This window comes from Scleropages formosus, chromosome 19, assembly GCF_900964775.1.
Source record: "Scleropages formosus chromosome 19, fSclFor1.1, whole genome shotgun sequence".
Lineage (NCBI taxonomy): Eukaryota > Metazoa > Chordata > Actinopteri > Osteoglossiformes > Osteoglossidae > Scleropages > Scleropages formosus.
This window is the reverse complement of record NC_041824.1, coordinates 17,675,036-17,745,947: the sequence shown is the minus strand read 5'-3', so window position 1 is coordinate 17,745,947 and position 70,912 is coordinate 17,675,036. Positions and strand designations below refer to the sequence as shown.

The 70,912-nt window shown below is 41.5% G+C and overlaps 5 protein-coding genes across 10 annotated transcripts; 3 read left to right on the top strand and 2 right to left on the bottom strand.

Annotated features, from left to right (window-relative positions):
- The first annotated feature begins 9,438 nt into the window (after positions 1-9,438).
- nr4a1 (nuclear receptor subfamily 4, group A, member 1) lies at positions 9,439-18,436 on the top strand. 2 transcript variants are annotated; one of them, XM_018760686.2, is made up of 8 exons: positions 9,439-9,564; positions 12,404-12,553; positions 12,631-13,436; positions 13,974-14,103; positions 14,364-14,527; positions 14,697-14,899; positions 15,300-15,478; positions 16,710-18,436. In XM_018760686.2, exons 2-8 carry the CDS (start codon positions 12,544-12,546, stop codon positions 16,964-16,966), a joined length of 1,749 nt encoding a protein of 582 aa, XP_018616202.1. In that variant the 5' UTR covers positions 9,439-9,564; positions 12,404-12,543; the 3' UTR covers positions 16,967-18,436. The 2 variants fall into 2 exon arrangements, with proteins under 2 accessions (XP_018616202.1, XP_018616203.1); XM_018760687.2 differs by lacking the exon at positions 12,404-12,553.
- A 17,559-nt stretch (positions 18,437-35,995) lies between these two features.
- Positions 35,996-36,605, top strand: rprm3 (reprimo, TP53 dependent G2 arrest mediator homolog 3). The gene has a single exon (XM_018760415.2). The coding sequence runs from the start codon at positions 36,296-36,298 to the stop codon at positions 36,581-36,583; it is 288 nt and encodes a 95-aa protein (XP_018615931.1). The 5' UTR covers positions 35,996-36,295; the 3' UTR covers positions 36,584-36,605.
- Positions 36,606-41,514: 4,909 nt separating this feature from the next.
- gtsf1 (gametocyte specific factor 1) lies at positions 41,515-47,624 on the bottom strand. Of its 5 annotated transcripts, none has more exons than XM_018760181.2 (8): positions 47,592-47,624; positions 44,973-45,086; positions 44,178-44,290; positions 43,900-44,026; positions 43,723-43,803; positions 43,216-43,276; positions 42,721-42,787; positions 41,515-42,581 (listed from the first exon to the last, which is right to left on the bottom strand). In XM_018760181.2, exons 2-8 carry the CDS (start codon positions 45,052-45,054, stop codon positions 42,573-42,575), a joined length of 540 nt encoding a protein of 179 aa, XP_018615697.1. In that variant the 5' UTR covers positions 45,055-45,086; positions 47,592-47,624; the 3' UTR covers positions 41,515-42,572. The 5 variants fall into 5 exon arrangements, with proteins under 5 accessions (XP_018615697.1, XP_018615698.1, XP_018615693.1 ...); XM_018760182.2 differs by lacking the exon at positions 47,592-47,624 and adding an exon at positions 45,427-45,446; XM_018760177.2 differs by lacking the exon at positions 47,592-47,624 and adding an exon at positions 45,364-45,433.
- Positions 47,625-47,665: 41 nt separating this feature from the next.
- letmd1 (LETM1 domain containing 1) lies at positions 47,666-57,396 on the top strand. The gene is made up of 9 exons (XM_018760176.2): positions 47,666-47,832; positions 48,556-48,710; positions 49,170-49,285; positions 49,902-49,984; positions 50,489-50,675; positions 51,119-51,220; positions 52,342-52,494; positions 54,431-54,527; positions 54,785-57,396. The coding sequence occupies exons 1-9, from the start codon at positions 47,714-47,716 to the stop codon at positions 54,856-54,858; spliced, it is 1,086 nt and encodes a 361-aa protein (XP_018615692.2). The 5' UTR covers positions 47,666-47,713; the 3' UTR covers positions 54,859-57,396.
- A 906-nt stretch (positions 57,397-58,302) lies between these two features.
- On the bottom strand, positions 58,303-67,073 carry cd63 (CD63 molecule). Its single transcript, XM_018760700.2, has 8 exons — positions 66,976-67,073; positions 65,417-65,525; positions 59,854-60,042; positions 59,602-59,676; positions 59,373-59,468; positions 59,031-59,174; positions 58,866-58,949; positions 58,303-58,771 (listed from the first exon to the last, which is right to left on the bottom strand). The coding sequence occupies exons 2-8, from the start codon at positions 65,480-65,482 to the stop codon at positions 58,706-58,708; spliced, it is 720 nt and encodes a 239-aa protein (XP_018616216.1). The 5' UTR covers positions 65,483-65,525; positions 66,976-67,073; the 3' UTR covers positions 58,303-58,705.
- Positions 67,074-70,912: the final 3,839 nt, after the last annotated feature.

Here is a 70,912-nt window from a genome sequence, read left to right as displayed (position 1 = left end):
TGTGTGTGTGTGTGTGTGTGTGTGTGTGTGTGTGTGTGTGTGTGTGTGTGTGTGTGTGTGTGTGTGTATACACTCCAACTTTTTTGGATTGTGTGCAAGAGGAGCCGGGTCTGAGTAGGACCTGGAGATTTTGACATTTGTAGTAATTAGTGAATTATAAAAATATTAGAATAGTGTCAAATAGTATTAGAATACAATAGTATAAAAATAAAATCTCAAATATAAATTCATTTATATGCTAATGAAATGTAAACTCCACAGTGCTCCCCTATACATTATAACATATAAAATACAAAACACAAATGCATCCTACTCATGCAAAAAATATATCATAGAATTCTTTGTACTCTTCAGAATGATGATTAATTGATTAACAAACCAACAAATAAACAGTAGAATACTGTTCTCTTTCAGTGTTTATTAAAAATCTCATTACTGTATTATGCATATGAAACAAAATAAGTAGGTTTTTGTACCTGATGAGAAATATTTCTCATACAATAATCATACTGAAATTGATATCTGGCCCATGTATTTAATGGATGTGTGGTGGCATTTAATAAAATACAAGTTTGGTTTTTTGCGTCTTAAAGACCAATATTTGTCTTCAGCTAGACTGTTGTATCCCAATAATTTTCATTCACATAAATACATACTGGCAAGCAAAGACATAAACAGTTACCTGAAGTTAAAATTTTGCCTTTACCTGTCATAGCATTTTTAGACACTAGAAAATGAGTAAACGAAACACTGCACGTCCACAATTGCATTATACACAGGCAGTTCTCCATGTCATCGCCAGGGGGCGACAAAGTAAAACTTAAGGTCCACATACGGTGAGAAGTTAAGGAAATTTCAACGGCATTTCAGGCTGCTCTCAAAATGAAAAGCTAAAAGTGAAAAATACATAAAGCAAAAATGTAATTCAGAAACGTTGAATCATTTTGTATAGATCATAAAATCAGAACAGCAGCAAACACATATCTAAATATTTATGGTTTGTGTAAGCTTCACTTAGTGAGTGCCGCAATGCAAGCCAATGAATTTCAGTAAGGGAATATAATATTATATTATATTATATTATATGCAGACTTCAGAAGCAAACTGAAGTTGCTCATCTGTTTAAGGATCAATGTTTTGTATTTGTCTGATTGGACAGTTGATGAAAGTATGCAACACATGGCACTTAAAGCTCTTAAAACTGAGATGCAAAAACTGATCCTAGGTTTTTTAAAATTATTCTGGTCCCACAACACAGGTTATAAGAGTTCAAAGACTTGACTTTGCCACCATTACAAAGTTATTATGATTAAAGTCTTCTAAAATTAAATATGCTACCTATTTGCTTTTAATTTTTTTCAATCTGAGCCCCAAAAGTGAAATCAGATAAGGACACAGGCATAACTGAAGCTTCCATGAGGCGTGCCAAGGCTGTAATAAGGCCAGCAACAACAGCTCGAGTGTCCCTCTGAGCCTACTGGCCGATCGGCATTCTCATTTGCCAAGAGCTCTAGGTGGCCACGTGAGTGACAGTCTGTGAGAACATCCAGGATTCCTGCAGATAGAACTGCTTATAAGGCCCTAATCTCCTGCCATGCCACATGAGTGTCTTAGCAGCATGCAAAGCGAATGAATTCGGAATGTAGAATGGCAAACAGTACAGGTTTCTCTTAAGTGAAGATGTAGTGGTACAGCCGAAAAACAGCAAGTCTGTATACTGCAAGGGGAAAAGAAACACCATTCAGTCTCCAGATATTTATGACAGCAACCCAGAAGCACCTTTCTCAAGGGTAAAACAGAAGTTTCCTTGCTGAAATTCAATTCCACTTTCTAACCGCCACACAGCCCAGGCCAAGAAGAGGAAAACGAGCGCCGCTCAATTCAGAAACAGTCCCTCTCGCTCTCTCCTGACCAAGAGGAGCGCTCCACCTGTTGTTCGGTGTAACCGGAGCCTTGCGCAGGTTGCAGACAATCCAGGCTTGTCCATCAATGATCGCGGCATTTCGGAGCACCATCTCTGTGGCCTGTAAAGCTGCGGCAAAGAGGAAATAGCTGACGCTGCGGTGGAACACCGTGATCAACAGCTGTGCCACACCAGTAAATCAACCGGAGTGGTCAACAGGTGCTGGAATTTTGGACCTGTGCAGAAGGCAGCACAGGCTATGTGTGTCTATCCATTTGTGTGTATAAAGAATTCAAGTAAATTCCTTACCTCATATGTTCAGCAAAACAGTATCACGTATGTTTCAAAAATACTTTTCTTTAGTTTCACGTGTAAAGAAAAGTTAAGTAGCATAATCTCTGAATCATGCCTTCATGGGTAGAAGTGCTGTCCTGTGAAGAAATTCATATCTAGCTGTTTGCATGAGACTGTGAACAAATGCTAGGTCTATCTGCATTGGACAGTTGCTTTTTGCAGCAACTTGTGTGATGTAAATGTTTATGTTTAATAATTCTGCGTTTACAGCAGATTTGGCCGGGGCCTCCTATCTGGTGGGTCTGGGGTTCGAGTCCTGTTTGGGGTGCCTTCTCATGGACTGGCATCCCATCCTGGGTGTGTCCCCTCCCCCTCCAGCCTTGCGCCCTGTGTTGCTGGGTTAGGCTCTGGTTTGCCGTGACCCCTCTTAAGACAGGTAGCTTCAGACTGTGTGTGTGCGTGTGTGGATAAACCTTTATGCAGCTACTCATGTGACGTATACTGGTTCACATGGTGGAATGTGACAAATCAACTGTGCTTTAGAATCATCCAAGTCTCTCCTTCTGTCGATGTAATGCACTCATTGTATTTTTCTCTGGGATGTGCGTCGCTTTGGAGAAAAGTGTCTGCAAAATGAATAAATGTAAATGTCAGCATAAATGAGAGACTGCTGCCACGTTTTCTATTCAGGAGCTCATATGTGTCCGTGAGTCTGTATTGGCCTGTTGTGCGTTAATCAGTGAATATGAAACTGTATGGGCACGCTGTGCAAGAGGAACTCTGACTGTCTGCGTGACACTGTGTGGGCATGGTGTGTGTGAGGAAGCTTGTCTCACTTGTCAATCTGTTTTCCCCACACTAGCATCGAAACATGAGACAGCTAGTCACCCATGATTCCACCCCGCCCTTGTGCTCTATATTCTCCATCAGGCACGAGGATGATCTTACAAGGCGGGGGGCAGCAAGGTTACAACCAGGCTGCTAAATGACCCTGAAAGGTTGTTTCTGAAAGGTGAGATCTTGACCTCAAATAATTTGACATTTAACTCAACCTGCTTGGGGGTCAAAGAAGTCAAGTTAAAGGAGACTTAGCGCAGGGCCCTGTTCCTGAGGGTATCATAGAGGCAATTGATTCTATGATTTATCTGAAGGAGTTTCCAATAAAGGGGGGCGCAGTGGGTTGGACCGGGTCCTACTCTCCAGTGGGTCTGGGGTTCGAGTCCCGCTTGGGGTGCCTTGCGACGGACTGGCGTCCCGTCCTGGGTGTGTCCCCTCCCCCTCCAGCCTTACGCCCTGTGTTGCCGGGTAGGCTCCGGTTCCCCGTGACCCCGTATGGGACAAGCAGTTCTGAAAATGTGGGTGTGTGTGTGTGTGTGTGTGTGTGTGTGTGTGTGTGTGTGTGTGTGTGTGTGTGTGTGAGTTTCAGATAATGTAAACACTTCTTATGATGTGGAAATCAGGGGAAACTGAAAGGAAAGGAATGTAAAATTACAAGAAGAATATACACCACCTCTGAAAAATTAAAAGTGTCTTTGCTAAATCTACTGTAGGGACATAATACTGTATTCAAACTGTAACAAGAATGTAGGCCTACTGGCTACCAACTGTGCTCTTAACAGCAGTCACTCAGTAGTAGACAGATGTCAGCTGAATTTTATCAAGCTTTTTCACTTTTAGCTATTCATTTTGATGTACACACACACATTTTCAGAACCGCTTGTCCCTTACGGGGTCGCGGGGAACCGGAGCCTACCCGGCAACACAGGGCGTAAGGCCGGAGGGGGAAGGGGACACACCCAGGACGGGACGGCAGTCCGCCGCAAGGCACCCCAAGCGGGACTTGAACCCCAGACCCACCGGAGAGCAGGACTGCGGTCCAACCCACTGCGCCACCGCACCCCCTCCCCATTTTGATGTATGTTTAAATTTTTCTAAAGCAGTTTAATTCAATCAGCCCTGCCAGTTCTCCAGGTGCTACATTTTGGGGGGTGGTCAGCAGTGTAGTGTTTAGGGCCGTTGCCTTGCAAACTTGCGATTGTTGGTTTAGATTTCTTTTTGGCTCAAGTAGGCTGGATCAAGAAACTTACCCTAAATTCATGCAGGGTATTCATGCATCCTTATTATATAAATGGGTAAATCGTTGTGAGACGCTTGTGTTTCAAATGTGTAACAATCTGCTACCTTTGAAAAAGATGTATGCTAAGTAATATTTAGTTAAATAATAATTAATAATAATAATGTAACGATACGTGTTACCGAGAGTTCGGGCGGGAAACAGGTCTATTGTAAATAGTTGGATTCTGGGTAAATTGTAAAAGTGTTCAACCACTGGGGGGAATTCAGGGGAAAATAAAGGGGTGACTGTGATTGCTAGTGTGAAAGAAGATTTGGGGATGTTAAGCAAACTGGGAAGGCTACCTGGAGGTGCAGATCCTTAAGGAACTGAGGTTCTTAGTCCAAGAGCATTATTTTTCAGTGTGTTGGTGTTCTAATAAAACATTCATTATGAACACTGCCTGTGTGTCCTTCTTTGCCCCAACCCAGAAAACCACATGTTGGAGTATAATAAAAAATTCTTCCATAACAAAACATTCAGCAACTAAAAAAACCACACAGACTCTTTACCACCATCTCATCCCTACTGTGTTCCCTGCTGTCCCCTCCTTCTTCTCTCACTGCTGATGATGGCTTTGCTTTGTGTGATGAACACTGGTGTATATGCCATGGTGGAAAGAAACAAACTAATTGTACTTAAGAATCACACATGTGCATCTAAGTCTCTTTTTGACAAACGGATCCGTCAACTCCATTCCTCCACAATATGATAGTTTTACAGCACATCGACACATTACTGCTTTATTCAATTACTTGAATAGTAACTAGGAATCACGTATTATAAAGCCTCGAGTATCGCCCTAGGCTGCAGACAAGTTAAAAAATCACGTGTTTCTCACCACGCCCTAAAGACAGGGAGGAAAAGTCAGATACGCGCGGTGTCAGTGCGCCTGCCCGCGGGTCCGCCTCATCTAGCGCCGTTTTCAGGAACTCGCCTTTTTTTGCGCTCAAGCCCGCCTCGTTGGCACGCGCACACCGGGATTCCAACCACGTCACTGAGGCCCCACGTGTACGTAATCGGAGAGACGCCCCGCCCCCGCCCACCTGGTTCCGCGCGAGACAAGCATCGGAGCGCTGTCTCGCGGAGGAAAGGGAAAAACGGCGGGCTTTTGGTGGAAATACGACCGCGCTGCGGGATTGCAGTTCAGGTGTCGCGCGGAGGGGAAAACCTTCTTTGTCTCGATTTGTTCCCCTCGATCCGTATCAGCTGTGGCTTCGAGCTTATTCGGAAAGGCAAGAGAGAGAAGTGTGTGTGAGAAACTGAAGTGGATCATGAAATAACGAGAAATAAAAGCGCGCTACAGGTGGAAGACAGACTGAGACTCACTGTGACTGTTACGGCTATGAAGTACGTCGGAATGTCCGTTCACGATACATACTACATGTTGAAGACTGCGCGTCGCTTGCGAGTTATTCTTCGCACAGAACTTACTTCTGTATTATAGACTCATACAAATTTATATATATACCGTTTTATATATATAAATTTGTAGGTATTTTGCAAATATTTGAAAAATGTACACTGCTGACTGGTAATTAGTTCTCTGAGCTGAGCTGGGCTTCCACTGAAGGATGTGGCGAAACACACACACACACACACAGTCTCACAAAGAAACATCCTGCCTAGTGGAAACACAGAAAACGAGCTTTGGTGAGGGCAGCATCCGTGTTACTGTGAAATGTGTTGCACCAGGCTGAAGCTGTACAAAGAAAAACTCACTTATATCCATAACATGCAAGACCCCTGCAGCTTGACCCACAGGGTTAGAAGACACTGAACTCAGAGGTTAGTCTTATACCAAGTATGGCAGATTAGCCCCTGTGTATATTAATGTGCTTGAGATTAAAGTCACTGTAAAGGGTGGGGGTGTAACTATACCTACCACTGGTATGGGACAGGTACCTTAGAGTCAGAGGTGTCCTTGTGGGATCCCCAGTCTATGTGGGTGCCACTCCTATCATCTGTGACCACTCAGGAGGGCCTTCAAGTTCTCTTAGGTGGCAGATAAAGTGGAGCACTGAAATATCGTTCCCGTTTATGGAGAAGGGGGATTACTATTGCTGGTATTATTTATAAATTCTGAAAATAAAGGAGCTCTGAAATCCACCTGATGCATCCTTTCGAAACAAAGAATTGCCTCGACATGGCAATCAGTAAACAAGTTTTGTACTACATGCAACCAAGCTGTGTTTGAATCTTCTAGTGTATTGCATGAACGGTATGAGACGTTCTACATTGTGTTGGTAATGACAGACAAGGGGAGCACTAGATGGTCAGAGACTTGATTCTGATACGGGTGGTCTGAACCTGTCCAGTACAGCAGCTGAGTAGGAGCATGGTGCAGGAGTCCTCTGTTTTAATGATCTCTGGGTATTTATTAAGTTTAGTGCACAAACCAGTAAATATATTAAACACCAGAGACCTGCATGGGCAGAACTACAAGTTATAAGTGCGCTCTTGAATAGGCTCTACAACAGAGACCGTGGTTTTGGTTCTTGTCCCAGTATAGTCTCATAAAAATCGCTGAAAACTTCACAAAGAAAATTCTGATATTTTTTTCACTGGCTGTAAGTTATAAAAATAAAAGCAATTCCTTGGCAGCTATGTAAGTAGATAACAATATGCCGACACCGAGAAGTGTGTGAAAATTAGCTAGGTACGTAAATATATATTACTATTTTGCCACCAAATGTAAATGAAGGTGACAGGATTTACGTCCTTGTTTTCTTAGCTTTATTTTCTGACAATATGTGACTTCTCAGTTCTGTAGGCCAAAAGTTGCCTGCAATGTTTATTTTTCTAAGTTACACTTCACACAATATCATGTTCTTATTTCATGTTACTTTATACTTACCGTTAAAGCCAAAACATAAAGAGTTATGTACTGCAAACTACATTAGTGTGCATAATATTGTGTCACATACGCCCGATATCCGGACAAAATAAGTATGCTACCAATCAGTGCTCCTTCGAAAAGACAGGTGGTTACCATATGCACAGTCAGTGAGTTGTACTCTCCATTTTCCGCTTTCTGCTAACCACCATCTCCACCACCACACGTGCAAATATTTACCCAATAATACATCTTTTTAAATGTTGGCATAGCGAGTGAGTCAGAAAGTCAAATAAGACAATCTGGATTTTATTAGCAGCTTTTGCTGAAGTGACCTGCTGTCAGAACATCTACAAGTGTGCATCATGTACGAGCAATTACAGAGTAGCATAAATGCTGGCATATTCATTTTGTTATATGTCGTACTTTTATCTCACATACATTTATCATTCAAGTCAAGCTTGAAAAAGTAGTGAGGCGCTCTTAGTTATTGGAAGGCCTTTGCAAGGTGGATTTCAGCTTTCTTTCAACCAGCAATCAGGGTACCGAGGGTCGCCTCAACATTAGTTTATTTAGGAAACTAATTAGTTCAAAGAAATTTTGAAATACTTGATTTCACTGAAAACCTGCTCATAACCTGGTAAAATAATTGGTAGTGTCAGTGATTCATCACCCCTAGGAAGGCAATAGACACTGTGCCTTGTATAGCACACTTAAGAGTATTAGGCCCTCCATATGTATATTTCTGATTATTTAGGTTGTTCATTTATTTTCATTAAGCATTTTACTGTCTCGGTTAGTAGTATTATATATCCTTGCCCAATATTGTTGATGCCTGTGAAAACCACGACAGGGTTCCTTGTAAATTTAAGTACTGCTTTACAATAATACATTTGTTGGAGTTTAAGTTGATTTGTAATTTAATAATGCATGAAGTTCCAACCATAATTTCAAAATGCATTTTCAAGTCAGTGTGGGTAGCCTGTTGCATTTCCTCCATAAGTACTGCAATACATTTAACCTTTCCAATTACGGCACTTTTACTATTGCTATGTTATTTGATTAACGGGCAGTACGGTGGCACAGCCAGTATTGCTGCTGTCTCACAGTGCCTGGCTGGTGTGAGAGGATGTGGGTTTGACCCCCACTCAGTATGTGTGGAGTTTCTCCTGTGTCTGTGTGTGTTTCCTCCAGGTACTCAGGTTTCTTCCCACAGTCCAAAGACATGCTGTTCAGGTTCACCCATAGTGTGTGAGTGACAGAGACAGTGTGTTCCACTGGTGTATGGATGAGGGACCCATAAGTAGTGTATCTAGCAGTGTAAGTCACCTTGGTGAATATGGTGTGTGGGCTCATAACATTACATAGAGTTCATTGGAAGTTGCTTTGGAGAAAAGTGTCTGCTAAATAAATGTAATTTTTTAAAAAATGTAAATGCAGATACTCGTGTAATGTACGCTGGTTTATATGGTGGTGTGTCACAAATGGACAACTCAAGAGTGTTGGTACAACACAGTGCACTTTTGTATTGTTTTCTGAGATGTACGTGGCTTTGCAGAAAAGAAAAGCGTCTGCTAGAGGGGGGTGCGGTGGCGCAGTGGGTTGGACCGGGTCCTGCTCTCTGGTGGGTCTGGGGTTCGAATCCCCCTTGGGGTGCCTTGCGACGGACTGGCGTCCCGTCCTGGGTGTGTCCCCTCCCCCTCCAGCCTTGCGCCCTGAGTTGCCGGGTTAGGCTCCGGTTTCCTGCGACCCCATATGGGACAAGCGGTTCAGAAAAGCGTCTGCTAAGTGAATAAATGGAAACACTTTATTTATTTAAGTATCCATTCTTAACTAAACATAAATTAGTCATGTTCTTTATTTCGTGAATCATGTCTACCTTCTAAAAAATTAACCATCGAAATGTACGAATAATGTCGCTGTATTACTTCCTGAAGAAAGCGAAATCTTACAAACATCTTCTCTGAGAGTCATGTACGAAAGTGTTTGCATATTTACTTATGTACAGCTATTCTTGTCAATGCTCATCTATTTTTAGTGGATGCATCTGTAGACTGTCTGTAGTAGCCTAATACTAGTACTTTATATGCTAATTTTAGAAGCCAGTCTACCGACGGAGCGCTTGCGTCAATGGAATCCCACGTTTGCGTCAAGCGCAAGAACGTTGGACCTGAGAGCGACGCCATTGGCTACCGGGTGGAAAGTTCTCCGCCCCGGTACTTCCTTATATGGCGGGTGGAACACCTGACGTAACGGCACAATAAAACGGACTATAAATTGTCATGAAGCGTTTGCCTGAAGTACTGCTGAACGAGCCTCTGTACGGGAGAAGTTGAGTTGAGGACCGTGTGTGTAGTCGCTGGTGTGTTTTTGGAAGTACAGGCATATGGCTTAAAATCCTTATAGAGGATAAAGCAGGTAGGTACAAACGGTTTCTTTGTCATATAGATAATCTTTTTTCCGTGCGGATAATTCGTAGTATGGTAGAGCGCACTGCAGTCAGTCAGTTGAGTCAAGGGAGTGTGTAAATTGAATTAGATGTGACTGTCTGTGTCCTTAGAGTTTAAAGTGAAGTATTTACATTTTGACTTGTGAATAGAAAACATGCTTTCATTTAAAACGTGTGCTTTCGTGCATAATAATAATACACTTGATAGTGTACTGATAACTGACACAGATCTGATGCAGTTATATCTATTGGAGGGTGTCACATTAGTGTTTAGTCACGTTGACTCGCTGCAGCCTTCGTGTTGCAGGTTCGAGCTGCTCTCTCGGCCACTGCTGTCACTCTTCTAGTACTGTACTGAACAAGCCACAAGGTTAGGTACTGAGTTGGTATAAATGGGAGTAACATCGTTAAGTGACTTTGCATGAAAACGTCAGCCAATCAGCTGCACGCAAAGATTATAATGACAAAGACTGATAAACTGTAATGTTTGCTTTTCGAAATAAATAATCTGAATTGCAGTTAAAAAAATCTAAGATGCAGGCTATCTAAAATTTGCTGAATAGTTGGGTGATGGAATTATGTACATTTATAATGCAGTGTTGTAATAATGTTGGGAAATACAATCAAAATGTTTTTCAATTATTATTATGTAATTGTAGATTATTGTTATCTGGAAATATCTCGAATACTTATACCATAGTTATTCTTATTTACCTTGCAAGCGGACTGGACAGTAAAACCGTTTCAGCTTCAGTGTCAGACAGTTGAGTTTTGTAAGAAAAGCTGATGATTAACTTGGGGAGGGCAAGTAGCGTACTGTTCAGGGCTGTAACCTCGCAGTCTGGTGGTCCTCGGTTCCAGTGCGTCTCCTCATGTGATAATAATAGGTTAAATAAAACTTCCTCTGAATTGATACAGTTCTACCATACCATACCATTCTGAATCCATAGCAAGAATGCCCGGTGCGCAAGTGGGTAAATCGGTGTAAAGTTGATTATCTAACGCTGTCAATCACCTTAGACAAAAAATAATCGCAATAATAACTGGTCATAGAATTGTCAATTCCAGCGTCGCAATGACTGTGGGAATTAAAATGTGAAAAGCAAGATAGTTAAGTTATTCCCACGTTAACAGCGCTGCGAGTGAAAATATTTCACTTGACTTAGAAGGTGTGTGACCCTCTATCTTTCGCTATAATGTTCATTGGTGCTGTTTGCTGAGCTCGAGCCCGGCCCGGGTGCTGGTGGTTCTCCTTGGGAAGCGCAGCAGCTCCACACGTGCGCGTCCACGGCTCGCACCTCGCACCTCGGGTCGGGTTTATTTGTGGGTCCGCTATGCGCGGGGTGGCCGTAAATCAGTACTTCTCAGCACCGCTGGTGCTTGACATGTTTCCTGATCTGACTACTGAAAGAGAAGATCACGTTCATGCAGGACAGGGTCATTTCAGGATCCAGGCCCAGGGGCCCTGCTGCAGTCCCCTTTGAGAAGGATATTGATGAGGACGATAATAATAACAATGATCTTAAACGACATTTAAAATTATCATTATTTAAGGCAGTGATTAGACAGTGTTGAGGTCTGGGAACCTGCAGCATAGTGCTGTCCACTAGGATTGGGCGTGAGAGCCAGGAGTGTAGACACTGTCAGGTATTTTAAAAAGGTTATGTATCAATAACAATGTGGCAATAGTGTTATGCATCATGTTCTGTTCAGTTGCATTAAGAGGTGTAGGGAAATGGATTTGGATTGTGTGGGTTTTCATGAAAATTGGAAACTATCATGTTGTGTAGGTGGGGTAGACACAAGGGGAAATATCCCTGCTTTTAAGGTTTCCTCAACTGTGGGTGTTTAATTCACATCAGTTACAAAAACCCAGCGACAATTAAAATTAATCAACTTTTTTTCTTTTTTTTTTAATGATTAATTTAACCAAAGGGAATCCTCCTACAGAGTTCAATGAAAGGTGAAGTTGTTTGAACACAGATCATGTTTAATTTTAGCCATTATCAGTTAGCCCAGCAGATCCCATTCATACATTTTAGCATTATTTATATATTTTCTTATTTACATTTACAATTATTAATTTAGCAGACGCTTTTCTCCAAAGCAACATACATCTCATAGAAGATACAATATGTGCATTACCTTAGGAGAGACATAGTTGCAGATGTGTGATTCTTAAGTACAGTTTTTCTTCCTTTCTCCAGTTTTATCATTTCCATTTTCATATCAGACTTGGCTTTCTTCTTGCTTCTTTCACTTGAACCCAAAATAAAGAAAGAGCATGTAATTTTAGATGAAGATCTCCACTGCATGCTTGTATAGTTCCTTTAAATTGTTAAAAATGGCTTGCTCTTCTGCAGAACAGCTTGGCCAACACCCCCTGTCCTGCATCCCACACACTTCATTTGGCATCCAGCCCTTTTCTGACAGCCACCCACTTTAACTTTTCAGTGAAAACCACAATCGGTTTTTATATTGCCTTATCCAAGCATCAGGTGCAGATTGTCAAATGTCCTGGGTGAACATTTTCACCTTCTGTGCTACACATGTCCAACTTTTGTAGGACCTGTCTGGGGAAACAAAAATACACCTTAAGTTGAGTGGATGAATTGGGTTTGGGTGGCAGGGCAGCAATTGTATGACCTTTTGACGGGGTGACATACTGGGGTGCCGGCTGCAGAGGAATTGTATTGTAATATTAAAAGAAATTAACCCACGTGTAAGATAGGTAAAATCGACCTTTGATGAACACTGTTGCACAAAGTATATCGCTGTTCTTCCTTTTGCTTTCTTCACTGTGCACAGGTGATCATAAAGAAGAGAATGTGTATGTTCTAAGGGCACCACAGGCCTCCACTTCAGGATTGACTGAAACACTAAACGTTCTTTGGCATCCATTGTATTATAGTAATAGTTTTACTCATCTCTCAGGTTTCAGTTCAAGAATGAAAGAAGGTAAACCTGAGTTGACTATTCATAGATCAGGGTTTTTTATGCTTTTTCAAGTTAAAATTTGTCTTCTTGTCTTGCAGAAATGACCTGCGTTGAAACTCAGTATGGAATTCAGACATATGAGAATAACTACTCAATCTCCGAATTTTTGAATCCTGAAATCACTGCCAAGCTGGCCATGGACATCAGTGGCCAGCGGGACCAACCGTCTACCACCTCTTTGCCCAGCATTAACTCCTTGGTCAGTGGCTACACAGGCGAGTTTGATGCATACCAGTGCCAGATCTCCACACCCTTGGCTTCCAACTCCACTGGAGCCACTTCTGGTCAGCAGTCACCCTTCAAGATGGATGACTTCCAGGTGTATGGTTGCTATCCTGGTACATTTTCCCTGAGTTACCTCGATGAGACGCTCTCTTCCTGTGGTTCGGACTATTACGGCAGCCCAGCATCAGCTCCCTCCCCATCCACCCCCAGCTTTCACACTCAACCTTCATCAGCCTGGGATTCACCTTTTAGTCCATATTCTCCTAGTGCCAACTGCTGGGTGACTGACAAGACGTCTGTGGCCCAGGCAGCGTCATTCTTCACCTTCAGTTCCCCACACGAGCAGCCTTCACCACTGGGTCAGCAGCAGCAGCCGCAACCTCAACTGCCTGAACAGGAAGCCTTTGCTCAGCACCAGCAGCACTCCTCAGCTCTGCCTTTCATTCCATTGGGTCTTGATCAGGGCTCCCTGGATTGCCCTGTGCTTACTGAGGAATCCACCTCGCCCAAGGCCCGCAGCCCAAATGGGAACGAGGGTCGCTGTGCCGTATGTGGAGACAGCGCCTCCTGCCAGCACTATGGAGTGCGCACCTGTGAGGGCTGCAAAGGCTTCTTCAAGGTAAGGCTAGTTAATACACTCTCCTTTCTATAAATATTCCACCGGAAAGTGGTAGGTACAGTGATGCATGTGAAAATACACTTTGGGAGCAAAACAGGATATCTGAAATGTATGTGGTTCTCCAGCCTGTACTATGGTAAAACATGAAATAGACATGTACAGGCTGAAAAGTGCCTTTCACAGTTTAGTACAGATAACCTGCGATAATAACTTGTTTTTTTGTGCTGCTTTTTTGATCAGTGTTCTGTGTTTTCAATAGGTTACAGAGATCTGGTTGAGGCTAGACATGGGGTTTGGGATGTAGATAAATGAACATGTTCATTTAATTCTGTTCCTTATGTTGTTCCATTCGAGTAACAGCAAAACATCCAGCATAACCGTAAGGTGGAAAAATGTACCAAGTGTCATTCAAAACTACTAAATTGTGAAAGACATTCACAGTAGCCCCTCATCTATTTCATTTTTGCCTATGATATTGAGCTGGGCAGCACATCTTTGTTATGAATTTGACTGACATCTGTTCCCATGCAATTTCAGCGCACTGTACAGAAAAATGCTAAATACGTGTGCCTAGCTAACAAGGACTGTCCTGTGGACAAACGCCGGCGGAATCGCTGTCAGTTCTGCCGTTTTCAGAAGTGCCTGGCTGTGGGGATGGTGAAAGAAGGTAGCATCAACCTTTCCTTTGCATGCATGAACAAATTACGTCAAAATCAAATCACTCTTGCTCTTTTTTTCCCATCTGAAAATGCTTGGTGGTGAATCATAATGTATTGCTGTAGCTAAAAAAAAAAAATCAAACCTATCAATCAGAGGTAGATTTTCAAATTCTAGGTATAGTTCTTTTTGTTCATCTAGGGAGTACCATGGAAAAACCAGTCAAGTGTTTCACAGTTTTTGTATCTCTTTACGCTCCCTACCTCACAGTGGTGCGAACGGACAGCCTGAAAGGACGCAGGGGTCGCCTTCCTTCCAAGCCAAAGAATGTGCAAGATCCTGCATCCACAGCCTCTCCAATCAGCATCATCGCCTCACTCGTCCAAGCGCATAATGAGTCCAACCCAGCCAATGGAAAGCTGGACTACTCCAAGGTAAAGGACCAGACATGTGCTATTAAAGGATCCATTTGTGGCAGACATCAAATGGTGGCATCACACCTTTTTGAGGCATTATGAATGACTACCTCACAAATAGAACATTATGAAAAAGTGACCTTTTTGGCCTGTATGAATTGTTCCAATCTTATTGATCAACTTCCAGTACCAGGAGACGGTAGCCAGTATTTCAGAGAAAGAAGATGCCAGCGACATCCAGCAGTTGTACGATCTTTTGACGGAGTCCATGGACGTGATTCGGAAATGGGCGAAGACCATACCCGGGTTCAGTGCTTTCTGCCCTGAAGATCAGGAGCTTCTTCTGGAATCTGCTTTTGTCGAACTTTTCATTCTTCGTCTAGCATACAGGTACAACCTAACACCATCCCAGACTTTCACTGTCTTTGCTACCTCTACGTGAAATCTACCTTCATTTACATAGAAGGGAAAATGGAGATTCAGTCCCAATGAACATCCAAAAATCACTTCTGATAACTAGCAAATATGACTTGCGTCATTTATTTTCCGTAAATTATAAATTCATATTTTAATATTCTTCAACAGATTGTCTAAGAATGCATTGTTTGCTTTTAATTACAACAGTTTTTAAGTCTGTATTAGCTATGGAAATCTTGTTTTCTTTGTTACAAAATACAAGACACAAATATTTTTGATAAGCTTGCTAAGAAAACAGTTCCCTTGTATTATGAATTTGATACGTTTTACACACAATTCTGTATATTTTAGCTCAGTTTTCCATTAACTGCAGGTCAATTCCTGAAAAGGACAAGCTTATCTTCTGCAATGGTGTGGTTCTTCATCGTATGCAGTGTGTCCGAGGCTTTGGTGACTGGATCGATTCCATCATTGAGTTTTCACAGAGTCTACACCGAATGAACCTGGACATACCTTCATTCTCTTGCCTTGCTGCCCTTGTTATCATCACAGGTGGGGCTTTCACCCATCTCATGTTACTCCACAGGGTGTGACTAGCTTTTATTTAGGGCATAGAGCATAGTTTAAACTTGTGTAAAAAGGATAGAAATGGCCTAAAGTGAAAAATGACTTGGACAAACGTGTCAGCTAAATAATAATAAAATTTGAAAAAAAATTGCTCACAAAAAAAGCTAACTGAAGTATACATCGATTCCGTGAATTACAGGGTTAATTCTTTCTGTGAAATCAGCCTGTTAGGTGAGTTCTCATTGTGAGGAGGTTCATTTACCACATTGGTTCCTGAAAGAACAATGTCACTTAAAGTTAATGAAAATATCCAAATAAAATGTGTTTTTATGCATAGCAATGGAAACAAAAGCATATTTTATAATACTGGTAACAAAAATATTTCAAGCTTATCTTTGAAGATTATACATTGCTTAATTAATTCATTAATTCTTAATATCCACCAGTCCACTGCAGGGCCCCTTAGGTCTGGAGTCTATCCAGGCAGTATAGGGTAGGAGGCAGGGTACCCCCTGTATGGAAATATTTTGGTAATTTAGCTGAGGAATATATAGATTTAAAGAAATAAAGTTTACGGGATCATTTCCTACTACGTATTTTACTCTGCAAAGCATTCAGACACTGTGTAGCGTTACAAACAGATGTCCCATCCCTGCTGTTGCTATAACACTGTAATATACTGTGAAAATTAAACATTAAAAAAATGACCCTGCCAAATAAACGTGTACAGAGCTGTAAGTACTTAATGATGTAAGCCGCTTTAGAGAAAAGTATTACCTAAACAAATGTAATAGTACTGAATCTTCTACTTCAGCTGTGAGATTAGATTTACCTTAATTGACAATTCTGATTGGTTGAGAGTGTCACTATGATAGGATGTATGTAAAGTAGTTGGTATTGTTACGGAAGAAGCACAGGATCTGTGTGCTTTGTGGACCTAAAATGTCTGCCTAACTGGACAAAAAACACTTTGTACTTAACAATAGGCCTGTGGTATGAAAAAGGTCATATCTTCATAAGATGCTGTAATGCTTTTTTTGTTTTATGGTACCCCGTTGTATGAGGCCTGAGTACACTTGTACAGTACTTAACTGGGCACAATCAGACAACTCCCAGCCCCCATTATGGTGACTGGTCTGGATCACATATAACCTCACAGTATCTTGCTTGTTATGTAAACTCTGCACTCACTGTCTTCTTCTCTCTCCTGTCACAGATCGCCATGGCCTCAAAGAGCCAAAGCGTGTAGAGGAGTTCCAGAACCGCCTGATTACTTGTCTTAAGGACCATGTCACCAGCAGCTCCGCTGACCCTGGCCGGCCCAACTTCCTGTCCCGGCTACTGGGAAAGCTTCCCGAGCTGCGGACTCTTTGCACCCAGGGCCTGCAGCGCATCTTTTACCTGAAACTGGAGGACTTGGTTCCACCACCTCCAATTGTGGACAAGATCTTCATGGACACCTTGCCTTTCTGAGAAAGTGCAAGTGACAAAGGAATGTTCTTATTCCTCTTTGATGGTGTTCAGCAGCAACAATGTAAAAGTGCTGAATGGTTAAAACTGGACTTCTGTTTTGGCCAGTCAGAAGTCTGTTTTTGGGAATAGCCATGTCTGGCTGAGTTACCCTGTGTCATTGCACTGTAACAGCTGACGGATTGGGGTCCTTCCCTCCAACACAAAGCCACTTGGAAGAGGAAACCGAACTCTTACAGTCTAAAATTTTCCTCTGGATTATTAGCAAAGATCCCACTGGAGATTGAAAAGAAACTCTCTGTACTTTAGAAGTACAAATCTTGTTGGTTCGTATACTATCACTCCATCTGTACAAAAAAACAGTACTGCCAGCAAAACCACTGTACTTCATTAAAACATGGACGAGAATGGGTTACTCAGAAATATGCACAAGCCCACAGAGCAGGAGAGGACCATCTCGTCGTATTTCCAGTGTAAACAGTATTAAAATTCGATCTGAAATGTAAATGGGTCACTTGGGCCCTCCAATATCACCAGCTGATATGTTAGCCTCTTGAATGACCAGAAACATCAGATATAATTGGTTTATTTTTTTAATATATTGTAAATAATTCAGTGGAGAGTCTTTGTATTTCAATGTTGACTGAGGCCTTGTTTGACTGAACACAAACTTTCAAAATAGATATAAAGCCTTATTTAGCCTCCAGTGAAGTATTCCAGACTGTATGTAAAAGTAGCTAAACAGCATGCAGCTGTTGAAAAAATTTTCCAGAGATTCCAAATTTTCCAAGACTTCTTATGAAAATGGCACCTTAGTATGGCATGGATTACAGCAAGTAACAGAAATGTAGAATTGCTGAAAAGTGGAAATGATTTTACTGAGGCGTCCGAGCAGAGGATACGGTGTCTTCTGCCAGCCTATGTCCCTAATAGTCATTTTATTGTCCACTGGCGGCATTCTCTTAACCATGTGTCCATATCTGAAAATAGGTAATGCTAAAGTGTGGCCTTAAATATTGTATAAAAGAATATGCTTATCAAAATTTTTTTTTTTTTTTTTTAATTTTTCAGTGATGTGATGGAAAAAATGTGACAAAATCATGAGCAGCTATGAGCACTATGTACAGCATTTTTAACTGCTTGTACTTTTGAATATAATAACTTTACGCATTGCGTGTGTGTATATTTACTAATACATACAATTGTATGCACACCAATACATATACTTTATATTTCATTGGTTTTATGACAAAACTTAGTGTTTCTTCTACTTTCATAATTTGTCAATTTCTTCAAGCTTGTCTCCTTACAAAAGAGCAGTTAATCCCACATTAAATAATATGTTTTGTGGAAGTTACAATTTGGAGGAAAAAGTTTTGTCACTTTGCCAATGTGTTTGAAAGTTATTCAGTTATGGTTATGTGGTACACATTCAGAGACAGATGTATTTCAAATAAAATACACAAATCTGAACGTTTCTGTATTGATGTCATGGTGCTCATGATGTACAAGAGCTCCATGAAACACTGCATGACTGCTACATTAAGTAAAAAAATCCTTTTTTAGACTTACGAACATCTGAAAACACATTTGTTCTACATACCAATTCATTGTATCAGTACAACTTGCACAATTCATGCGACTTCACAAGGCATACAAGTATGAATAGAAAACTGTTAAACGCCTTTACAGTTTCACCTCAGCTGATGAGGCAATGTTTGGTGAAATCCTGCTACTAATAAAATACACCCATCTCTCGCATAGTGCGGTTAATTTGTTCCATGAAATAACCTGTAGGCAAATTCCTGTTATGAGGGGATCAAATTACTATTTTTATTATGGGGGAAAGAACTATGTGAAAGAATATGATTTATAACTTACCTTTCAGTGTTTTTTTTTTTTTTTTTCCCTTTTCCATTTATTTTTCTCTGCCTTTGCAGTATTTACCAATGTCGTTTGCACTTTCTTTTCAACCTTTTCAGAACACATTTTGATAATTTGGCTCTCGAAAGTTGGTGATATAAAGTGGTCTTGTAAACTTTATATCTTTCCCTCTGCAAAACACTCAGATACTAACGATGCCATTAGAGGCTCCATGTAGCATTACTAATGAACGTTTGACAGTCGATGATCTTCATCAGATTTCTACATTAAGGCTTTATTTCTGCTAGTGGTCATGGTTTCTGGGGTAAATTAGAGATTAATCCATTAAATTTAGGTAGAAAATACCCAGACTGACATTACTGAGGGCTGTGGGGTGGCGGGGTCCCACTCTTTGGTGGGTCTGGGGTTCGACTCCTGCTTGGGGTGCCTTGCGACGGACAGGTGTCCCGTTCTGGATGTGTCCCCTTCCCCTCCAGCCTTGCGCCCTGTATTGCCGGGTTAGGCTCCGGTTTGCCGCAACTCTGCTTTGGGACAAGCGGTTTTGAACAGTGCGTGCGTGCGTGCGTGACATCACTGAGGACCATCGAGTGTGTATCTCTGTCCCAGAATGTCTGACACGAGGTGATGGTCTTGTATAGAATAAAATAGCTGTTACGAAGGTGGGGGGTGCGGGGATGCAGTGGTGCAGCGGGCTTGACCGGGTCTTGCTCTCTGGCGGGTCAGGGGTTCGGAGTCCTGCTTGGGGTGCCCTGTGACGGACTGGAGTCCCGTCCTTAGTGTGTCTCCAGCACCACACCCTGTGTTGCTGGGCTTGGTTCCGGGTTGCCGCGAACCCGCTTGCGACAAGCAGAGTGTGTGTGTGCGTGTACACGTGTACTACCTAGCTGTACTATGGTGGCCTCAAGGCGGTAGGTTACCTGACTATCTGTTGCTGAACACAGCTGTGTTTGACTGTGCTGCACAAACACAGATTTCAACAACTGGCACTCACTGATGATGAATTCCTCATATTTTGGGGGGAACTATTCAGAGACCATTACATGGTCGACAGCATTCCCGATAACAGATAATCAAAATCAGATAATACAGTCGATAAATGTACTTTCTGTTGTGTTGCACTTTTTATAAGCCGTTCTCACAATGTGCCATAATCTATGAATCAGAAACTGCTGCTTCTTGTTTCTTATTACAGTTTATTACAGTTTGCTGTGAAGGTAAAGCAACCATGTAACAGGCGCAAATGCTGATGTGTAGAAGCAGATTGTATAAAACAACGTATATATTTTCCAGCAGTTGTGCTTTTTCATTGTATGGTAACCCATTAAATAATAGAAGACCATACTAATATGAACATCAAATCAAGAGAAAAGAGGAAAAAAGGCATTTTGTCACAGTGTGTTAATATACCCAGCAGTCATCTTATGCTGGTAAACTTTAAGAAGTTCAGGTATTGCTGTCTATTTTGTACACTAGATCACATTTTTTGGATCAGAAAGTACAAAATAGAGGAAAAGAGGAATAAAAACCTGCTGTACAGCTACACAGAGTGACAGACAGCAGGGTGTGGGAGAAGTAGTTTTATTTCAAATGTTTCTAGTTTACACTGTGTGCATCTTAAGGTTTTTATAGTGCTCTACTTTCACTCAAAATAAGGACTGCTAGTTTCAGTAATGACGACCAATTAATGACAATTTTTTGTGGTTTTTTTCATTTTAATCTATAAATATGACAAGACCTTTACATGCTGCATTCCAACCACTGTAATAAGAAACAAGAAGAGCAGCAGTTTCTGATTCATAGATTATGGCACATTGTGAAAACGGCTTATAAAAAGTGCAACACAACAGAAAGCACATTTATCGACTGTATTATCTGATTTTGATTGTTATCGGGAATGCTGTCAACCGTGTAATGGTCTCTGAATAGTTCCCCCCAAAATATGAGGAATTCATCATCAGTGAGTGCCAGTTGTTGAAATCTGTGTTTGTGCAGCACAGTCAAACACAGCTGTGTTCAGCAACAGATAGTCAGGTAACCTACCACCTTGAGGCAAACATAGTGCGCACGCGCGCACACACGGCAAACCGGAGCCTAACCAGGCAACATGGCACAACGCTGGAGAGGAAGGGAACACACCCACGACGGGACGCCAATCCATCGCAGGGCACCCCAAGCAGGACTCGAACCCCAGACCCACCGGAGAGCAGGCACAGGCCAAACCCACTGCGCCACCACACCTCCCGCTAGGTAATATTACCTGAATATACCTGAATATAATAAATTGCGGAAATCAGTGGAAACCTGAAGATTTCATTCTTGTACAGGATGGGGTTATTATTAGCAGAGTGCTAACGTGGTTCCTTCATTCATTTTCTTCTTGGGAAATGTGCTGTCAAACTTCCTTTATGTTCCTGTTAAAAGGCTTGCATTGTATCAATGTTAGCGATGCCTCTTTTGTAACACGCCAACAAATGCTAGATAATCGCAAACAACCCTCAAAGTGGCTTCGACTACATTTCTCTATCTTGTTTCAGAACAAAACCTACTTCAGGACAGAACATTTTAAACAACTGTGAATCTAGAGAAAAGCAATTCCACATATAGTTCAGCAAAAAGCTACAGGCGGCAAAGGTCAGTGAGAAATACAACAATATTAACAAAATATCATTCTGTTGCCTATGCCAAATATACAGCAGATTATAACAGCGAGGAATAGCACATGAAGACAAGCGAGCATACAGAGAGGAAATTGCCCTGTGCCGCAGGGAGGTAAGCTCTACCCTCCCTTTTGAAGGGTCAGCACTTGCCATTTGTTGATGGACTGCTCTCAAAATAACCAGAATGTGTTGGCCAGCCCCCCGAGAAACATTTACATTTAATGGTGCGAGCCAAAGAGTAAAAGACTTGTACTTGAAGAATTGTGGAAGGATACATTCCAAATTTCAACACTGGAATAGAAAAAAAAAAAATACGTAAGAGCCTGGACAATACTGCATGTTTATTCACGTCTGGATAAAATCTGGATAATAAAAGATTTTTTGGAGGTTAACCTCAAAAAAAACTTATGCCTACTGCAAACACGTTAATAAGCAAAATTTATGAGATATTTCTGCAAAGATAAGGAAAAGAATTGATTTAAGTCTAGGCAGTAATGCTGTAAAATAAAAAAAGAAAAACATTATGTGTATTAGGAAGTTTCCTATATCTTCAGAGCTCTGAACTTTACTGATGTCTTGCAGGCCTGTACACAGTTTGCCTTTATCCAAAATGCAACCACATCTATTAGCATTTGAAGAAAGAATTTTGACATTGAAGCTTTTGCATGTTTGCTTTGTGATAAGTTAAAAACCCAGATGGTCAGCACATGAGGTTTTCTGTCAATGAACAACTTACTGCAAAAGAAAATATTGCGTTCTACAATTGAAAAATTTTTCTAAGACAATACCCGGAACCAAAGCAAAAGGAAACATACATACACTATATATATATATACAGCATTTATGAGCATTGAGCTACTACATATAGTAGCTCGATGCTCAAATATCAATACAAGGAAGCTACTGTCACAGCTAGAGATTGAGAGGCTACAACAGAATGGCCATGGCACTCAGCAGCATGGAAATGAAGGGCTACTCCTGATGGAGGAGAGCAAGGTTACAGAATCAGCTGACACAACCCTACCGACCATGACAGCTGAATCCTCTGAGCTGAGCACAACAATCATTGCCAGACTGAATACAGTCAATCACCAGACCCGACTCCTCTGCCTCACTGACAAACTCCTATAAGTACAGATCCTTGCACATGTCAACACAGCCTTGCACACTATTCCCACTGCTACCATCAAAGAAACCAATGAGCTTGTGTATGCCACTACAACAGTAATCCTGGAGATGCTAGGCTATAAGATAGAGGTTGCAAAATGCAGAGAGTGCCCTCCGTGGATAAGAAGGTTGGAGGCCAAGATCAAGGAAACCCAGAGAGACGTTAGCCGGCTGACAGAGGTGCACAAGGGTGTGATGAAAGACAGATCCTGGATGAGAAAGAAGTGCAGCAAGATGTCTATAAGTGAGGTCCTGGAAACTGCCAAAGAAAGACTCGTAGCTCTGTATGCCAGGCTGAAGAGATACAGTAAAGAAGCAGAGACCAGGAAAATAATAGCCTGTTTTCCAAAGAACCATCTAGAGTGTACTGCCAGCTGCAAAGGAACAGCAGCACAACAGCAGACTCACTTAAAGCTGAGACTGAGCAATACTGGAAGGATATATTGGAGAAAGAGGCACCACACAACATCAATGCCCAGTAGCTGGTGGACCTGAGAGCAGACCACAGCAACTTCCCAGAGCAAGAATCAGTCATCATCACAAAGCCAGACATCCAACAGCAAGTGTCAAGTATAAAGAGCTGGACAGCACCAGGACCTGACATGATCCACACCTACTGGCTGAAGAAGCTCTGCACTCCATAACGCTTGGCAACACAAATGAATGAGCTGCTAACATCAGGGTCTCACCCAAACTGGCTAACACAGGGCAGGACAAAGGTACAACACCTTCCAACTACTGACCGATAACTTACCTCTCCACAACATGGACACTCCTCTCAGGCATCATAGCTGCTAAGTTGAACAAGCACATGAGTCAGGACATGAGTGATGCTCAGAAGGGCATTGGATGCAACAGCAGAGGGTCAAAGCACCAGCTACTGGTTGACGGAGTAATCACTCAGGACTCTAAAATCAGACTAACCTGAGCACCGCCTGGATTGATTACAAGCATATACCAAGCTGATGCACTGTCCCCACTACTGTTCTGCATAGGCCTGAACCCCCTCAGTCAGATCATTGAAAAGAGTGGATATGGATGTAAGTTCAGAACTGGAGTAACCATAAGCCACCTCCTCTACATGGATGACATCAAGCTGTATGCCAGCAGTGCACAAGACATCGATTCACTGATCCACCTCACCAGGATATATGCAGTGATGACATCCGGATGTCATTTGGACTGGATAAGTGTGGTCGAATGGTAGCAAGAAGAGGGAAGGTGATCAGGACTGAAGGAGAGGAGTTAGCAGAAGGCAGAATTTCAGACGTACAGGACAGCTACAAGAACCTGGGGATCCCACAGATTAATGGAAACCACAACGTGGCAGCAAGGAAGTTAGCCACAACAAAATACTTCCAGAGAGTAAGGCAGGCCCTGAGAAGCCAGCTCAATGTTAGGAATAAGATCTAAGCCATCAACATGTACACGCTATTAGTCAACAGATACCCAGCTGGAATAATAAGTTCACCACAGGAGGAGAAAGATGCTACAGATGTCAAGACGCAAAAACTCCTCGCAATGCACGGAGTGTTCCACCTGAAGTCCAGCACCCTGAGACTGTACGATAAGCGAAAAGAGGAGAGCCGAGGGTTAGCGAGTGTCAGAGCCACTATCCAGGATAAAATAAAAGGCATCCAAGAGTACATTAGGAAGATGGTCCTCCAGGACAAACCGCTAAATGAGTACCTCAGGCAGCAGAAGACAGAGGTTGATGAGGAAGAACAGGAGACATTGTGGAAGACCAAGCCCCTCCACGGGTTCTACCATCGACAGATAGAGGGAGTGACTGACATCAGGAAATCCTACCAGTGGCTGGAAAAGGCCAGCCTGAAGGACAGCACAGAGGCACTAAATCATGGCAGCACAAGAACAAACTCTAAGCACCAGATCCATAGAGGCCAGGGTCTACCATAGCAGACAGGACCCAAGATGCAGGTTTTGCAAAGATGCCCCTGAAACAGTCCAGCACATAGTAGCAGTGTGTAAGATGCAAGCTGGGACAGCGTACACTGAGAGGCATAACCAAGTGGCTGGGATAGTGTACAGGAATATCTGTGCAGAATACAGACTGGACGTCCCCAAGTCCGAATAGGAGACACCACCAAAGGTGGTTGAAAACAGCAGAGCTAAGGTCCTGTGGGACTTCAGCTTTCAGACTGACTAACAGTTGCTAGCCAACCAACCAGACATAGTGGTGGTTGACAAGGAGGAGAAGAGGGCAATTGCGATAGATGTACCAATCCCAAGTGATAGTAATGTCAGAAAAAAGGAGCATGAGAAGACTGAGAAGTACCAAGGGCTGAAGGAAGAAGTGGAACAGATGTGGAAGGTGAAGTCCAGGGTGGTCCCAGTGGTAATAGGAGCACTCAGGGTCGTGACCCCTAACCTGGGAGTGTGGCTCCAGCAGATTCTGGGAACAACATCTGAAGTCTCTGTCCAGAAGAGTGCAGTCCTAGGAACAGCTACGATACTGCGTAGAACCCTCAACTCCAAGGCCTCTGGTAGAGGACCTGAGCTTGAGTAAGACACATGCACTACTCCATGTGGGAGTGAGAAGGAGATTTTTTTAATATATGAATGAATATATACATAGTGATCCACAATAAAACGGTTACATTTAACATTTGCAAGTGGAATATTTTGCATCATAAAATAACCATAGCTCAGTCTGCTACCTACACATTTCCACAACATGCGTGTAGCTTAACTGGCCCATGGAGTTAATTTTCTTTGTCAGTTGGAGGCTACTGTTGGCCACCGAAACCCTGCAAAGCCTGGTGTCTTGTCTCAACGCTTCAATGATAAATGACTTGGCAGAGAGAAAGGCAGCAGCCTATGTATATGTTCCCACATAATGACATGCCAACACATGGACAGACCAATCTGTCAGGGTTGCTTGATTCCAACTTGCATGAACATATATAAATATACACTCCAGGATTTTCTGTGTAGGACATAACAGAGGAACACAATGCCATGGAGGATATTTTCACTTAAATTTTACACCAAAGCCTATGCAAGACCATGAGATAAAGAACTTGACTTTCCATAAACTTTTAGGATGAAACAATTAAGCTGTGGTACTATTTTCACGATAAAGGGGGCCATTAAATTCAGAAAAATACTGAGTAAGCAAACAACAAAGACGTAGATGTCAATACAGATTTTTTTTTTAACTGGTAAGTTAAAATGGTGGGTTGGAGGTTGAGGAGAAGGACAGGTCTGGATGTGCCTGCAGGGAAGAGAGAGTGTAGCATCCGAGTAGTTGTATGCTACAGATATAAATCAGGTTTTTCCATTTTGCATCTCATGAACAGATCAGTTATATCACCACCTATGAAAAGAGTCCGTATCTTGCTTGCTCACACATGGTAGGACTTTCAGATGCAAGGAAGAAAAAAGACTGTGTTCTCGTCAAGGCTTAACACACTGCGCATTACAGTCTTCCCTGAGATAATGTTACAAGCTCTTTCATTCCACCTAGTAACAGCACACTGTATAACCTCTGACTGACCACCCAGCCAGCCCCAAGTGACATATCGGGCACAGTGCTGGAAAACCTGCAGTAGCAAGAACATGAGAATGTTACGATTAAAAATATGAGCCAGAGATGGGGTTGGGTTTCGCTTGCAGATGATAAGCGTTGACTTTGAGCTCAAGCGTGGCTTCCATCCACCCCTTAGGGAGTAGGGCCTGACGAGAAGGGCCTTGACTGTAGAAGGACATGCGGCAGGGACAAAGAGCCCCTCCGGTGGAGAAAGAATCCACGACTGCCTGCTTAAAGATTTATCTTTTGTCCATGACGTCTTTAAAGGCAGCCCAGTTTTCAACATTAATTTGTTATGTAGCTGTGCTGCCAAAACATGACTGCAGTGACCAAACCAAAGGCAAGGCGTCAAGGTCAAGACTAGTCGGACTCTACAAAGCATGTCGCATGTGAAATTCTTCAGTGAAATACACACTCGCATAAGCTCCTGAGCAAACATTCATGCATACATGTTCACACATACACATACTCGCACACACAGGACATTCCTAGGCTCAGTGAATTGCATAATGCCATTGGAGGGCAGGAATGCATGGCCTGGCATGCTGTCAGGGGCACCTTCTCACAGAGCAGCACCCCCCACTCCAGAGGGACCATGCCCTCCATTGTGAGCACGTCTTTGGAGACAGCGAGCGGCTGGTTATATTCAGAGCTCCTCCCGACCCACATTTAGCAATAGTGTTAAATGGCACCAAGGCTGCAGGGCACATGGTTGACTCGCAGCAGAGAATTTTGGGATGCCAGGGAAGCCCGATCCACACGAAATATGGAACATGTAAGAGGCTGAGATAGGGATCAGCATTCAGTTTTGTACATCGCACAGTGTGTCAATGTCAGTTGTTCGTATGTACAGCAGGAACTGTGAGGTCCCTGAAGAAGACCATGTTGTCACCTATACAAGCGGTAAAAATGGGTGAATGAATAAGTGAAATCAAAAAGCCTATTTAAAGCATCTGTTAAGTAACTAAATAATAATGATGATAATAATAATAATCACACACACACACACACACACAGTCTGAACTGCTTGTCCCATTCGAGGTCGCGGGGAGCCAGAGCCTAACCCAGCAACACAGGGCGTAAGGCTGGAGGGGGAGAGGACGCACCCAGGACGGGATGCCAGTCCGTCGCAAGGCACCCCATGCAGGACTCGAACACCAGACCAGCCAGACAGCAGGACCCAGCCAAACCTGCTGTGCAGCCACCACACACACACACACACACACACACACACACACACACACACACACACACACACACACACACTTTCTGAAATGCTTGTCCCATACGGGGTTGCGGGGAACTGGAGCCTAACCCGGCAACACAGGGCGTAAGGCTGGAGGGGGAGAGGACACACCCAGGACGGGACGCCAGTCCGTTGCAAGGCACGCCAAGTGGGACTTGAACCCCAGACCCACCGGAGAGCAGGACCCAGTACAACCCACTGCGCCACCGCACCCCCCCTCCACTGATAATAATAATAATAATACAAAACAAGATAGCATTATTCATGCAAATGTGCTCTGGGGACTTAATTAAAAATATCAACATTAAAAATATTAGAAGTTTCTTCAACAGCCTTAAAATACAACGTATATAAATATAAATCTTTATTGATTAGATACAAAACAGAATCTTGCAGATAGAAGGGAAACTTTCTCCAGTTTATTCCACCCTGACAAGAAACTTCCACCTAGACGTCTAGGACAACAGTGCTATTGAAGACTGGGAGGACCCCAGATCAACTCCAGGCCACGGATACACAGAGGAACCCTTGAGTTACACAATAATCATCTGTACAAATTCGTAATGGCTCCAACTGCTCGCCTGACGTAAAACCAAACAGAAGAATCTCATTCTCTTTCTGTAACCATGAGGGAATTTTTGAATGTGTGGGCTAAGGAAGTACTGAATCATAAAACAGTTCATCTGAGACAAAAAGTTCTCTTTGACTTTGCCTGAAAGGAAAAGAACGATTCTCTCAGATGGAACCATGTTGTAAACAAGGGCTGCTGTTCAGAGTCCGCTGCACTGAGGCTTTGAGGAAACAGCAATGTCTCCTATTGACTTCCTCATCGTTCGGTTTCACTTCTGCTCCAGATATTGATGCAGTTTCCCACAAACTCCTCAGTTCACTCTGTTATACTGTGGAGTCCAACAGTAATAAGCGCAAGAATGAAACGATGCTGCTTTGAGATTCGCGGCAAGGGATGAAGGAGAGGAGCTGCTCAAACTGGTAGTGTAGTGGTTACATTTAGTTATTTAGCAGACGCTTTTCTCCAAAGCCACTTCCAGGGAACTCTGTGTAGTGTTATCAGCCCACACCTTATTCACCAAGGTGACTTACACTGCTAGATACACTACTTACACTGGGTCACTCATCTATACATCCATGAAACACACTCGCTCTGTCACTCACACACCATGAGGGATCCTGAACAGCATGTCTTTGGACTGTGGGAGGAAACCAGATCACCCAGCGGAAACCCACACAGACACAGGGAGCACATGCAAACTCCACATGGACTGAGCAGGGATCGAACCCATGTCCTCTTACACCACCCAACTGTTGTGAGGCACCACCACTACTCTCTGTGTCACCATGCCCCTCAGTTAGAGTGGCTGCTGTTCAACCAAAAGGTTGCAGGTTTGAATCCCAGCTGTAGCACCCTTGAGAAAAGTACTTGCCTTAAACTGGTCCAGTAGAACTTCCCACCTCTATAAATGGGTAAATAACTGTAGGTAGTTTAACATCATAAGTTGCTTTGGAAAAAAGTGTCAGGGGAATTGTGTAATGATTTATTAATAAGCTTGCAAATTTATGCAATTCCAATCAGTGTTTGGCAGAGTTGTAATTTTAAATTAACCATCGATTCTATCTAAAACAATGTAGCTAACTTAAGATTTTACCTACTAAAAAATTTGCAGATATCCCCCCCCCCCCCCCCCCCACACATTTTTAGTAAAAAAGGGTCATTTTCACTCATTGCTATGTGCATGGCCTGGCTGAGCTAAATAGTTGGCAGTCAAAAGCTGGCTTCGTGCTTCAGGCTACCACTGAAAATATATGTTTCGCTTCTCATTACTGAACGACATCCCAGCATTTCACTTCAAGGTGTGCAAAATCCTCTAGGCCACCAAACACTAGAATTTTTAAAAGCAAACAAAACTTCTGCACAAATGTTGACATCAATCATGCAAGAAATACTGCTGCTAGAATTTCAGGAGAGTAACGTGATGGAGCGAGACAAGTTCCAAAGTCATCATACCGGTAGTACGTTCGCTACCTAGAATCTGCACAATTCTGGGACCTCAGACACAGCTATGGACTCTGCAGTGCACACACAGTGGCCCACTGGAGTCATATGTTGTCTTCCTAGATGGTAGCTGTTGTAATCTGAACACTTCCAACATGAGACTGGAGTTTAAAAATAGTGCCTCATCACATGGAATCAATAATGCCACTTAGGAGCAACGGATTTGTGTTGGCAGGGAGGCCCCTCCTCGGATTAGCACGGCGCTTGGCAGTCAAACTCCCTGGAAGGTTAGGGGAGTTTTACATTTGGCAAATGTGACTGCAGACGCTGCTAGAAACAGCATGATAATGGCACACATTAACTGTCACCTCACTGTCTGCGGCAACTGAGCAAAGACGTCTTTGACACTATAAGAGCAAATGATGATCTGAAGACAACTGTGAACTGTTTTGTTGTCCTTTACTTGCATCAGGACCCATCCACACATCTGATATTAAAGAAACAATCAAAATGAATTGAAAAAATTATTTATCTATTTATTTGTCTGTGTGTTTAAGTCTGTGAGTACAGTTTAATATACATTTTTTCAAAAACAGAGGACCAAAATCTCTTTACAGCCTATGCAGTAAAGATATTATACACTGTCTCAGAGCAGCAAACCACAAGTGTCCTATATAAGATACTGATGAGGTTAATGAGAGGTTAAACTGTCGGCAAAGGTGGAAAGGCTAAAGAGAGAAAATGAGAGGAAGAGGAATAGAAATGTAGATTTACCCACCTCATTTATGGATTAAAACTAAAAATCCAGTTAACTAAAAGCTGGTTCTTGGCCCTTCACCCTTTTCTATCTATATTGCTTCCGTTGGCTGAGTAATCACCTCCTACGGCTTCTCTTATCACCGCTTTGCAGATGATACACAGCCCTTCCTATACTCAACCCCCCGCCCCCTTCGACATATATATATGCTCGTACACTGCAGCATTCCTCTGGGACCAGCAAGACAGAACCACCTGGATCCCCGATCACCACCTGCGACTCAGGCTCTTCAAGGCTGAAACCCTCCATGTCTATGCTGGTCCTTCCCCCTGTCAAGAGCTCTTTATGTTGCTGGAAGACTTGATCATCTAGTCTTCACTAGTAGTCAAAAACCTAGGAGTAACAACTGACCACCACATTTGTTTTTCATAACAAATTACAGCCATAACTCGCTCTTGTAGACATATCCTCTGCAACATCTGCCGAATCCCCCTTTTCCTCACCCCACACTTTACTCAGCTCTTGGTCCAGGCTATGTGCCTTCAGCTTGTACTGCTGCAGTTCCCACCTGTCTTGTCTTCTAGCCTCTGCCATCAGGCCTCTCCAGTTGATACGGAATGCTGTGTTTGACCTGGCATTCCCATCTCCCACCAAGCATTCCTGTGCTTTTCCCCTCCCCACCTCTCTCTGTTGGCTTCCTGTAGTTGCCTGTATCAAGTTCAACACTCTGCTTACAGCCTACAAAACAGTCAAAGGACCTGCACCCAGATACCTACAGGACCTGATCCCTCTCAACACCCAGCAATAGGGCTGTGCTCCTTGGTCGCTGACTGCTTGACAGTCCCACTCACAAGAGGTACAAAATTTTACACTCTTTTGGTTCTTAGTTTTGACTCAGATGTGGTGGAATGGGGTCCCTCTGTCCCTCAAAACTGCTGAATCTCTCTGAGCATTCAAGAAAGGTCTCAGTTCCTCCGTCAGAGGCATTTCCTGTCTGAGCTCCTAAAAGCTTTGTAAGTTAGTCCTTCACCTCCTGGTACTTCCATTGTCATTTGTGTTTTGCTTGTACAGGAAATTACTAGAATGTGTTTACTATGAAAATGACATCAAGCAGCGTTCCAATAATCATGTGTAACCTGCTGCCTCTTGTGGGAATCCTGTTGTTGCCTCTGATTTGTACGGCACCTCGGAAAAAATATCTACCAAAATGCACCAAATGTAAATTTACATCAAAGATTCTGTTAATTAATGTCACACCTAATAACCATGACAAAGCTGAACTTTGGCTATCATATATACCTTGGCCATAGCCAAATCATTTCTTTGTCATCCCCAATCATAGGAAAATATGAATACTTTTTGTGTCAATGGCACAGTTCTGTTTAAAAGCCCTTGAGTCTGTTTTCTTGTGTAACTACAGTGTCACTTTCACAATCACTAGGACTGACATAAAACTTAAAGATTTTTTCTTTTAGCAGATGCTTTTTAGCAGAAGCCACTTACAACTAGTAAAAGACACAATGTGTCTGCAATTCATTCTAGAAGTCCAGGACTTCCCTGGAATAATGGCCATTGCCTTAAGTTCTATTAATCTGTCATCTTTGTTTTCCTGCTGATCCACTGGGGAAATGAAGAGAAACGAGCATTGCAGACAACTACCAATTAATTGAGCCAATTCATTGAGGAGAAGGTCATGAAATGAAGACGAGTGAGTGCACGGCCCTCCAAGGACTGTGTGCGAGACACCTGTTGTAGTATGAGCCATGCTCTAGGAATGCACTTCTAAAATAGAAGCCCTGCGCTCCCTATTGGTCAATGCTGACACCTGCTGGACATCAGGTGAACTGCACCTGGGCCTCGCTCAATTAATTTTGATTATAGTACATTTCATTTTAAAGATAACACTATTATCTCATAACTAGTATTATTATTAACAACCTGCATGTAGGTAACACATAACAATAACAACAACAATAATAATAATTTATGATTTATATTTGAAAAGTGGGGGTGCGGTGGCACGGCAGGTTTGGCCTATGCCTGCTCTCTGGTGGGTCTGGGGTTCGAGTCCCGCTTCGGGTGCTTTGTGATGGACTGGAATCCTATCCTCTGTGTGTGTGTGTGTGTGTGTGTGTGTGTGTATGTGTGTGTGTGTGTCCCCGTGTGTCCGTCCGTGTCCTTTCCGGCCTTGAGCCCTGTGTTACCGGGTTAGGCTCCAGCTTGCTGCAACCCCACTTGGAAAAAGAGGTTTCAGGCAATGTGTTTGTGTGTGTGTGTATTTGGAGAGCACATTTTTTTCCCAAGGTGACTAACTCAGTTTATACAACAAGCAACTTACAATGACTTATCCATTTAAACAGCAGGGTATTCTTACAGGTGAACTACATCACCAGCTATCTTCAGTAGTATACTTAGCAGTGTTGTCTGCATAGAAATTATAGGTCTGCATAATATAAAAGGTTGTCTGTATAATATAAAGGCGGTGTCTAGGAACATCTACTTAATTGGTCTACAGCCAAAATGCTTCCGAAACAAATGAAGTCAAACTTCACTAGTTCTGGGTCACTGAGAATGGAAATGATGCTCAAAATTGCTCATTGGCTCTAGTTTTTAAGATGGTACTCTGTCAGTATTTACATGTACATGTGCACACATATGGGAATAGCATATGATAAGTGAGTTAAAAAGGGACTTGGATCGCAACTAAAATACACGGACATCTTTCACAGGACATATGAAGAAATAAATCGCTGGGTTTGGACAGTATACTTGTTCTTAGACAAAAATAATGAATGAATGTAAATCTGGTATTGCATCATACATGACATGGGTTGTATCATGTTATTGCTGGCATTACAGAACTCAGCTTACCACATCATGCTTTCCTGAACAAATTGTGTTATATTAGCTCTAAAACTCGTAGTGTTATACTCTCTTATTTGTAAATGTTTCATTCCAGCCAAAGTGAGCAGAGACGCCTCCTACTTGTGTGAACAAGGCAGATAACTTCTGAACTTCTGCTATATTTGTGGTAAAGTGACTTTTGCACCACAAAAGCGCAGTATAACTACTATGGTTCAGAAAGCCTAACACCTATATTTTGGCTGCAGAACGGGAGATCAGGACAAGAACTGTACCCCTCACATATGCTTCAACGGGAAAAGGAAATGTATCCCTTTAGCCGTGCCAATGACTTGGAGAGAGCCAAGAGATCATAGCAGCAACTGTTACTTCTGCATGGCACCTCCGGTCGGAAAAGGTTTGTCAAAGAAGAAAAATCTGACTGTGCAGCATCCAAACATTCCATCAGCTATGCGCCCTGTACCCCACAGAGAAGAACTATCAGCTTCTGTTGCACCAGAGTCATTCACACTTGAGTCAGATGAGGAAGAGGATGAAACTTCCGGTCCTGAACCATCAATGTCACATGACTCAGATTTTGTTCCATCCTCCTCCCCTGCTGCGCAGTGACAAGAAATATTCCATTTAATGACTGCAAGAGACAAGCCGAGCACAGACACTGAATAAGGACTGAATTATGAATCGATACATAGTAAGTGTTACATAAACAGGGCAGGTGACATAATATCAAGTGAAACAACCATAAACACATGAACAGACCTAGGTTTACAATTCACGATTAGAAATCTGCTATGTACACCATATACGTAATACGTAAAATGTAAAAACTTAAATATCTTGGAAACAGTAGCCAATCAGCAATTGTAATTGTCAGATTTGAATTCAGAACATCTAAATCCATAATAAATAGCACATTTTATCTCCGAAGCAGACAACTTTTAAAAAAAATTGTTGAGTACTATAGTTCTGTATATAAACTTTGGACATTCATTTATGCATAGACAATGTTGCACTTACTGAAAGACAGAACATATAAGAATCAGCTAAAATTAAGCAAACTGCAGTATCAGTGGTTTATCTTATTTTAGTTTGTCACCTTGCTGGAAGTAGTTCAAGTTATGGGGGTTTACATGTATCCATGGTGATATGGTGGCTCAGAAGATATTATCATATTATTTATAATAATTAAGTCATATCCTTGTCAGTACTAATAAAAAGAACATTTTTGAGGCTTAAGACAGTATTTGTTCTGATTGTGTTTTTAGGTTTTAAAAAATAGTTAAGCTGTCTTGGGTTTTTTTATATGTATTATATTAATACTATTAAGAGAAAAAAAAAAATCATTTGTTAGCAGGACTGGCTTATCCATCTGCCCACCATCACTTCATCTAGTTTTGCTTTATTACAGAAGCATATACAGTACAATCTCATTATATTATATTTATCCTGAAGAGAGCCAAACTCCCCCCTCCCATCCTCACCACCTTCTACAGAGGGACAATAGAGAACATCCTGAGCTGTCTCACCGTGTGGTACGGGAACCGCACAGTCTCCGACCACAAGACCCTACAGCGAATTGTGAGAACAGCTATAAAGATCATCGAAGTCCCTCTACCCACCATCGACACCTCATACGAAATCCGCTGTGTCCGCAAAGCCACCGGTATCGTGGACGACCCCTCTCACCCTTCTCATGGACTCTTGCCATCTGGCAGAAGGTACAGGAGCATCCGTGCGTGCCGCCGCCAGCAGACTCCGCAACAGTTTCTTCCCTGAGGCGGTCGGATTACTCAACACCCCGCCGCCTCCCAGCGCTCACCTGGCACAGTCAAACAACTAGCCTAGCATGACTCCATACACTACAAACTGCCTACAGTTCACAGCCCATGTCCACATCCTGTCCTGTCCTGTGTATTTATTTACTGTCTTGTACTCCTGTTCTGTGTTGCATCACGGTCTCCGGGGAAACGACATTTCGTTCCACTGTATACATGCTATACAGAGGAATGACAATAAAAACCCGCTTGACTTGATCCCTTGTTTTTTATTCCACAATTGGGCAGCCTGTCACAATTGTTTATAAAGCCACTAAAACACAGATCACCTACCACTGCATTACACTTTTCACCAACTTCATTGCTAGTCATTATCACAAGGTTCTTTTTTCGAATTTGTGGTCTATAGACCTCATTTACATGAAATTACTCCACTCGCCTGTGTGTGTGTGAATTCCTCAGTCTGGCCTTTTTCACACTCCTTGCTATTTATTACAATTTCATATAGCCAGATTTGACCGAACACACCACAGAAGGGCAACATATGAATAAAAGACATAAAACTGAAAAGTAAAACTACTGATCAACAACTGTATGTTTTCAGACTGGTTTACATGCGGAACCTTAAGTAACACTGGCAGCACAGTATGGTTTGCCGGCGTCTCTGCGAACCACGTGTCCAGAAATAGCGCAGACTCCACTTAAAGAATTATAAATAGTTTCATAATTTCAACTTTGCACTATTTCTCAGACTGAGTGTGTACCTGCACTGCACAGTAGGTGATCTGTGACAATGCAAACGTTTCTATGGGGATATAATAATAATTCATTGCCTTTTTTGCCTTCACTTTTACTATTATAAGAAAAACCACCTTTTATCGCTCCTTAGGGACTAAAATGTGTCACTTGCTTTCAAACGCAACATGAGATCAGTGAATCAAGGGCCGAAAAAGCCCCGAAGATGTGAAAATTTAAGGGGATCGGGGAAAGTGGGCAGGAGAACAGGGACGAGGGGGGCAGTGCGCTCCTTCCCGTCCACTCGCTTACGTAAATTCCACGGCGTCCCGACAGGGGGTCAGAGAGGCGGAGCCTCGGCGCGAGCGCACAGCCGGCACGTGCGCGTCTCACCCTTAAAAACGGAGCCCTTTCTGTCGCTCCTATTTATTGCCTGACATTTGGCCTAATCTATCCAAAGGGACCGAGGAGGAAACGTGCGGTGAAAAGTGAAAGATGGAAGTGAAGAAAATCTTATTTTGAACGTCTTCCAATTACTTAAAAGCCAAATTCATTCATCATGATTATTACCCGGGAGGGTATGTAAAGAAAACACCGAAGAATACCTTAAGTTACTTGGGATCATATGGACCATATTGTTATGGTGTTTCTATAAATCACGGAGGAGACCCGTGTTACTACTTCCCTGATGGCACTTCTGAACCGGACCCTGGCCGAAGTGGCGATGGAAGCCGCGGCTCGATGCTGTAACTCGTCCACGGACGGATCGCTCCAAGCGGACCAAGGCTTCCAAGGGGAGCCGCGCACGGCCGGCGCGCTCCAGATCGCCGTGCTCTGCGTGCTCTGCCTCACCGTGATCTTCGGCATCTTCTGCCTGGGCTGCAACCTGCTCATGAGGTCCGAGAGCATGATCAGCCTGCTGGTGGAGGAGCGCAGACCGTCCAAGGAGACTGAGATCGCGATGGTCTCCTCTTAGACTGGGGGACCAGATGGCCCCTCTCCGCGGAATTTACAGCATGAGCTGAACGAGAACAATAGGACCTGGATGCCAGTTGTGCTCTTCGTATGGATGTGTGATTTGAACGCGTGGTTCAGTGCATTCACTTCTAGTACTTTCGTGGGATATTTGTACGAAAAGAAGCAGTTTCTGGTGTCGGGAGAGTCCTAGACGATCAGCTCCGAAATCTCGGATGTTACTGCTTTAAGATTAATGGAAGCTGCTGGTAAAATTAAGTAAAATTAAGGACACTCCTAGGGTCATACAATCGATTCGCCCAAATTATAATATGGAAAAGTCCCAAACCTACCAAACTAAGTGTTTTTATAAATAAACTAATACCAAAGCAAGAAGTGTCTGAAAGTTGTGGTTATTTGGTGTTATTTTGATAAAGTAGCCCACACGGATGGTCTCTGTTGTATGACGCCAATAAAGACTGAAAAGCGCATTCTGCCGGGTCAGCATTAAAGATACTTCGGATGGATAAACAGAGGAAATATATTTTTTTAAAAAATTGGCCCATAGTACATACGTGATGAAGCAGTAGCACAGCAGGTTTGGCCAGGTCCTGCTGTCTGGGGTTTGAGTCCCGCTTCGGGTGCCTTGTGATGGATTGGCGTTCCATCCTGGGTGTGTCCCCTCCCCATCCAGCCCTATGCCCCGTCTTGCCAGGTTAGGGTCCGGTTCACCGCGACCCCACTGGGGAGAAGCAGTTTCAGCCAGGGAGTGTGTGTACATACATAAGCACTTGGGACCATATGTGATACAGGTGGAGATGCAAGTTACCTAGACATTTTGGTCCATTTGCTTGTCCTTTGGCTGTATGGCGCCGGCACTGTCGTCCCACCCTAGGGCTGGAACAATGGAGCTCATTGTCACCATGAGATTGATCTGTTCATTGTGTTACTGTGTATTAATCACACTCGCTCAGACCCAGTTCACTTTTTTAAAGTGGTACTGGTCATAAAGGACAGGTCTTTGTTAGCCAAAAATGGGATGATTATTCCCTTTGTCAACCTCATCTGTGGTTCACATAGATAAGAGGTTCAATTGACCCATGTAATTTCACTGCATTCTGTTCCCTGTACCAGAGTGTGTGGGTTTAGCCATTCCATTGATGTGCCAAGCTTTGATATCAATTCAGGAACTAGCAGCCATCGAAACTGTTTTAAAAGTATGACATTACATGTTTAAAATCATTTAAGTGGCTGTTTTACATACTGACATTTTATTTGTGCATACCATTTATTGGAATGCATGCAACACACAGTGTTTTTGTTTCCATACAGACTTTCCTGTGCATGTGTGTCCATATATGGTCCCAGAGAGTATATGTCTTAGGGAGGCCGGTGTTACACTATAAGTCAAAAGCAAATACTACGAAACACAGTAAACACCTGGGGGGGGGGGGGGTAAATTCATGAAACAAGATTTCTCTATTAATGGTGTAATTTAAGTCCATCCACTAGGAATTTTCATTTCCTCTTGGACAGTTCAGGATTTCAGTTTGTTACCCAGCCAACTCAGATCTCATTTAATAAAATATCCACAGAACTCGGTACAAAGGTATTCACACTCACCCGTAGACATACTTTTTTACCCATTAAAAATGTTACTCATAATACCACTTATATGGAATAAATATTTCTGACTTGGACAGAAGAGCTACTTGGTGTTCTACATACTATGAAAATTACAAACGTCAGGTCCCATTTAATTATATGCAAAACATGTAATATAAGCCAAGCAGCAAATAGAAAATAGTGACAGCAATGTAATTCAATTACAAAGAATATGTAATGTGAAATTCAAAATTAAAATGAAATCTCAGAGCTGACTGTACCTTGCATCTTTGACCAGCTATCAACTACATTAGATTAGATGAAGTGCAACAAGTAAGTTTTTCATTGACTACCTTTGGTTCTTTGAGGTTTCAGTATCACTGTGACCTTACCTTTGTTTTTTGGGATCTGGAAACAGATTAAATTTGTTTGAAAGGCACCATGAAATGGTCAACTAGAGTAGGGAAAACCTTACATGTTACTTGCAGCAAAATCTCAATATTGTTATTTTTACCTAGTTAGATGGACCTGCTTGGATTGAAGGATGAATCTGTCAAACCAGTCTTTCAATATTCAAAGTTAAGAAGAACCACTGAGTGCTATTTTGTTTTCTAAATGTATTACGGGTGTAAGAACAACTTAACTAAAAGGCATGACCTCATCCGGTCCCGCTAGGAAGAAGTCCAAAATAAGCCATGTGGCCCTCGCTTTTGTATTAATTCCAGGGGGGAAAAAATGAAATAAAAGGTCACCCCCCACCGCACATGTCTGGGAGCAGCACAGAGCCATGGGGAGACATTGTATCTGAAGGTGGCAGGCAGGAGCACAGCTATTGAACAGGAAATGTCACCAGAATTCAAACAGTGTGCCTTGCAAGATTAAGGTCATAGTGATGCTCTTCAATAGGTGGGATGTTTTCCTGAAAGAGAAAGATCCCTTTGTGTATCTCATGGGGGAATACTTCTCTAGTTTAACAAAGAGAACAAACAATAGGAGGTTACATACAGCCTTGGTGGCATGCTCAAACTGCCCTATCTCCAGTAAGGTAATTCACTGTTGAAAAATAGATCAAAGTGTAAATTCAGAGCTAGGCTACCAGCAATCATACATTTGTTTGCTTTGTAGGTTTATTCTCTTTCCAGTGTGTTTAGCAATGCAAAGAAAAGTCAGCAGGACCCAAAAAAGTCCCATATTTTCTTAAGCTTTCAAACAGTGTTTCTTAATCTACTTTAGAACCCATGTACTTCCCATCTCAGCATCACTGCGTACTCATATGTAACCATAAACACACGTAGTATGAAGCAGATGGTGCTCCAAGCTCCTTGAGCCATTGTTATAAATGTTTACACACTTGTTTGTAGGAACTATGTGTTGCACTCCTCCTCTGCTTCCCTTTTCTGAAAGGGAAACAGGTCACAGGACAAAACCTCACATGGCACTAAAAGGCATATTTCCTTCCCTCTCTGGATGTAAATAGAGTGAAAGAGTGATTTTCACTCCAGAATAATAGAAGCGTCTATTTGGGAAAATCATCTCAATCCACAGTCAAGTAGCCGACTTAAAACTACAAGATGGGGAGCCTTTCCTACAACCCGACGACAAAGCCAGCCTTCTAGAATTTACATAACAGTCCAGCCATATCAAGTAAATAAAAAGTAGCTCTAGAGTGAGTCTTTAACAGCAATTTATTTTCATAGAATATCTAGTGTTTTAGGATTACAATATTTTCAGTTTGCAAATGTACAGACAATGCTGTGATTAAATAAATTGTATATAAACCTGCAAAACATTTAAAAAGTAATGGAACATTTGGTCACCCTAACACTAACTTTAATACAAACATCTTGTAAGTATGTATTCTGTAAACTGTTCCCATAATCCTCCCCTCCCTGCCCTCCGCCTCCAGCAGCATCATACTCAGTTGTCAACACATGTGAGTTGCTCTCCAGCAGAACCACCCACACCCCTAACTGTTCCACAGCAGCAGTTTAACACCCTGGATTAGTCACAACGCATTCCTTCCGGAGGAGACCACACTGGAATGTGTATGATAAACGATGCACGGTTGTTATTTTGAAGCCTAAACTTATGCAAAAAGTGTCCCTAGCCAGGCACAATAAAAGCACATCTCAAAGCAGTCCAATGTATTTGCTACCATCTTTTTCATGTCACAGCAAAGCATACAATATCAAAATACTGATCTAGCTAATACTGAAGAAATTAACATAGCAAAAGGAAATTAGACAAGTTGTATTTATAGAATTCCTTGGCTCCAAGATGCACTTCAGAAGAATGATATATGGAAGTTATGCTCTTGAACTTGACTGACCAGTATTAGGTGTTGCTAATTTTAACTGCAGATCAGGAGAGTAGAACACTAATTTATGTAACAAGTGCACAATTCTGATAATTGGACATGAATAGGACTCGGATGCTGTAGATGGGACTTCAAACTGAACAAAATGCTTTTGGAAAGACCATTTACACTCTTTAATGCCTTGGTTTTACCTGTATAAATGTGCAAAGAGCATATGAAATACCTGTACACATGTAAATTTAAATAAAGGTGGTACAAGGTTTCTCCCCACTTACCTTTACATAGAAAACAGTTGTACATCTGTTTTTCTCAGCTGTGGTCCTGAGCTACATGGTGGAAGGTGCAGCAGAGTTGTTAAAATCTGAACATTACAGGATTAACCCCACCTACTGCTAAAGTAGTCTTAAGTGAGGTACCTACCCCAAAACATTCCAGTAAAAGTTACTCAGCTGTACAAATAGGTAAATAAGTAGCTTAATGTAAGATGCTTTTTAGGAAAGCATCAGCAAAATGAACAGATGTAAACATGGTGCCACAGGGCCTTGGCTGTTGATCTGGAGCTCAAACCAGCTCAGTCTATAGAATTTGTGTGGGTTTCTTGTGGTCTAGTTCGTCTTCCAAAGACAGCTGCTTTTGGGGAATTGGTCCATGAAGTATGTGACTAATGTACATGGCTACCCTAATGGACTGGCATCCTATCCAGGGTATACCCTAGCTAGCCTCAGACACTACCTTCCGGGAAAGGCTACAGACAACCTCTTGATTGACATAAGAGCACTTCACTCAACCGGAGTTGAATTACATTATTCAGTATAATCCCCCCCCCCCCCCCCCCCCCCCCAAGAGTGGTGACAAGGTTTGTCACTTAGAATTAAAGTTAATGTTGATCCTAATTCATCAAGTTTATTCATTTCTAAAAGGAGTTGGCTACAAAATGATTGTCAAGTTTCTCAAGATGGCAGCACAGCAGCAGCCACTTCAGGTCCTGTTGTGTTGCATATGAGTTATATAGAGGAATGACAATAAGTGACTTGAACTTGAAGTTTAATTGCACAAAAATGGTTTAACAAGCAATCAGGACTGCACACCAATATTTTATGACTATCTAGGTTTCCCACTAAATGTTTAACATCTTAGATTGAGGCTAACCCAAAAGAATACCACCAGGAAGTCAGAACTGGTCCTCTTGCTACCTTTTGTTCTAAAACAGCTCTAGAGAAGTAAAATGACAAATTTACTGCATGTTTTGATGACAAAGGCAACACCTGGGAACTATAACATAAGACTTCGTATGACCTAGCAGTCAAACATCTAGATGAAGTCTGTCCAAAAGATGTATTAAAGAGTCCTGGCTGGTGATGTTCAAAGCAGCAGCTGCAGAATTTAGGCACCAACCTTCAAGACTAAATCAAAGCATTGTAGTAACTGTGCAGAAACCACTAAACAAAAACACTACAAAGTGAACACCATTTAATGCAGCATTCAACTGCAAACATGGGAAAAAAAAAACCTTGCTGCGGGTGTGTGACAGAAGGCAGTTGTAGCCCGAGTTGAAAGGAGGCTACTGCCACAGTGGGTTAGAGGCTAGAAGGGACATGTCTTGAAGGGGCAACTGGTGGCCACACACCCACTCCTGCCCAAGTGCTGATATATGTTGACATCAGCACCAGGCTGCAGCACCTGCCTATTCATGACTCTGCCCACACAGTTCTGTCCCCAGCAAAACAGAACACAAACATGCATAGGTACACATGACTGCAGTGATGCAGTGAATGTTTTCTGCAGAAGACAAACCTCAAGTCCCTTAAAAACCAAAAGAACCTGGAATGACACCTGCAGAGGACATTCTTACTAGATACAACTTGTAAGACTAGTATGTATTAGTACAGTTAACCTTTACAAAGTTTTAACTTTAACAATGCTTTGACAAAGTAACATTTATTACAAAACTAAAGTGCTTTGTAAAAGCAGAGCCATTAAAATTTTACATTAGAACAGTGATTTTTAGAAACAAAGTAAAAATGGAAGTGCAGACTTGCAGCATCCAGGAAGAACAGGTGGCCAGCCATCAATACTGCCTTAAGGCTACTTAGAGACCCTACGGACAGGAAGAGGAGGGGATTTAGGATAAAAAATACTGTCAGCCTATGAGTCAAGCAGTAGCCAGAGTAAACAAGTGTGAAACTGAAGCAACTCTTCTGAACTCCCTCAAAGCAGCAAATGAGATCAATACTCACATTCCAAGGTAAAGTCCTTGGTGCACGACGAGCTGAGGTCAGATAATTTGAAGTACCAGATTCTAGGCTGTATGGAAGAGCAATGACTTTGGGTCATTCACAAGCAACTTCAGTATTTCTCTGAAGACGGACAAAAAAAAATGCCAAGTGCTCAGCGTGACACCATTCACTGCAAGAATACTTGAACTCCTGTCAGCTAGCCTTCATCCTGATTTAACAAGCATAACTGCTATGCTGCCAGAATGAGAAAAGCAGGTCATTGTCTCAGTACTAATTTGAGTTATTGGAGACATTTTAAACCATTAGCTTTGCTGACATGTTAACATTTCAGTAGCCCTCAAGGGTAACAATTTGGACAGAATCCATTTCATTGTATGAGTGCAAAAATCACTGGTCAGTAATTTGAGTTAGGTTTCCACTAGTCAATTTTCAGTCTTCTGAAAACTTGGCAAGATAATTGTGGAAAGAAAAGCTGGTGCAAAACCAGTCACCAACCTGCTTTGGATCACTGAGGTAGAGATTCCCCAGATAAACGGGGGGACATTGGTATCTGCCTCTGCAAACAAAAGGATCCCTTAACTGACCTGCAACTGTCTGCAATCAGAGCAAGTCCACACTGCAACCCTACAGGAGTGGTATTCTGAATTCAGACATGTAGGAACTCAATTCTTCACCTCTGATCACAGCATTCTCCAAGAGCATAATCATTTTATCAACATAAAGGTGATATTCTGACAATATACAATCTTAGCTCCATGTCTATTATAGGGCAGTATCCAATTATCTAGTTCACCCAGTTCTAAAATGCAGTTTGCTGGTACATTTTAGGGGGAAAAAAAAATACAACTTGTTAGGCCATGCAATTACAGGGTACTTGCAGACTGTTTGCAGGTGCTCCTCCAGGCGCACACACTTATAAGTTCTGTAGCAGTTCCATGCAAACTGAAGGAACATCCCAGTGGGAAGACCAAACTGGTTTAAAAAATTAAAACTAGCTTTAACCTTGATCCCAGTCTTCTGTGCAGCTCAGATATGCTCCAGTACTGGGGGGAACATTCCACTTTTTCTGATCAGTGGTGCACACTAAAGATGGGAATAAGAAAGCACAAAAGGAGCAGAGTTACACAAGGGACATTTCAAACAAAATGCACCAGAAATTATCCTCAATGATAATCATACTTATGTCCGCCTTGACTTTTTGTCTGTCGGTGCAGTTTGCCACATGGTGTGACAGCTCATGACTAGGCATCAAATGGCGAGCATTGAAAGGACATGTCCTGAGCTCATTTGCCAGCTTGGGGTGATTCTGCAGGGTCAGAAGGTTGACTAAGTGTTAAGACTGTGCCCCTTTACTCATTAAATGATTTCATTTAATTTCAAGATCAGACATTTGCAGAAAATGTCATTATACACTACAAAATACACAGATTACAAAAATACCAAAGAGCAGCAGATACCTTGCGACACTTAATGATATGATAGGGAAAACGACAAGCCCGGATCTTGTGGTTCTTGTCAAACGGACACTGCACTAGCTTGTCAGGATCACAGTCATCTTCAGAGTTTTCATCTAATGAAAGGCACAAGAAAGCAAAGAAGTGTAAAGATATCCAGGCAACTTTCACCATGTGCCAAGCATGTGTGGAGAGAGTAGTAACCTTCCAAAAGGTTACAACTGAAGCATTCAGTAAAAAAGGAAATTCTAAACACATGATTGACTAGATCCCAGATACTAATTTATTCATTTAGCAGATGCCTTCCTCCAAAGGAACTTTGGAATGTTAACCTACTCTATTTACCCATTTACACAGATGGGTTTTACTGGAGGAATTTAGGGTACCTTGCTCAAGGGTATTAGAGCCAGAGGTGAGATTTGAACCTACAACCCTTGGGTCCAAAGGCAGCAGGCCTAACCAGTACACTACCAGCTGTCCCCATATTTAGCCAACACTTGTTTTAGGTAAAAAGATTTACCCACTTAATACACCTAAATATTTAGTGCATCAATTCAGGGTTAGAACCTTGCTTGTCCAGGATAGACTGAGCATAAGATTTTCAGACAAAGAATCCAAGATGGGAAGTCGTATTACCACAGTATTGGCACCAATTTGTGGCATTAATTTATAAGGTATTCGGTGGACGTTATTCAAAGGCGGCTCATGAATTGATTATAAAAACACTGACTGCGGAGAAAACTGCATTGAGAATAACGCGTGAGCACGAACGAGGAAAATCTAAAATGTCTTCCTTACCGCTCTCCTCCACGGGGGGGCGCAGCGACTCTACGTCGCATCTCTCAAAACTGCGCGTGAAGCCAGGTCGGTACGTGCTCATCTCGCGCGGGACTTACCTCCACTTTGAGAAACCTGAGGTAAAAAAAAAAAAAACCACTTTAGACAAAATCAATAAACTAAGTATTCTAGTAGCCCCAATATAACACAGTTTGTGCTTTTGTTTTTTTTTTTTTTTTTTTTTTTTTTTAAAAAGCAAAATGCTAGTAACCTCTTACTAATTATAAAAAGCTAATTCGATGATAAGGCGACTATTTACAAAGATTTTTTTTTTTTTTTTTTTTTTTTTTTAAAATACGTGCACAAGTTTTTAAAATAAAAATTAAAAAAAAAACCCATAAACCCGACAAACCTTTAATAAAGTACCTAGTTTGTGCTATTGTTCTCGCTCTCCCAGCCCGATTCACCCACTCACCAACTGTTAGAACACGTTGCGCCCTAGTTCAATTTAAAAGCTGACCTCAGCGCCGATTGGTTGCTCTGAAAACAAGACGAGAAGTTTGTACTCCCGGAACCAATTAAATTGCAGGTGATACCAGAATGGCGTTTCGCCAGGCGTCCTTCATTAATCAGGCATTTAAAGTAATAATGCCACACAACTTCTATGTTTATCATTTATATACTCGAAACACCAGTTTTTGGAAATGTAAACCTGAGTACCCAGAAATTGAGGAACTTTTTAGGTGGTATTGACGATGATACTAAATTATTAAAGCAGCCCAGGCTTTTCAGCTGCAGCAGATGTTGCAACATCAGACAGTGTGGTTGTTCAGGGCTTAGTAATTGTCTTTAATTATATAAATTTTCATGTCAAGATGGGGGCGCTTACAGATGCAGCAGCTAGGTTCTCTCAGCAGTAGCTTTCAGCATATATTTCATATTACCGATCTCAGTTACTTTTCACCAAAGACCACCAAACAAATTCAGATTTAACACCACTTTAATCTTCTCCGAGATCCTACCCCACCCAGAGCCCATTGGAATTGCCATCCCACCAGCGAGGGCAGGGCAGGCGGAGGGAGAGGAAACAGGGAGGTGAACCTGGGCCACCTCGGCTACAGGCTAACCCGTACAAACCAGCACTTCCCAGGCTGTTCCTTGACACCTCCAAGTCGATTACCAGCAAGAAGATGGGCGAGATCAGAAGTGGATCGGACAAGGGACTCCGGGAAGAGCGGAGGAGGAGGAGGACTGTGCGCCTATGTGAACAGTTGGTGCAGCTATACATTCATTCCCCCAGAGGCTAAGTTAGCAGTAGAAAAGCTATATAAAGCTATATAAAAGGACTCAAAGCATTCAATCTAATGCTTATTTTATTTGTGTTATTTCTGCTGCTGTCCTGAGGGCTGCCACACAAATTTTCGTTGTACTGCATACAATGACAAGTATCTTTCTCAAGGTCGTTAGTGAAGCTTTCCCACGTCCTAATATCTAGCCAGTAAACGGTAATACTGTATGTCGTTCAGGTTAAAAGCCTTTGTTAGTGATGTTACCAAACTATTCTATTTAACTAACTAGATTCAACAGTTTTGAGTGAGAGGGGGTGGTCATTCCACTACATACTTTCTAGAAGGATCTTAAGTAACTACACCCAGATGCCCCCGAGCAAAAGCGGATTTGAATTTTATTGCAGATTTGAATCACACAAGTATGTCAGTGTTATCAACATGCAGTTCTTCCACCTCCAAACTTCCTGCCTTCAAAGCTCTCAGCAGAGGGCGGACACTCACAGGATAGATCACAGGGCTCTGTCCCTCCTCATCAAAGTCCAGAAGGCCCTCCAGCCTTTGAAGATACTACCAGGCCTAGATTTACATTTACACTTACATTTATTCATTTAGCAGATGCTTTTGTCCAAAGCAACGTACATCTCAGCAAAGTAGAGATGTGTTGTCTCCTCTGTGCTGACCAACTAGACCCAGAGTTCAGAGTTATATTCATTCAGTCTCGGGATCCATGTTTTGTTCCTGCTTACTCCAATTATACCAGTTTCAAGAAAAGCTAATATAACCTGGCATCATCACTAGAAATCCTTTGCGCTTACATCTATTATTATGAAAACATTCAAAGGTTTGATTTTTGTCTTACATCAATTCTATCACAGACCCAGTTACCACCCCTTCCAGTTTTCTTCTAGGACAAGTAAGTCTGTGGAGTCATCATGAGCTATCATTCAACATCCAGATTTCCCTGGACTCTTCATTCAAACAACTGAAGAAATTCTGTTCTGTTTGTCAGACTATCTGAACAGGAGGCACTATGTGTTGCTGGGCTACAGACTTTCATTACTTATGACACACTGGCACACCCCAAGGAAGTTTGCACTCTCATAAATTGTTACTGTTCCCTCTGTAACAATATGGTTTTACACTACAGTACAAGAAAGCAAGGTGCACTACTATTTGAATTGTGTAACTTATGTGGAATATGTGTGTAATTAGAGTTGTATATATGTTTTGTAACAATTTTTCTTCATTATTGTTGTACTTATGTATGTTTGTTTCGGTTCTGAAATAAAGTAGTATACCAATACAACACTGAACTCCAGAAACTGTAAGACCTAGCAGGAGAAATACATACTACGGAACTGGCGATGACCGCCAAAACATTTCAACCAATGACAGCGCTTCGACTTGGTCTGACCACGCCTCCAGCCCCGCCTCCCTCTGCACTTCCTGGGTCGGCAGGTTGCCTTCACCAAAATGTCGCTGTCCTGGACGTGGGTGTGCCGCGGTCCGGCTTTGGTGGTATTGTACGGAATTCAGTCTGTTGGGCTTAAGCGCGGCGCGTGCAGCCCCACGGTGCTCCGCATAAATGCGAGGTATCTGTCACGAGTCAAATCTCGCGATACGTGCTGCATGTGCGCTCGCTGGTTGGGCCGTCTTTCTCGAGAGGTCCGAAGATCCGATATTCACACAGATTGCTATAACAGTGTGTTTCATCTGTGTTTTAATATCTGGGAATTATTGTATTATTTTGAAAAGCTGGGCTGCTGGGGAGACCTGCGCCTCCCTCATGCTGCAGCACTGTGCATTGCCACAGAAACTGACATCTAACACATTGATTCTATTCGATATTTTAAGTTGTCACATGACATCCAGCCGTTAGTTTAGCTCATCATCATGATGGGGTAACTTAGTTTATGGCTAGCAGTATTTACAATTATCTGCTATTTGATGTAGAACTGTTGCAGATGTATTTGAAATGGGAATTTATAGTAAAGTTAGTTTCCTTTTTGTGGGCCAGTGCAGTGAAAGACAACACTGACAACCAACCCCGTGCTCTTTTTGGCCTGGGTCTTCATGCATCTTTTCTGTGTTACCTTAATTTACCTGATCAGGAGGCCTTGTTCCATGGTGTCTCTATGTAACCCCTGTTTAATCCCCATCCCCACTTCTCTGTCACTTTTTTTTTTTTTGGATCAGGACGGACATAAGACTACAGATGTGTGTGGTACCACAAAGCTGCCCATAACTTATACCCGCTCCATTCACCACTTGTGATTGCACTGACGTCCACTTCTCGGATGGTTTCCTTCTTGCAGCTTGACCCTTTGCAAACACTACTCCTCCTCCAAAGCCAGGCTTGGACTGGCAGGCCGAGTGCTGTCCCGCCTCCAGTGGGCCAATCAGAAGTATGAGAAGTTTCTTCAGCGACGTTTTCCCCGCTTCTACATTTTGTACCACACTTTTATGACAGGCAGGTGACCCATTTCTGAGTTCTGATACCTCTTTTCAAAGCGTAATGTTAAAACTGTACCAATATACTGTTTTTTGTCTCCCATCTATGAACCAGTTTAATAGCAGAGTTGAGCACCAATTCTCTGATGTGGTGGAGCGAGCTCCCTCTCTCCCTCAGAGCTGCTGAATCCCTTTCAACATTCAAGGCTTTCAAATCGCACGTGTTTCAGGCCCACTTCTTTCTCGATCTCCTAACTGCTCCATAAACCTGCACTGCACCGACTGTCACAATTACCTGTGTGTTCTCTTCCAGTGCTCTAGGAAGCTTCTAGGAGCAGCTCAGTGCTTGATTCACACTGGCCAGGCACTTTGTTCATACTGACTGATAGCTATGGACAGAATCCTGGTTGGTGGTTCCCAAGTGATGCACTGTTCCTCAACTGCAAAAACTGAAATCTCCGTTCCAACTCTTTTCCAGGGTTTCGGCTCCTCCTCAAAGATGCCAAGGAGGTGAGAGTGATAAAGACAAAAATGATCACTGGCAAAGTGCAGTTCCATGAACTCTCCTACCGTGAGATGGAGAAACTCAGACAGGTGACTTTGATGGTTCTCCACTAAACCCTTTCTCAGCAGTTTTTGCATTGATTCTGTACTTCACTCAGAGGTATTAATCCAAACATGCTGTTTTATGTACTCCAGAAGCGCTTGGTGAGTTATGGCAAAGATACACAAGTATGTGGATTTAAACCATTACCAATATTTCTTAAACAGTAGAGGTACAGCAAGCTTTGCGTAGCAGTCAGCAATATTAGAATGTAGTTTTAGGAACTTTAATACTAATGTTCAGCCATTATTGGTTAATTCATCTGAAGTAAAGATGCAGCTTTAAATAAACTAATTTAGGTATTTTTGCATATACAAGCTTTGCTTAAAAGTTATATGTGCCTTAATATACTATCCTTACATATTATATGTGTAGTTACTGAAATTAGCACATAATTTTGCCTCTTACTTTCTGTGCAAGTTATTTGTTCTTTTCTGAGTTGCAGATTGTAGTTATCATTTGTATATTATTTGTACAAATAATAATAGCTATACACATACTACAACTAGAATAACTACATTATTTGCACTGATTGTTGATGTACGTCTGTCATTGGTATTGTGTTCATCTTAAGTTTTAAATGTATCTTCATTCTCTCAACCACAGTTTCGACGAGACATGATAAAAGCCATTCCCTTGGTGCTGATCTCTATCCCCCCCTTTGCCAACTACCTGGTATTTGTCCTCATGTGAGTGATTTAATCACTATTTTGTATAGAGAAAAAGGGTTGAAGGAATATTATATCCACCATCCTAAATTATTGTTTCATATTGTTCCAAGTATTAGGAGACACCACGTTGGCTAGTGATTAGATTTGTTGTACTGAAGTCTCAATGTGCCTGGTTCGAATCCCTGTTCCTGGTGTTGTAACTAAATTTGTAAGCAGTGCAGTATACAAAAGCTAGCAGACAAAGGCACATGCTTAATAAATTAATAAATGATTTCTCTGATTGTTTTGGTTCTTACTCATACCCATAAAATTCCAGATGGACAGCATTTTATTTTGCTAAAAGGTTCATAGGCCTCCTTTATGTCCTGTCATGGCTGTGAAAATGAAAATGTCAGTGTGTTTAAATCTTCCTGTCCTCTGTTTTTCAGCCTTCTCCTTCTTCTCTCTGGACTTTCCCCTCTTTTGTCCCTTTATGTATCATGTCCACTGTGTCTTACCTCAAATCTGGTCCCTTACCCCCAGGTACCTCTTCCCCCGGCAGCTCCTGATTCGTCACTTCTGGACACCACAGCAGCAGGTGGAGTTTCAGGGGATTTATCATGCCTGTCGGGCCCAGAAGTATGCTTCTATTCTGAAAGGCCTGATGAAGGCAGTACCAGACATCAATGACCGGCAGCTACAGAGCAAGCTTCTGGATCTGTGTAATAAGGTACTTGACATAGGACAAGACTATACCATAATACAAAATGCTGATGCACATAAACATTGGTATTGAAATCATAACTCTCAATTTTACAGTCCATGTTCCTTCTCTCTGTTCCTTAATCTAGATTTATATCAAACAGCCAAATCAATAACAATGCAGTCTTTGTAAGGATTGGTTTTTTTTTATGTTCCACAACATCTCTGTGTTGTAATTTATGAAATATGTCAGTGATTTTACCTGGAATTTGTGTAATATGAAAGCACAGCTTCTGAGAGAATCCACAAAGCATAAAGCATGTTTGAGAAGGGTGTATCTTTGCAATTGCTTTTGTATGATCTGTGTCCTGTATGGAAGCAGAAAAATAGGTTCAGTTTGGAAGATGCTGGAGCTGCTTGTACTGGTGGGGTCTTTCTCTTCTGCCTCTGTTTGTCTCTAATCACTTACAGGTCCAAAGTGGCACACACCCCCATGTGCTGGAAATCCAGTCGGTGCGAAGCCTTTTCTCTGGACTGCCCCTGGGTTTGAAGAGGCTCAGTGTAGATCACATGGTGAGTTTGCTGGTTGGGGCTGCATGTCCACTTTTAATTTATTATTTGATGCCTGAACAATAACATTTTGAAGAGCATGTCTCTCTCTTCCCCACTGCATATGACCAAATCTGTCATTTTACTGAAGTTTGTAGCATAGCAGTTTGAGCTGCTCTCTGAGACATAGGTCATACGTTCAGGTCCCATCTCCAGCTGTAGTACCTCTGAGCAAGGTGCTTACCCTAAATTGCTCCAGTGAAATTAACCAGCTGTATAAATAGCTAAATATATACATACACACACACACACACACATTTTCAGAACCGCTTGCAGCTACTTGTGTGATGAACATTGGTGCAGATGGTGAAGGAAACAAACTAACTGTACTTAAGAATCACACAGCTGCAGTTGTCTCTTTCTCCTAATTTAATACTCAAATTGTATTTTCTATGAGATGTGCATCACTTTGGAGAAAAGAGTCTGCTAAATGAATAAATGTAAGTAGCTTAACATCGTTAGTCGTTTTGGAGAAGACATCAGATAAACGAATAAATGTAAATTAAAGGTGGTACGTTGGAATCTTGTGATATTAGTAGTAGCTCTTGCTTTATGTGATATTACTTATTTTATTAATTTATACAAGTCTACTCAAAATGACTCAAAACACACATTTATTCACTTTCTTGAAAGTGACTTACAATGTTAAGCTACCTTCAGTTATTTACTCATTTGTAGATCTGAGTAATTATAACTGGAGCAATTCAGGGTAAGTTCCTTGCTCAAGGGCACTACAGCAGGAGGTGGGATTCGATCCTTCAACGACTGAGTCCAAACGTAGAGGCAGCAATGTCTCCTTTTCTTAAAACACAAAACTCAGCTTTAAGGCATCAGGCATTGGGAGTGATATTTGATCAGGAAAAAATACACAAAAATGCTGAATGCAGTTATTCTCTTTAAGAAAGGATGAAAAAACTGAGATAATTCTCCTGGTTCTAGAAGAAAGCTACTTTGCAAGTGATTGACAAACTTGATTCGTGTCTGAATTTAAAGTACTGTTGCTTGGACAAAAAAAAGCTGTGCTAACACAGGAAACAAGTATGGTTTGCAAATTGTAGTCTCTGTTCTATCTTCCCTTTGTCCAGAGATTGCTGTGTTCCTTGTTCTTCCTGACCTCCCACCTTCCAGCCTTCTTTATCAGCCGCCGCCTGAACAGCCATGCCTTGGAGCTCTTGCAGTTGGACCGCAGCCTCAGCAGACTCGGTGTGAACCAGCTGAATGAGCCAGAGCTCCGGCAGGTCAGCAAATCCACTCAGCTGTATTGGATACCCTCGTGCTTTTCCCACATTTGTGAAGCATTCATTAAGACTTTGATTTTATGCATCTTATTTTCATATAATTATTGCATAAAGAAGATGATTTTATCCAAAGATACTCAAGCAGTTTAAACTAAATGGCTTGCTAATGGACAGTTCTCGAGTGGTAATTGGGAGCGTTGGGACAGACCTTCCTCTGTGGGCTGGTTTCACTTTCAGCGGACCGGACTAAAAGCTGCTGGTCCGCTCCACGCTGAGACTGAACATGTCAGGGAGATCTTTGTGAAGGATTTGCTTCTCTTTACTCTTGGACAGTTTGCAGGCTCTAGAGATGATATAAAAATATATGGCATACACAAGTCACAGCCTAAATTCATTAATTAATTAATCATTTAAGAATAATGGAACTGTACACTATTTGATTTTATTATTTTGAGGATATTTTTAATTTTCCATCTGGTAGATGGTCAGCAATGTAAAGAGAAAAGGAAAAAGGTGGTGCCAAAAAAGCCAGAATTAAAAAAAAAAAACACAGAGGAAGATGAGTAGTGATAATATTATTATTATTATTAATAAGTAAAGTACCCCAAAATAATAGACATAATTCGAGTTTAAAATGAGCAAAAGACAGGAGGAAACACACTAAAATATTAAGAACAACTTACACTCATTTTCTTAGTGGTGCCATTCAAGGCTATAGTAAGCCATGGAAAATAAATTTAGAAACGTTGTGCGCCTCTCGCCAACTGTGCAATGTGCCATTTTTGTTTTTTGGGGAATTTATTACATCAGCCACTTTTGAATTTAATGAAGTCTAATTTTATCTCTGTAATCGCATGGTGGTGGTATTCCCATTCCTCCCTAAGGCCACAGAGAGTTACCCCATTGATTTGAGGAAGACAGGGTTATAAAGCAGCAAACAAGGCAGAAATTAATACAACAGATGTGAAGAATGTACCTGGTACCTTGTTAATTGACAGCTGGAGAATTATAAATTACATTGTGGAGTATGACAGGACAACGCTAATTGTGCACGGTGTTATTTAAAAAGCAAATTGAAATAAGTAATACATGAAGGCCCTCATTATCAAAATAAAAAGCGGAACTCTAGTCAGTTATTGGAGGCGCGGTGGCGTGGTGGGTTTGGCTGGGTTCTGCTTCATGACGGATCTGGGGTTCAAGTCCTGCATGGGGTGCCCTGTGATGAACTGGCGTCCCGTCCTGGGTGTGTCCCCTCCCCCTCCAGCCTTATGCCCTGTGTTGCCGGGTTAGGCTCTGGTTTGCCGCGACCCCACTTGTACAAGCGGCTTCAGTCAATGTGTGTATGTGTGTAGACAGTTATTCTCAAATTAGTCAAATAGTTTTTTTTTTTTTTTTTTTTTTTTCCTCCTCGAGCTTTCATGTTACATTTGGATTAGTGTAGTTATACTGTTACTGATTTTCCGTTTGTATGTTGAGAAACAGATACTTTTGTTCTTGGACAATGGTGAGATGATCAGCAAGGTGACAGACCACTACATGTTTTAATGTAGGACAGTCGTTATTTGTTAAGATTGACAGCCTGAACTAAGACTCTGCAGGTATTTCCAACTTATTGTTTTCAGACATGAAAATGTTTTTTTACAGCATTGTGTAATTTGTCATACTGAAGAGCCTAATTGGTTTTTATATGGTGGCATTACAGTTACATTAGTTCTAACATTTTATTGTCCAGTGTCCAGTAGTACTAAGGGCTAATGTGAGGCATGTAAATCCCAGGCGGAAAGGGAGTCCCGCTCCAGCCCTGACTATCGGCCCTAGAGCAGGGTCCTACCTGGGACTTTTACTAGCAGTTATTTGATTATATGCGCATGTGCTTATCAAGTCTGATGTAACCCATTTGCATGTGCTCCACGTTCCGTTTGTATGTTTCTTCTAGGCATGTTATCTGCGGGGAGTCAACTCTGCCAAGCTCAGCACCAATGAGTGCCAACGCTGGCTCCACCAGTGGATTCAGCTTTCATCCAAGCTCAAAGGTACTTTCTCACTGGCTTTGCTAGCCTCTAGGCATTAATTAGTTACTGACCAACACTAAGTTTTTTTTCCCCAAGAACAAAGGCTATACAATAATCATAAAAACTCAAACTGTAAAACAAATTGAAATGAAATGTTTCGGTGCAGCTTTTCCTATTTTTAGTGCTGCTGTTCCCCTAGAAATGACGTTAAAGTGCGCTCGACCGTTGCATTTTGCTTCATCTTGCTCATTTTCTGTTTCTTCGTCTTTGTCAAACAGAGTCGGAAGCATCTTTGTTGTTACACAGCATGGTCCTGCTGTCTAGCAACTATCCTAAGCCTTTATGTCGTTGACTGAGGGAAAAGGAGGCTGCTTTTCCATTCTCACTTCAAGGTCTCCAATGCACTGAAATCATTGAAGGTTGGGGCACCGGTGACAGAGAATGTACTAGGAAGGGAGCAGACAGTGGCATTTATTTATTTATTTTTTACACAATATACATTTACATTCTTGATCTTAAAAATATTACACAGCTTTCATTTATTAATGTCTGCTACATGTCATTCCAGAGCTAAGGTTTTGGATTATTACAAATAGAGCATTTTGGCACTGAAAATGCTGTAGTGGACGTGTGGCTCCTTTGTGCTGTTGACTCTGAAGTCAGTCCTGTGGTCAGCAAAACATGCAGTTCTTTGCTCTCATCTTCCACAGGGGACAGATTAAGAACGTGATGTAAAATGTCTTTTTACAGTTATTCAGAGCAAAACGTCACTGACTTGTGTTACTGTCATAAAAAACATTCCTCTTAGTACCAAAAACAAAGGAGGAATGGTGCAGATTTCATTTGAAGGTAGATGTTCCTTTGTTTGCTGTTGAAACAACAGCTCTTTTGGCTTTTTGTTATATGCATTGTCCATTTTCAGTCAGACATATATTTCAAATGAATTAGTTTTTTTAAAACATTTAATAAAATACATTGGCTTTGAAAGAGTCCTGCCCTGGACAGCCTGCTCTTTATATATTTACCTAGACAGGGGTCTCATTCTCATCCTAATGATATTTAATAGTGAAGGAAGTTTTCAAATTGATTCAATAATAACTTTTAATAGTTCAAGCAAGGGAAAAAAAAAAAACATTGTGACTAATGTGGTTAGTTATTTAAATTTGGTTTGTACAAATGTTGCAGGGAAACCAAAGTCAGGTAATAATATAAAAAGAGACATTTAGCGTAAAGAATAATGTGTTAGAGGGAATAATATATACATAAATGAATTTCAAGTGTCTCAGGTTTAATGATTTGCTTTTTGTCTCTTATGTTCTCTCTTTCCATGTTTTGGAGTGGGGGTGTATTTGACATAGGCCATTCATTCCGCTTAACCTGAGAGCAATCTTGTGCATGTGTTGCTTCCTGTGTTTAAAAGCATTTTAATCAATACAGCCTGTTAGCTGTAAGGCTTTGCTGTTCCCTTTGGTTACTTGAATTACCTGTGTTGTTTTATTGAATGTGTGCATGAGGAGAAACCTTAAGGTTCACCTGCACAGATGGACTTACCCATAAACACACATTGCTATAAAATCATGGTTCTTTACATTCTACAGTGAAATTCCACTTCTGAAAATCTATCTAGTTCTTTAATACTTTTAAAGCGCTTCAAAAGTTGAACTAGATTAACATACTAGAAGTTGTCTGGGAACAGTTTAAGCAGTAATATATTTATCCGCATTTACCTCTCACTGTCTAAACAGAAATGCATGTGTAAATATTAAGTAAAATTGACCTTTATTTGTTATGGCTAAGATGAAATGGTACACGGAACTACTGTGCGCCTCTTTTTTTTTTTCCCACAGTTCAGCCACATAGATAAATTGTTATATTTTGGGGAGAGGGAAAGTAATGCAGTTTGCTCATGTCTGGATGATTCTCTTGTTCACTATTGTCATCAGCAGTCTGCGAAGGTTAGTATTGTTATATAAATTATTTATGAAAACAAAGTTACAATAAATGTGCCAACATTTTTGCAAAGGACTGTTGACTTGGTCTCTGTAGAATAGAGAAACTGTACAGTGAATAACTCAAAACATTTAAGGGGAAGAGATGTTCAAAGAGGAAGCCTCGAGGAATTACACACCCACAAGTTTTAACGCCTCTTTCCTAACTGCAGCCACTTCTGCATTCTTACTGAACGTGTGTGTATTTTCTGGAACTGTGAAGTAGGGCTTCATTGATCAAAGGGCCAAAACAAGACAAAATCGTGAGACATGCTGAGATGTGAAAATTCCTTAAAATTAGTGGTCTACAAGTAACTAGAACTGTGAAGTAATGTTGTGAACTGCATTTAGCTCTACCCTAAAATGTGGATTGTGGTACAAGGTCCATCACTTGACTCCTCTGTTACAGGTTTAAGTCTCACTTCACCACTATAGGACTGCTGAACAAGGTGCTTACCTGATTCGCTCCAGTAAAAACATACTCAGCTATTTAAATGGGAAAATTATTGTAAGTTGCTTAACAGGAAGCTACTTTGGAGAAAACAGCTCTGCAATCGGTCCACTGCATAAAGTTCAGTTATAAGTGCAATTTGCATAAAACACTGTACTGTGCCCATATAAAAGGCCAACAGCTTTTCTCTGGTATCCAAACTTAACTCATTCCTGAAATCCGGAATAACCTGGTGTCCAGATTCCAAAGAGGCTCTTCCAATTATTTCTTATGGGAAACATTTCAATCTGTTCCCAGACAAGGCTACTCAAAACAACCCAGAACACACCATTCTAAATGATCACTTCTATGTAATTCTATTAACACTGTGCAGATGTATTCCGTATGACATTTTATCCTTAGTTACTATTGGTGCACTTTCCTGTGACTTAAGTGCTGTGGTAAATAAGATAGTAAACAGTTGACTGCCAATTTTATAGGTTTTCACACACACAATCTGAAAGCGCTTGTCCCGAGCGGGGTAGCGGCAAGATGATCCTAACCCGGCAACACAGGGTGTAAGGCTGGAGGCGACACACCCAGGACGGGATGCTAGTCTGTCACCCCAAACTTGAACCCCAGGCTCACTAGAGAGCGGGCCCTGGCCAAACCCGCTGTGCCGTGCCACCCCACCCATAGGTTTTCAGCTGAACTGAAACAAGTTTTATAGCTTAATAGTGAAAGCAGACTTTGGGGGACAGTGCAAGTTAGAAAATAAGTATGAAAATGGGATTGGCGCAGCACTTTTGCACATTATAATAGTCACAACTTCCCCTCAATCCATTTCCCCCAGAAAATAAGGTTATGCAGGGAAACACAATAGAGCATTACATGCATGAACTGAGGCGTACTGACTGTACGAGTATAAAAGGCTGTGTAACCATTGAGAAGATTCATGGCTTGGGTCTCTCCACAGCAGCACATCCATGAACAGCACAATGTACCATAGCATGAAATACAAAACTATTGCCTTGGCTGGGAAATAGCTGCACATGCAATTAGGCAAACAGTGCTCTTCTTGTGGTATTCCAACATCCAACAAAGCCAGCAAGCCATAGAGATAAATGAGCTTATCAGTGTGCACACTGGAAGGGGTGTGTGCATGTGTTTGACCTTAAGTACTGAGACACCTGAAATGAGTAACTGGAAAAGACTAAATTTGGAAGGGGGAAACATTTCAAATATCAGTGTTATGGAGCAGTATTTATACTGGTAGCATGACATGTTACTCACAAAATGTACACAGTGCAAAGAACTTCAGAAGTCTAAATACACCTTGATACACACACAATAGCATATTTAAAAGATACACAGCTGATTGTGAGGGAATTTTTTAATAAAATAATGAAACTTGGAAAGTATTTTATAAGAAGCAATCCTGTTTTTATGAAACTAGAAACAAAGACAACAGCTTTTTAAATTCAATATACATTTTGAAAACAGCTTTAGAAGGACAATGTCAATTTATCAACATTAAGATTTTGTGCTGGTGCAAATAAAGTATTTTAAAATGTCACTGAAATAGCCCTCTTTTCTGTGCATCTACTTAATTTCTACATAACAGAACATTTCTACTTTCCACACTGCTTAACACTCAGACACAGTTAAGCAACAAAGGAAAAAAAAATTCCATCTAAAACTAAACAGGAGGGCCTAAAAATAAACAATTTCTTCACAAATGCCAGGCTTCTGGCTCAGGAAAGTGCGATATTATGAAGCGATCACATGACTTCGTAGCCACTACGGATACCTTTCATTAGCACACAGGCGAACACGATGCCCAGGATCTGTAACACAGAAAGGTAACAGACAGGTATGTCACTGCCAGCCTGATGGTTCATTACACCTTCATACGTGTGTCTGCTTAGATAGATGACACACCTGCACAACTGCAATCACCAGGGCACCCACAATCACCCATTTCACGTTCTTCTGGAGTAGATCCACCACGGCCTTCTCACACCCCTGAATAACAAGCAAAAGAAAAGTCAAACCTGCTAGCTTTACCAAGCTCATTGTGATGCTTCAACACTCCAGTGCACTCACCTCCTGGTACACTTTGGCACTGTCGTGCATGCTCCCTTTCCCACAGTCCGTGGACACGTTTTTGCAGCAGGAGTCAGGCACAGATTTTTGATCTGTACCAAAGTCCCTCCAGTCGCTGGTGGAGTTGATACCACAACATTTCAGCTGCAGGTGACATAAAAGGACCATCAGAATTTAAGACTGACACACTAAAGCCTAACAAACCAAAGGCAGTGAAGTACAATACCATGCTGTAAACAGGAAGCATTCAGGATGTACTTATCACTGGCTATATAACACTTTATAAGGGGAAGGCAAACAGTAACACACTTGGTAAACTATCATATCAGGCTATGTACTCACTTCTTTTTGCATATCGTCCATTGCTTCCCTGATTTTTTCACTTTGGTTGTACTGGTTGACCATGTCTTTGAGTCCTTCATCAACAAACCCACCCAGCTACACAGGGATGAGAGCCAAACAGTTAAATGCCAGCTGAAAAATAAGGCCCGCACACTGTTTCCAAGAGGTTCATGTGTCAGTGTGGAAGCCATTACTGAGATATAAATATTGGTGCAGAGACTATACTCACTTTGCCCTTGAACACATATCCAGCAATGATAATTCCAACCTCGATGATGATGATGAGTGAAAGGAGGATGGCAAACTTGACAGGAGGAGGTGGGAAGGAGGGAGGAAAAAAAAAATTAGTGAAGTGGAAGCTTTTAAAACATCAAAAGTCCAAAGTAAATCCTTAAACTACATTTAGGAAGATACTACCGGTGAAGACAAATTTTCACTTATTGGTAAAGTTCGTGATGTGCCTACGGCTGTAAATGATTACCATGGTGACCATGCAGTAATTCTCCTTCGCAGCTCCGCAGCAGCCGAAGAACGAGATAAAGAAAATGATGACCCCCACCACGATGAGGACAATGGGTGTGGCCGAACCAGATACGTTAGTCATCACAATTGTCTTGTGCATTTCCAGCTGAACCAGAATACCCACCACGATCACCGCCAGGCCACAGAGCTAGGAGAGCAAAAGAGGGAAGGAAGAATCGTCAACATGCTAAAAATGCACATATTTTCAAGTCTGTCTTAACTGACTGTTCACTTACAATAGCGTGCCCATCAGTAAAGTTAAATAGAACTGTGCAGAATACGACAAGCCGAGCTCTGTTACATAGGCACCATAACAGTACTGTGGGTAATTACGTGCAAAACAGAAGCAACTACATCAGAAACACTGCTGCCTACAACTGAACAGCGTAAGTACATATCCTGTTGTATAAATGGACATCCGCATAAAACACACACACATGCTTTGTAATGTTTCTACTGTGTGAAGGAATAACAACGGTAGTGCAGAGTAAAGATACACGCTTCTCCCACTCTGGAATGAGGAAGAAATAATCTATTACCTTTGCCCGACAATTAAGTTATAGACGTGTACGGCCTTTTTAAATGTCAGTTTAACTTGAGTTGAACCTTATTTTCAATTTTCAGTCATTCGTTTTGCAAATCTAATTTACCATTCCAAACAAAAGGACTTAAAAAAAAAAAAAAAATACGCAAAACATCCACTTTTTGAAGAGACTGAAATTTCTAAAATGCGGTTTGACAAGTTTTAATCTTAATGTAAACATTCCCGATAGAAACTTCACCTGACGCCCGATTGCATGCACTGTATGCAACATGTCTAATAGTTTTCTTTGACTGATAAGCTCCAATTATTGTTGCACACAGTGACACCATCCACTGGGTTATCAGTTGTTTCCTGACAGATTTGTGTATTTAACCTGTTTCATAAACAATTTAGTAAGTGCCAGGGCTCAAAAACTCAAAAAAAAACAAAAAAGTCTGAAAGGGAGCAACACAATACACACAGTGGAGGGCATTAAGAATCCCCAGTTCACCTGAAATGCTTGTCTTGGGGTGGGGGATTTTTATGAATATTATATGAATATTTCATAATATGTTGGCTTTTTTTTTTTTACATTTTTATAAACATATATAGTTTTATTAATTTCGTGTAAGCTCAAGTCTATTGTAGTAAATCTCCTAAAATTTATGTGGTGACAGTCAGACATGGTTTTCATCTTTAAGTGCCGTGTTCAGGTAGTGGAGCGATTTCTAAAAAAATTTTTTAAAAAACCAAACCTGAATCACAAAGTCGGAGCACATAGAGAAATCTATGCTTTTTGTAATTGCATGGTACGCAACAGCCACTAACAGTATTATAGAGTAATCAATGAAAAGAAACAGCCTTGACATATGTTACGATATCTAACGTAAACAGTTTGAAGTAACTGCAATTCAATGGGATTTGGCAACATTTTAACATTTAAAATAAATAATAATAATAATAATAAAAAAAAAAGAAAAAAAAACTTTTGGGGTTCAGAAATGTGTAACAATTTTTACCATTAAGACTAATTGTAATTATGTATTCAAGTTCTGAGAATTCACAACACCTTCATTCCAGTGTCTGCTTGACCTTACTTTTTCTAAGATGAGGAAAGACAACTGCATAGTCAAAATATCTATAAGGTTATACAAATGCACCAAATATAAAAACTGTGTACATACTACCAAATTAACTGTGGTCTTACAAAGGAGAGCTATGATTTGTGAACCTGCCAATTTCCCATTAAAGATTAATGAAGTATTGTTGTATCTAAGATACACATGTCAACTGATAAGACATACTACAATTACTCCTCAGTGGATCTAATAAAACTAACAACAGATTGGGTCCTCCATTTGGGGGGGAAGCAAAAATCTGTGTAATATTTAGTTTTGCATTTACTTCAAACTACAGGTGGCCCCCCAAGTAACTTCCTGTACATACAGTCACCTGGACTTGGGACAGCTGTCCCATTAACCTTACATTATTTTTGAGTCTTGGGTCATATCCAGTTTTTACATTTAGCTGATGCTTTTCTCCAAAGTGACTTACAATGTTAAGGTCTCAATTATTACATGCTTACAATCATTTACCCATTTATACAGCTGGGTAATTTTACTGGAGCAATTTAGGGTAGGTACCTTGCTCAAGGGTACTACAGCCAGAGGGGGGGATCGAACCTGTGGGTCCAAAGGCAGTAGCGCTAACCACTACTCTACCAGCTGTCCCCAAAACTTTTCATTCGCAGTTCTTTCTTAATCCGAATCCGAACCTTGCTCAGTCCGTGTGGAATTTGGACGTTCTCTCTAGATTTTATCTGCATATACTTCAAATTTGCAAAATGTAATGTATTTTTAATTTTGGGTTGGGGGAGAAGCCTTTAAAGCAGATGTTTTTTGAAGAAGGCATTTGGTTAAAACTTCATGACTGGATGCACTCCTCCCCAGACCAGTAAAGGACCACTACACTCACTCCAAGCTGAGCTGAACTTGAGACGAAGCTGAAAACAAGTCTGCCAAACATGTGGTTTCTGTAGTATGACATCCAGCAAAGTGAGGGACAGGGAGGGCATTTAGAATGCCAGAAAGCAAGTTCATTAAAACAGCTTTCCTTGTTATGAGGTGACAACTAGTGAAAACAGTGACCATTTATTGTAGTAAACAAGCTGGAAACCACAGCTGCCCCCATGTCAACTGCATACACAAGATTTCTAAGGGTCTCCGAACAACACGAATGAGTCCTTAAATCATTCCGTGTGGGACAGCTGGCTCTACAATCTTCACTGCTGAAGTTGTTTTTGTGTACCAAGTACAACAAAAAAGGAGGAAGTGTTGAACGCAGTCTGGTCCAACTAGCCAGACAACACTGATTAATGACGCGTATGAGTGGAAAAAGTCCCAACAATGCTCACAACTCTGTACAGACAGCGCTACACCAATAGCAAGAAAATGTATTTCTTGTAAATTTTAGCTGAAATTCTTGGCCAGTCTTTTTTTTTTTGCCATTTTAGTACAGTACTAAAACATATGCACACTGACCCACTTTCATATATATGACCTCACTCCTACTCACTCCTCCTCTCCCGTCTTCATTTGAGGTTACACCAGTGTAAATATTTGAGGGTGGGGATATTTATAATAGCAAGCTCCTTCTAGGGTGACAAACAGACCCATGTTATCTGAGATAGAACTTCAGGCACAGCCAGGGGACTTCAGTATTTTCACAAGTTCCTCAGTTAACTAATTTTACACAATTTTGAACCAATTAAGGGGTAGGAGACAGTACAATGGAGATCAGAACTGTTGCCCAACAATGAAAAACCCAAGTTCAACTCCAACCTTCTGTTGCAGTACACAGCGCAAAATACTTACCCCAAACCCTCTAGTAATAAACTACTCTGCTGTATAAACAGGTGAACCACTTCAAACTTAGTTACTGACAAGTCATAGTACAAGTTACATTGGACCAAAGTGTCCTCTGAAAGAGTAGATAAATTAAAATTTACACAGCAGGATATTTCACTGTACAAATTCATTGATTTAAACCAGCACCTTCGTACTACAAAATCGTTCTTATCCACTGCTGCTGCCCCAGTTCTTCTCCCATGAAGTGGTGGACCTTTTTACATCATAAAAAATGTAGGAGTGAGTCAGTCCAAGCATTCAGACTGGTTAAATGTGCAAAGAAATCAAGAGGCAGAAGAGGGTTACAGCAGACAAATCCGAATGTACCCAAACGAATTTACTGTACGAGTTTACTGTATCACTAAACAATTCCAAAAAAGCCAATCCCCTTCCATAAGACCATCACATGACATTATTTCACCACCTCAAACACCAGTCACAAGATCCAGATTTCATCATTTCTCCAGCCCTCTATTCTCCTCCCACTCAAGGAAGTTTAACCTAAAGAGGTTTAAGTTTGGGGCTTCAAACAAGGATCAGCCTCCCTCCCACAGCTATGAAGCACCAACAAAGATCGGCTGGCTGCCATTATTTTACAGTGATTCATGCTGCTTTAATAAAGCAGGTACCAAGTACTTTGTACAAACTGGGAAGTGATGAGTGGTGACGTCACTGTACTCCCCATTCTGAAGGGTGCAAGCCAAGTGCATTTATCTGAGTGAAGCAGGAAGAGAAGGAAACATCTGCGACTGCAATCCTTATTAGGAGACTCTGTACTAATCGATGCAATCTAAAGTGTCAAAACTTTCAGCCGTTGACTGCAGCAAGAAGCACATTACCTGGAGTTATGTTCCCCTCTCAGAAAGCACAGCACATTAGCCAGGGCTACACAGCTACACGTCAGCAAGCTAGTTCCTGGTATAAAACTCGGATATTAAAGTGAAACAACCTGGGCCTCATCAGAGAACAATCAAACAAACTTAAAAATTCCAATTAATTTTTTCAAAAGCCATTTTAAGGTGGAGGATAAAGGTAAAACTCAGGGTGTTTTTAGGACAAACAGGAAGAAGAGTAGTACTTGTCGCACATATTTTCAGGAAGTAAAGGGTAATTAAACCATAGCGGGCAGACGGGAAAGGGGGCAATGAGCATGTGAGGCCAGTCACCTGACCAGGGTCTCGGAAACCATCTAGGGTTTAACCTCTTACAGTTGGCAGATGCAGCTTGAGAGGCGGAGAAAGGTTAAAGCAAGCACCACCGCGCTGCTACGCTACCTGGTTTCCCCCTTTATGACAACAGAGGAAATTACCATTTCGTGGGAAAGCCAAAGGTTCACTCGGAAGTGAACTGGAAGGTTTGGTTCAATCCAGTGATGGAAAATGGCTGTCATTAAACAGCCACATTCACTTCATCTGGACTCATTACCAGTTGTACCAAAGTACTGAGAGTTTATTTGGCGCCACATTTCTAACTGAATATCAGAGTTTGATTTTCTGCTCCAGAGAACTGATTCCAACATATTATACTTAAACGGTACAGGCTAGAGAATCGGTTCACAATACTCGACTACACATTGAAGACTTTACGTTCTGTATCTTGAACAAAGAGATGTCAAAGTGTAACCACTTATTTTACAAATTAAAAAAAAAAGTAGAGGTGGCAGATGAGCACCAGGTAGAAGCAGGTACTAAAGCTGTATAAAGTTTCAAATTCACTGTGATTTTTGTGGATTTCCTCCAGGCGCTCTGGTTTCCTTGCACAGTGCAAAGACATGTGATCCATAAAAAAACTACAGGGTAACTTCCCCTTCCGGTTTTCACTCAGCAAACCCTAGCAAAACATTCTTACCCATATAATACATGACTGAAATGAACCTGGGTGAGTTATGCAGGAAATTCACTGCCCCATGACAATCTAATCAGTCAGGCTGCAGCAGTTGCACAATGAGGCTGCACTTCACACACAAGTCTGAATAATCCAAAACGACTGCCATCACTGTCAGGATATGGGGGTCAGAGTGGATTTGAATTTTTTTTTTTTTTTTTTTAATGTTCAGTCAGCAATTTTTCCGCTCGCAGAAATCAAATACTCACCCAGAAGATGAAGTTAAAAAAGAAAACCAGGAACTTCACACACTTCATCCCCCCTTCCACAGCCATGGTGTTTGCTGATTCAAGTTCCTGGATGACTGAAAAATACTCACTTACACACACACACACACACACACACACACACACACAAATTAATGACAGGGGTTTCCAAATAATGAGGAAATGATTAACACAGAATTTACTAAAAAATATAGCAGGAAAGTGGAAAAACAAAAGAATAGCCACTGTACAGTCTCAAGAGGGAATTATCAAATAAAATTCTAATATGAAACAAAACCTGCAAATGATTTGATTGCATTACTTTATGAAACACTCTTAATCCAGTTAGGCGTGCAACAACATGGCCTGTTTTTTTTTTTGCGCTACTTAACTTTGAAGGGCACGTCTCGCTGGTTGCGACCTTATCTCCGTTTCAGAAACGCAGGCCAGGTCAGGTGTACGGGAGGATGTTTATTCCACGTGAACGCGAGAAAATAAGAAATGCGGAGATCTCACCTCCAGATGCAATACCCTTGGCGCAACGTACTTACCGTAAAACTGCTCCAGTAACTGATCAATGATTTTACCACTGCTAATTTGTTCTGAACAAAAAGTGTCAACTAATTTAAATATTTGCGGTGGTCCCCGAGTTAAAATGGTCTGCTTCAAAAGACCTGTCTGTCAGAATCTGAGAAATATATTACCCAACAAGGTTTGTGGACCAAAAACGTCTTTCCTTTAACTTTACAGAGATTTATCCCCATTTTAGTAGGGTTATTTAAGCTGCATCGGTTCAAGTAACTTCCCTGATCAATGTACTAAAGCGGGGGGGGGGATTTTTTTTTAATGGGCGAACCGGTGGACCACGATGACCGGGCGCGGCGCACGAACCAACACCACACCGCGCGTTACATGTGTGTCACGTGACTGTCGGTGGGCTGGGCCGGGCCCTAATTTCATTAAAAAAAAAAAAAAAAACACGTCGGATTTGAAAGGGAAACTACGACGACGATGGTGTTTTCCGTCGATACACATGATGATGACTGAGTTCATGACATACGGCACGCGGCTGCCCGTTTTTACTTCAGCAGTTCAAATGTAACTCATGTCAACAAATATGTCGCAAAATGATTTATTCGACGTCTACTTCAAAAATGCGCCTCGATTCTTGTGAAATGGTAGATCTGAAACAAAGATGTCGAGTGAGAGAAATAATATGGTGAACTGCAGTGCTTCCGACCTAGCTAGGTCCTCCCTGCCCATCACCACGCGAATCACGAGCGGGTAGACTGGCACTCACACGACCCACACAACTTCTCTTTTTCATTAACCCTCCAGACAAACACCACCGGCCAACTACAGCACACGTCGTTTTAGTAAATTACTTTCGTTTGTTTGTCCCCATTACGACTCGACTGGTGTAGTAAACTAACTAGTAGTAGTAGATTCTAGAACTTTTGATACTCTACTGTTCTAGTCAGAAAACACAAAGAATGTCAACGTTTATCCACCTAAACCGCTTCCAGTATCAGAGAGCAATCGGACCGCGTCTTTTTCCATACCTGTAACGAAGTAGCGGAGAGTCTCACAGCTACTACCTCTCGCTTCGAAGTGCGCACAAAATTGTGAAAGTGGAATAGGGTGTGTATTGTGCGTCTGACGTAATCGCGTCGTTTTAGCGCGACGTCATCACCACTACCTCAGTCTTTAGCGAGGGTCTAGAGGCTCCGGATACGGTGGCGCTGCCATTGGGACTACTGCTTCGTATCGTATACTGCTTGGGTGCAGGTTCGAATCCGACTCCTTTGGTATGGAGTTTACACACACCCTCTAAGTAGCTTTTCTCCCAAAAGTATACAGTTTAGGTAGACTGGTGATGCTGAACGGGCTGTATGGTAGGAATGGGTAGTTGTGGTTATCCTGCAATGGACTGGTCCCTTAGCAAGGGCTTCCTCCCCCTGGTGACTCCAGGATAGGCTCCGGACCATGGACCAGTGTGAGGGGAAAACACCCAGGATTGCCCCCAATTTTGCTCGTTTCCTCAGAGTTTGCCTTTGAGTGTCTGGTATTTTGGGGCGTTTCTAGTTCTTGTAGCGCCAGCAACAATAGCGTCCCGTTGTCATGGAGACCGAGGCTTGCCTAAGAGTCGAAAGTTGCAGGAAGATTGAGAAACGTTGCACAAGCTTGTGGGATGAATCGGTCATCAGTCGGGGTCGATTAAGCGTTTTATAGAGACGTTTTATTTATTTGCCAGTAATTTTATGTAGTTTAATTTTAATCAAATTAATGCATATTGAATGCATAGAAGCAAAGCTTAATCTGGGTGTAATTGTATTTGTCACAACAATCTTAACACATAACTCTCGAATTATTTGCGGATTAAGTATAGTAAAAACTTGTAACATATAAAAATACTTTGTAAGACTTTTTATTTGTATGTATTAAAATATCCCATTTAAAACATTAATGGCATTAAAATTAAATATGCACCATTTCAATTGGAGTTAAGAAAAATGTTTGTATTCTTTCCAGCCTTATGTAAAAGTTATACATATATGCTGTATATTTGTAGTGTAGACGGTGTCTCTTTCCCTCATTCCTCTCATCACTAACTCCCTATTTTCATCCCTCCCCAGCAGTTTGTTTGCACTGAATGTAGCTGAACAAATCATTCAAGGAGAAACTTCACAATAAGCACATTGTTATGTATTTTGATATTTTCTCACCACTTGTCTATACGTTTATGATGGTGGGTTTGTGGTTACTATCACCTGCCTTAACTCAGTGATTGTGGGGCGCATAGTGAACAACCATGAGACAACAACACATCTGGGGAGTGATGTAGTCAGGCTATCGTCAATCTTATGATGACCCTAGCGTGGGAAGATCTTCTGCCTTGCTGTTCCTCATATTCCCGTATCTACATATTTTATATAAGCTTACTACTTTTACACATATAGAATGTGTGTGGTTTCCTAGCAACTAGTAATGCTTATTGTTACCTAGCAACAGAATGCTTGTAGTTACTTAGCAACACATAATATTTTTGGTTACCCTTAAGCTCAGGTGAGACACTCTTTTTGAAGATATGAAAAGAATAATGTAACTGCATTGTGACTTCTGCAAAATAATAATAATATAATAAAAATAATCCCTGGGAAATGTAAAATTCACTCAAGCTGCAGCTGCAATAGTGCCAAACACTTTGACTCATCCATACACACACTAGGGGAAATTCAGAGCCTCAATTCACCTGAAACTTGACTTTGGGATGTGGGAGGAAACGAGAGCACCGAGAGGAAACACGCAAACCTGGGGAAAGCATACAATCATACAAACTCCAGACATACTTGAGTGGGGATCAAACTTGCATCCAGTTGAACAGCATAGGTGCTGGGAAACTATAACTGCTTTCATGATGTCATGGCGTGTACCAAAAGTCTCTGCGTACATATGCAATTGCACCTTGCTATAGATTACTGGATTCCCCCCTTTATTAGCAGGTATATTAGCTCATTTTAATTGCCTACATTTCTTAAATTAGATTTTCACAAAGAAACACCACCAGACTGAAGAAGGCCTCAAGATGAATGGAAGAACAGAAAATGCTGGGGATAAGTTTACAGTGAAGCCAGGAGGGAATGAGTTTGACATTCTTGTCTTACGCTAGTATCCTCTCGAGTGCAGTGCTGAAAGCAGTATGCAAGGAATTTACTGAAAAAAATAGCTGCAATCTTTTCCTGTAATGGGAATAAAAAAAAGTAGATTTGGTGGCCTTCGGTAAGTTATGGGAAGTGTTGGAAAGTAGGGGTGGGTAGTAATAAATTACGTTTACTCTGTTATATGTGAAAGTATACATTTCTGGAATAATTCTACGGAAACCCTTACCTTAACCCTAAGGAACAAATCAAGTTGTGAACAGACATCTGGTCCTAGCTGAGGATGAGGACCCAGGGTAAAAGTTATTTTATATAGTGCAGCTTCTCAAAATGCTTTACAAAAAAGAAAGATAACTGAGTTAACAACAGCAAAGTAATTTACAGTAAATACAAGCCACACACTGTCCCAACGGGGCACCCAAGAACAGATTAAAATAACAAACTAGAGGAAGAAAACAATATGTTAAATAATGTCATAGAAAGAGGAATCAAAAGGCACCCAAATGTGTATTGTATAAGCAATTTTGAATGTGGATCTTAAGCCTGGATTTCGAGCAGTACAGGGCTGTCCTGATATTCTGTGCTTAGTTTTTAAGTAGGTTCTCTCTGTGTTCAAAAAGATAGTGTACGGATTTTGCATGCTTGGTGGAAAAAAAATGGGTGAACTTCAATGTGGCTCCGGAATGATTTTTCCCGTTTAAATTAATGGCAATGAAAAGTTCTTCTGAGGAACCAGTTATACTTGTTAGGTGAGGGAAGCCTGTGCCTAAAACTACCATCTGAAAGGGATTTAAATTAGTAGTACTGTACTCAGTAGTACTGCCAGAATATAGTGATTAATTTCATAACCTAAAGTTTGCCATAATGGTTTAGTTCAAATGTTCTGTAAGTGATTGTTCAGGGTTCTTTGGGTATATTCTTAATGTAATGCATAAATTGTACTTTTGCTGAGATGTATGTCGCTTTGGACAAAGGCGTCTGTTAAATGAATAAATGTGAATGTAAATAGCAGTAAATCATCTGCAATAAGATAAATGTGATTGTCTTTTTCTCTTATCATCACATTGTATCTGGCTTTTTGACTTCCAACAGCTTCTGCCCAAGGTTCAGTCTTAAATATAAATAATAACGGAGAAAGAGTCTTAGTCTCTTCCTGTAAGAAAAATATCAGAAAATATCAAATTCATTTACATTCATTTTTTTCCCCAGAAATCAATCCAATTTCAATAACCACTTGTTCTGAGTAGGGTTATGGTGATCTGGGGCCTGCCCTTAGAATCATTGGCTGAGAGGGGTACACCCTGGACAGGACTCCAGTGCATCACAGGGTAGCTACAGACAAACACTCACACACTAAGGGCAATTTAGAGTCATCAGTGTACCTGAACTGCATGTCTTTGGACTGTGGGAGGAAACCCATGCAGATATGGGGAGAATATGAAAACTCTACACACAAGGGGTTGGGATCAAATCCACATTCTCGTGCAGCAGTCCAGGTCTTATGATGTAGCATCACCACTCGTTGCGCCACTGTGCCACCCTTTTGCTCAAAAATGTAAAGTTTAAATTATTTATTAGACACCTACAGAATAGCAAATACAGTTTCAGATTGTACTCTGTTTAATGCCTTTTGTGCCTCGAGAAATAACCGAGGCACATTTTTTAGCAATAAAAAGTATCATTTTGACTGTGATCGCCTCCAGCTTGGCCACAGCTAATCTCCAAGACTGACAGTTGCACCTGGGAGCAGTTTGGTGGAGGGACAATAAGCACCAGATGGAGCCAGTCAACCAGTGGAAAACTCTCAAACTCTGACAAAGTTTGGGCTTCGAGAGCGTGT

Bases quoted from the DNA above. Each gene is read 5' to 3' on its own strand.
- rprm3 (XM_018760415.2), top strand. From the start codon at position 36,296: ATGGCACTTCTGAACCGGACCCTGGCCGAAGTGGCGATGGAAGCCGCG.
- cd63 (XM_018760700.2), bottom strand. From the start codon at position 65,482: ATGGCTGTGGAAGGGGGGATGAAGTGTGTGAAGTTCCTGGTTTTCTTT. The intron at 59,677-59,853 runs GTAATCATTTAC...CCTCCTGTCAAG, and splicing joins ATTACTGCATGGTCACCATG to TTTGCCATCCTCCTTTCACT. The intron at 58,772-58,865 runs GTGTGTCATCTA...TCTGTGTTACAG, and splicing joins TGGTGATTGCAGTTGTGCAG to ATCCTGGGCATCGTGTTCGC.
- gtsf1 (XM_018760181.2), bottom strand. From the start codon at position 45,054: ATGAGCACGTACCGACCTGGCTTCACGCGCAGTTTTGAGAGATGCGAC. The intron at 44,027-44,177 runs GTATCTGCTGCT...CTGACCCTGCAG, and splicing joins ATATCATTAAGTGTCGCAAG to AATCACCCCAAGCTGGCAAA. The intron at 43,804-43,899 runs GTATGATTATCA...TCCCATCTTTAG, and splicing joins AAAAGTCAAGGCGGACATAA to TGTGCACCACTGATCAGAAA.
- letmd1 (XM_018760176.2), top strand. From the start codon at position 47,714: ATGTCGCTGTCCTGGACGTGGGTGTGCCGCGGTCCGGCTTTGGTGGTA. The intron at 49,985-50,488 runs GTGAGTGATTTA...CCTTACCCCCAG, and splicing joins TACCTGGTATTTGTCCTCAT to GTACCTCTTCCCCCGGCAGC. The intron at 51,221-52,341 runs GTGAGTTTGCTG...CCCTTTGTCCAG, and splicing joins GGCTCAGTGTAGATCACATG to AGATTGCTGTGTTCCTTGTT.
- nr4a1 (XM_018760686.2), top strand. The intron at 14,104-14,363 runs GTAGCATCAACC...CCTACCTCACAG, and splicing joins TGTGGGGATGGTGAAAGAAG to TGGTGCGAACGGACAGCCTG. The intron at 14,528-14,696 runs GTAAAGGACCAG...ATCAACTTCCAG, and splicing joins GAAAGCTGGACTACTCCAAG to TACCAGGAGACGGTAGCCAG.